The 58375-nt window shown below is 32.3% G+C and overlaps 4 protein-coding genes, 2 long non-coding RNA genes and 4 pseudogenes across 6 annotated transcripts; all 10 read right to left on the bottom strand.

Annotated features, from left to right (window-relative positions):
• Window positions 1-6950: 6950 nt before the first annotated feature.
• Window positions 6951-7625, bottom strand: LOC147789589 (exopolygalacturonase pseudogene; annotated as a pseudogene).
• A 7841-nt stretch (window positions 7626-15466) lies between these two features.
• On the bottom strand, window positions 15467-17103 carry LOC111810493 (exopolygalacturonase-like). The gene is made up of 4 exons (XM_087117353.1): window positions 16928-17103; window positions 16543-16842; window positions 15949-16467; window positions 15467-15858 (listed from the first exon to the last, which is right to left on the bottom strand). The coding sequence occupies exons 1-4, from the start codon at window positions 17060-17062 to the stop codon at window positions 15628-15630; spliced, it is 1185 nt and encodes a 394-aa protein (XP_086973479.1). The 5' UTR covers window positions 17063-17103; the 3' UTR covers window positions 15467-15627.
• Window positions 17104-22952: 5849 nt separating this feature from the next.
• Window positions 22953-23627, bottom strand: LOC147789588 (exopolygalacturonase pseudogene; annotated as a pseudogene).
• A 5543-nt stretch (window positions 23628-29170) lies between these two features.
• Window positions 29171-30395, bottom strand: LOC147789587 (exopolygalacturonase-like). Its single transcript, XM_087117321.1, has 3 exons — window positions 30240-30395; window positions 29647-30165; window positions 29171-29556 (listed from the first exon to the last, which is right to left on the bottom strand). The coding sequence occupies exons 1-3, from the start codon at window positions 30393-30395 to the stop codon at window positions 29326-29328; spliced, it is 906 nt and encodes a 301-aa protein (XP_086973447.1). The 3' UTR covers window positions 29171-29325.
• A 56-nt stretch (window positions 30396-30451) lies between these two features.
• On the bottom strand, window positions 30452-30816 carry LOC147789586 (uncharacterized). Its single transcript, XR_015411659.1, has 2 exons — window positions 30625-30816; window positions 30452-30539 (listed from the first exon to the last, which is right to left on the bottom strand). It is a non-coding gene; the product is annotated as an uncharacterized LOC147789586 (long non-coding RNA).
• Window positions 30817-37626: 6810 nt separating this feature from the next.
• On the bottom strand, window positions 37627-39016 carry LOC111810492 (exopolygalacturonase pseudogene; annotated as a pseudogene).
• Window positions 39017-40132: 1116 nt separating this feature from the next.
• LOC147789585 (exopolygalacturonase-like) lies at window positions 40133-41335 on the bottom strand. Its single transcript, XM_087117320.1, has 3 exons — window positions 41180-41335; window positions 40587-41105; window positions 40133-40493 (listed from the first exon to the last, which is right to left on the bottom strand). The coding sequence occupies exons 1-3, from the start codon at window positions 41333-41335 to the stop codon at window positions 40263-40265; spliced, it is 906 nt and encodes a 301-aa protein (XP_086973446.1). The 3' UTR covers window positions 40133-40262.
• Window positions 41336-41391: 56 nt separating this feature from the next.
• On the bottom strand, window positions 41392-41737 carry LOC147789584 (uncharacterized). The gene is made up of 2 exons (XR_015411662.1): window positions 41565-41737; window positions 41392-41479 (listed from the first exon to the last, which is right to left on the bottom strand). It is a non-coding gene; the product is annotated as an uncharacterized LOC147789584 (long non-coding RNA).
• Window positions 41738-48598: 6861 nt separating this feature from the next.
• On the bottom strand, window positions 48599-49988 carry LOC111810494 (exopolygalacturonase pseudogene; annotated as a pseudogene).
• Window positions 49989-51104: 1116 nt separating this feature from the next.
• Window positions 51105-52699, bottom strand: LOC147789583 (exopolygalacturonase-like). The gene is made up of 4 exons (XM_087117367.1): window positions 52537-52699; window positions 52152-52451; window positions 51559-52077; window positions 51105-51465 (listed from the first exon to the last, which is right to left on the bottom strand). Exons 1-4 carry the CDS (start codon window positions 52669-52671, stop codon window positions 51235-51237), a joined length of 1185 nt encoding a protein of 394 aa, XP_086973493.1. The 5' UTR covers window positions 52672-52699; the 3' UTR covers window positions 51105-51234.
• Between the last annotated feature and the right edge of the window lie 5676 nt (window positions 52700-58375).

Genomic DNA, 58375 nt, shown 5'->3' with positions numbered 1-58375 from the left:
TAGGTTTCATATTGTTTTCGTTTATTATAGATGAGGAATTTAATTATATTTCAATTCACATTTATATTTTAAATTATTATGGTTTAGGGTTTAGGTTTTTAGATTCAATTGTGGTAAGATTTAATAAAATTTCTTAGTCTCGTACTAAAAAATTATATTTCTTAACTTGTTAAACGTGAATTTAATTTAAAAATCTTGGAGAGGGAAATGAGTGTGAGCGAGAATGCGCGAAAGGGTGTGGATTGTGAGATCCCACATGTGTTGAAATGACAGCTAGCGAGGATGTTGGGCCCCAAAGGGGATAGATTGTGAGATCCCTCCTCCGTTGAAATGAGTGCTAGCGAGGATGTTGGGCCCCGAAGGGGGTGAATTGTGAGATCCCACGTCAGTTGAAATGAGTGCTAGCGAGGATGTTGGGGCCTGGATGGGGTGGATTGTGAGATCTCACATCGGTTGAAAGGAGTGCTAGCGAGGATGTTGGGGCCCGGAGGGGGTGGATTGTGAGATCCAACATCGGTGATGTTGGGCCCCGATGAGGGTGAATTGTGAGATCCCACATCGATTGGAACGAGTGTCAACGAGGACACTGGGACTCAAAGGGAGTGGACGCTAGGCCCCAAAGGGGGTGGATTTCTAGATGAGTCGTTGCACTAACTTAAATATTTTTTAAATAATATATTATATATATATAAATAAAGAGTCTTATTAAACCATTGACCAATGAATTTTTCATAAATTCCAACCAGCAGACCGTACACATTATAAAAGCTTGAAATTCAAATTTTATTTTATTTTGTTCTCAACCAATATTTAAATTACTTATTTTTCTTATCTGATTAATTGTCTAATAAAAAATGAAAACTTGGGCCTTAAGAGGTACTCTAAAGCCGCCAATATAAGTAACGGGTCAAGGTCGGACTTACATAAATTTATAACCCTAAGTATTAATCCCATTTTTCAAACATCCACTTATTCCATTGTTCATTTGACTCAATAATCTAACCTATTCAGACTGTTCAATTCAAATTAAGATTAGATTAATTTTTTTCAATTTAGATCGGGTTCAGTTTATGAGTTGACATTTTTCTAGTCGAGTCATCCAGACGAACTCGTAGAATTACAACCCAACTCAACTTTACCGTAATGTTTAATCTATATATACTCTACATCTACCAGTAAAGTTTAAATTAAAGAAATTAATTAGATTAATCTAACCCACTTAACTTTGCCCTCGTTTGATAACACTCCCATTTAAAATTTATGATATATGTTAAAGATATTTAGTAATAAATTATAGTTTACCATATATACAATATATAGATATTTCTCTTCTTATATATACTTTATTATAAGGTAAATATATAGATATTTCTCTTCTTACTCAAGTATCTTTTCATTTATTGTTATTTCTGTTTATTACTCTTTTCATATCTTGGTAGATTAAGCAAACATTATTAGTATAACATATAGTTTATTGTTTAGTTTTATAAATGCTTCATTCATATTTAATTTAATGTAATTAACATTCCAAATTACTCAATGCATAAACCAAAATTTATTGTGTCATGTCTCCTATTAACTCACCTAAACTCAATTAGGTTCATTAACCACTTCCGTAAAAATTACTATTCTTTTTTAATTTTATCCTATCATCCTTCATGTTTTTGTTTTTTGATATAATTACAAGAATACTCGTAAATTTCGTCTTTACTATACAATATTACTCTTTTGACCTCTCATATTATCCACTATGTGCAATAGTCCAAATCCATCGCTCACAGATATTGTATTCTCTAGAATTCCCGTTAAAGTTTTTAAAATGCGTCTACAAGGAAGAGGTTTTCACACCCTTTATAAAGAATGCTTCGTTCCCCTCTCTAACCCATTCGAGGCCCAGCATCCTTGCTAGCACACCACTCGGTGTCTGGCTCTGAAACCATTTGTAACAGCCCCGAACTAGGAGAGCTTGTCCTCTTTAAACTTTTCATTTCGAGGTTACCCTCAAGGTTTTTAAAACGCATTTACTAGAGAGATGTTTCCACACTCTTTATAAAGAATGTTTCGTTCCCCACTCTAACCGATGTTAGATCTCACGATGCATATTATATTAATAACTAAAATCTTATAAAACTCATATATTAAACATTCACAAGTCACAAGCATCACTGATATCAGTTACAAATATCAAATATTCTTCATTTTCATAATAATCTTAAAAATCGAGTAGATTATAGTTGAGTTGTAATTCTATTTTTTGGCTTGTCGAGCATAGTCTTCCCTACTCAACGACTAGGAAACTTGCCTCTAATATTTCATATAATCAATGGGTTAAACGTATAAAATATATGTTATCAATTAATAAAAAATGCTATTCCTGTCCATTTTCTTCCGTCTTTATTCTTTTATTGCCTCTTTTTGTTTGGTCATTCAAAGTGAGATAGTAGCATTGTTTTAATATCAAAACGTGAAAAGATTGAAGAGAACGAGAATAGAATACTACTTGTGGATTCAACACAATTATTATTTAGATTATATACCATCAAAATTGTAATGGTTACTCATTCATTTTTAACTTATGACATTGGTTTCTTTCCAATTATAAGAATATTTGTCCACCAAGTTTAAATCTCACATGATTTGACTTGTTGGCAGGGTTAGAATAATTGTTGCACAATTACTGTCCTACTACTGTAGGAGTGTGATCGACATTTGAGTCATGATCTAACTTTAATTGCATTACTTTATATTCTAATCCAAATAAACACCTTCAAAGTTACAATTTAGATCCAATCATTTAAATAAGAAGTGTTAGCACAAATGTTTGTAGAATTTTTTTACAGTGGGGTTTAAGTTGTATGCCACTTCATTTATAAATAAAATAAACGAACTAACTTATTTATCTTAGAAATTGATGGTAAAATAAATGTCATGACAAATTCTATTTTTTTTTTTTTTTTTTTTTTTTGGTAACATCGAGTAGTATGTAAAAAGAAACTATATAATTAAATTTCTTCCTCAAATGGTCATCTTCTTGGAGGATTGCTTCTAATTAGAATTTTACATTTGAACATTAAGATCAATGTAACGACTCGAAAGTTTCTACTTAATTTAAGGTCGCTACAGTATACGTACCATAAACATTGAACGCGGAAGACTTCATTTAAATTTCATAAAACATAACTTTTATTTTAAAACACAGTCATGGACTTACGTGTTTTGAAAACATCTTTTAAACGACACAACAAAAGACTAAATAAAATGAACGAGAGTTTAAGTTAAAAACATCATATTCTAGACTAAGTCTAAGAAAATAAATACCACTATCCTATGCATGTGCTATGGTCTCGAGTTGCGATGCCGTCGTCAGCCGTACAGGAATGTCTTGCCTTAACCTGAAAAATGTAGTAGCACATGGCTTGAGTATTCAAAGAAACACTCATTAAATGACTACACTGTTGGGGTTAAATGCAACAATCACATGCAATGAGATGATAGGATCTATCTTTCATTCCGTTTTCCCTACGGTGCTGTCCTAACGGGTAATTTTGGACGTATACCATATACTCTACACACAGTCCATACGTGCGAGTATGGGCTCACCAGCTAGTTTGCACGCCACTGGGCCACTTTCCTTATCCGGTGGGCATACTCTGGGAGCCCCTTAGGCCGGACACCCGCTAGAACTAGTAACCGTCACGGCAGCATTATGCAAAGCATTACGATCGCTATCCTGCCATTGGATGTACGCGTCCGTACCCTCGTGATGGGATAGGGGTATCCCCCCAAATGCATGAGCACACATAATGCATGAGGTCCCAAAACTTTTCCATTTTCATTATCCTTTAATACAACCCCGCTAGCATTATGTATATATCATATCAATTTTCATATCCTTTCAGATATCGTTCATTATTCATATCATATCGTTTCTCATTCTTCAGTTCTGAAATCATCTCAAATCATACATAATTCTAACGGGGTTATATTTCATGCCATTTATCGTGACTTCATGTCATTCATATCATGTTGTATACACACAATTTAAGAGACCTAACATAACGTTCTATGCTTTTAACATAACATTTCATCATATACACATCATACCATGACATATTGCATCACAATGTATCATATCATAAACAAGTCATAACGCAAACACTTCGTAGTCCTATCGTTCTCTAACTTATCATAGCCTTAACGTTCTTATACCTATCACAGACATATCACTACGTGAACGTACCTTAGTCATACAATCACAAGAACGTATCCTAACGTTATCGTTCTATCAATCCTAACGTTATCGTTCTATCAATCTATCACAAACCTATCCCTTTCTACCCGTAACCTAACCACATTCTTCCGTCAATCTCTCTTATCCATATCTCTCCGGTATGTAACCTAACCTTAACGTTTCATGAACGTATTTTACTCCTCTCGTTACATTTTGTTTTGTGCACCCTTCTCGTATCCTATCTCAAACATGTCCTTGAACACATCGTACCGTAATTATTATCATATAATTCACATATTATAACATATACATAACATATAAGAAGCATATCGATCCACAAACAATTCACACATATCAATATATATATGACACGTGCAGAACCACGGGGCACGTGTCAACATCAAATATAACCATGCCGATAGTAAGGCCACTTACCTAGCTAGCTTAAGTCGTTGTCACGAATATATCTTTAATGAAATTTCGATTCCGTCCTTTGAAATCCGAGTCAACCTATGTGAGCACATGACATCAGTTTCAAGTTTGAAATCTACAAAATTATTTATCTAATTTACATTGGTCCATTGTTAAAAGTCTTGAAATGTTATATATCTATAATTATATTTTTATTAAAAAAATCTTATTTTTCATGGTTACTGTTGTATAAAGAAGTAGATACAACTATTTCAAGTTATTCTCGGCTTTACTACTCTCTATATTTACCCTATGTATTTACCTTTCTCTATATATTTAGTTTGTGGTTTTTAATTCCTTAATCTTCTTTTTTTATTTGCTGCATTTTAATTTTGTTCTCATGTATTTCAAAATCTTGTTTTTTTTATCCGCTGCCTTTTAATTCTGTTCTCATGTATTCCAAATTTATCTCTGTTTCCAAATTTTTCCTTACCTAAGTGTTTCCTATTCACAAATTTTGTTGGCCATTCTATTTTTAATCTATTCATTTGGCTACTAATATAAATTTAATCTAATATTACTAATCTGACCTGATTTACTAGAATTAGTATAAACGATTGACATTTAGTTTCTAACTCAAGGCTAAACATTTGTAATAATTCAATCGAGATCTAACAATTGGCTGTGATTTCTAAAAAAAAATAGGATAAAAGAAAATTAAGATTTAATATATACCTTAGATCAGATCTATCTTCAAATCTAATAATTGAACGAAGGTCTAACTATAATTGGCTGTGATTTCTAAAAAAAGTAGGATAAAAGAAAATGAAGATTTAATATATACCTTATTAATTAGATTTATCTTCATTGACAATTATTTTTCTTATTGTTCAGATCTATCTTAACCTAAATTGTAAATCTGACAATCAGTTTTCTTATTGATAAGATCTATCTTCACGTAAATCTGACAATTATTGTTCTTTCGTAAATCTGACAATTATTGTTCTTCCGTTTCTTTTTTGTTGTAGTAACTATTACTTTCGGGTTGAGGAGAGATAATTGTGGGAAGGGATTGAGCAATATAATAGAGAAGTAAAAATTGTAAATATCGGTATTGTACTTCAAGTAGGCGACAACATTGCTCGTATTTACGGTCTTGATGAAGTAATGGCAGGTGAATTAGTCGAATTTGAAGAGGGTACTATAGGCATAGCTCTAAATTTAGAATCAAATAATGTTGGTGTTGTATTAATGAGTGATGGTTTGCTGATACAAGAGGGAAGTTCTGTAAAAGCAACGGAAGAGAAGTGGGAGAAAGGTTGTTTTTTTGTTTATTTATTTATTTATTTATTTATTATTATTTTAACCATTTTTTTATAATTATTTTTATTTTTTTATTTAATTATTTATTATTTTATTTTATTTTTTTGGGCTATTACAATAAAATTGGATATTCTAATATGAACTAAGACATTAATTAAAGAGTGGATGATAATTTGGAGCTTTTATATTTCATTAATGTATTAATCAGGGTCATAAAACATGAAAGTTATAACTCTTTGAATGACTCATCAAATAACCAACAAAATAATTCCTCCATTTTCTCATTGGATGTAAAGTAAAAACGAATTCCATTGTAGAGCCGTATATACTGCACAAAAGATGGTTGTTAAAGCCATCTTCTTTATTCTCTTTGACTCATCGTGATCAATCGAGATAGAGATTTTGAGGTTTCATATATGTCATGAAAGGTGATTTTCATTTTGAGGTTCCACATACATCATACTTGAAGTTAATTTACAAACATGATCGATCTAATTTCTAAAGTGATTCAAATCTCAAAGAAATCTCAAACAAATGTTGATACTCGTTCAACAAGGTGATCTAAATCTTATTTTATTTTTTTCATTCAGAGGAGGAACTTTATAAAGATCGTATTGATTCAAGCACGAATAAATTATTGATTCAAGCACAGGTAAATTAAACGGTATTCCCATAGCAATTGGGATTATGGATTTTAAGTTTATGGAGGGTAGTATGAGATCTGTAGTAGGCAGAAAATCACCCATTTGATCTCGTATGCTATAAATCCAATTGTAAGTGATCTCAATATGGGCTAACTCAACTACTTCACATGAAAAATCAACACAAAACCAAAACCTTATTCCTCTTCATTTATAAATACAACAAAGGAGAACCCTTTGTTCACTCCAAATTTATTCTCTAGGATGTAAAAGAAAACTGCATAATTAAATCTCTTCCTCAAACGATCATCTTTTGTAGAAATAGCTTACGCTCACGAAGAATGCTAAGGACAAATAATAGGGTTTTGTATCCCAGTAACAACCGGTTTCACATTCGAACATTCAGATACAACTGGCCCTTCACGTCTAGTGTAAGTGATATCAATGTTAGATAACTCCACACCTTCACATAGATAATTAGCACTACACAAAAGCTTGACAGCAACTACATTGCCCGCACTACCTCTGATATTCTTGAAACTCACCTTACTTATCTTGATTTTTGATGGAATCTGAAAACATGAAATAAACACCGTTTAATGAAAATGTTTCTAATTAAAATAAAACAAAGAAAATAAAAGATTTCGTAATTCGAGTACCTTCTTGTTACATTTGTTGTATGGACAGTATTCATGATCCAAAATAATTGGATTTTGGACGTTAACCAAAATTATATCTTCATAATGCATATTAGTAACCGTTCCAGTAGCAGGAGAAGTCGGCCCTGTTTTGATTCTTAGGCCATTTGTTGTACCAATTAATGTATAATTTTTGACATAAAGCCCGGCAACGGGTTCTTCAACAAGATATCTTCCCAGACTTCCTACACTTATGTGATGTCCAGGTCCACACGTCACGTTCGTAACTGTTACCTCTCTGCTTCCATCTCCGAGTGAGATACAATCATCACCAGTATCAATAACTGAATTGATGATATTAACTCCAACACAACGACCCATGTGAATTCCATCACTATTAATACTAGTTCCCGGTGCAGTTATAGTCACACGGTTGAAAGTAAGGTTCTTACAACCTAGGATATTGACATGAAAATTCTTACTATCTTTTGACGTTATGTCACTCACAATTGAATCTTTTACAAAGATGAACTTCAAACAACAAAAACGATCATGCATAAGTATAAACTATAAACTATAAATTAAAACTTGTAAATTGTTAATTTAAGCGTTGGAATTCTTGCACAATTAGGATTTTTATGACAATCGTTACTTTCCCAAGCTTTTTGTCCTTGTCCATCAAAAACTCCGCCACCTGACCTGTTAATCAAATTTTGTCGACATATTTGAATTCAATCCAACCATCAGCTGTTATATCTACGGGGCGCCATTATTGTTCCTTGCATGACAATATCAATTGGACTCTTGCATGGGCCAAACAATGTGATTACACGTAAAGTGTAAGTCTGTTTTGGAATAATTAATTTACTTTGTATCAGTGAAGCACAAGCGTCCTTCCATGCATTTGCTAGAATCTGTTTAAAATCTCGAACATAATATTAGCGTTTTCTCATCTAAAAATTGATATATTTGATATTAGTTTTTACTTGAGTTATATCAGCATTAAACGTGGCACCGTACATTGTCACGTCAAACACCCCGTCACTTGATTGAACTTTTCCTATAGAAACGATAGAGTCATCCACTTCATGTTCATACCCATCTGCTTGTTCTTCAACTTTCTAGTTTTTTTTTTTTTTTAATTAAAAGATTGTTTGCGTGAAATGCTTGATCTTCTTGCTCCACTTATACTTGACCAATTTTGCTGTTCTTTCTCCATAAATTTTTCCATAAATTTCTCTCTTCTGTGAAAGGGTTTTTCTGGGAAATTTGTTAATGGTTTAAATAATTATAATGTGGTTTATGGTTCATTAAGTCAAGATTTGTTCTCGGTGTTGAAGCACTATCATTCATTAAATCGAGATTTGTTCTTCAAAAGAGTATCACTAAAACTTTCATAAAAACATCTTTTTGGTTGTTGTCTCTCAACATCTTTTTGGTTGTTGTCTCTTACTATATTGAGTAGAGATTGTACTGAGACTAAAATAAAAACGAAAAAAAACCTGGGGTCATATGTAGAAGACCTTATAATCCAAACCCGTACTAGAGAACTGTGTTGGAGGCTTTTGGGTGAAAAAACTAAGTCTATTTTTTGATGGTTTTATGAGGAATGTTTAGATTTGATTAAATTGGTCTATATGTTGAGTAGAAATAAACTTGGAAATGGTTACGCTCTCGAGCCAGATTTAGGTCATTTTCTAAAAGGGTACCACTAATAGTACAAAATGTGGATTTTATGCAGCGCTTTTGTTATTTTCTTTACTTTTACCATTTGATTGGTTGATCATGGTTAAGAGACGCTCGATATTACTTTATTCAATCATTTTTCTAGGGTTGTGATTTGTCTTCCTTTATCAAAGTTATAGATGTTGTAGGTACCTATAGTTTATCTTTTAAACTATTATTGTTTAGGGTTTAGGTTTTTGTATTTGATTGCGTTAAGATTTAATAAAATCTCTCAACCTCGTACTAAAAATTATTCAATGAGACTGCCACAATGGGAACGTTTCTTAATTTGTTAAACGTGAATTTAAAAATCTATGTATACAGTTTAATAACACTTCTGAGATCCCACATCGATTAGAGAGGCGAATGAGTGCCATCGAGGACGCTGCGCCCCAAAGAGAGGTGAATTGTGAGATCCCACATCGATTGAAACGAGTGCCAGTGAGGACGCTGGGCCCAAATGGAGGACGGAGATTTAGGCTAGGTTAATTTTAATAAATGTCTACATAAAAAGATTTTTTTTTTTTTTTTTTTTTTTTTTTTTTTTTTTTGGGAATTAAAGTTCAATTATAGATTACTTATTATCATATGAAAGATTATTGAAGTTGATATTGTTATTTTCATTTATTATTGCACATTGACTTTTCCTTAGATATAATGTTTTAATACACCTACTTATATTTTTGTTACCAATGTCTTTGTCACCATATTATATTTGGAAAATGAAAAAAAAAAAAAACTAAATACCAAAATAGTTAATCTATTAAATATTTACATTTAAAGAAATTCAAATGCAATATAAAAAAAAAATTAAATAAATTAAGAGTGTATATGAGTTGGAAAAATCTTCTCGACCAACCAATCTTGATATGGTGACTCGAGCAACTTGAATAGAATTCATAGTCCAACCCAACCCTTAATATCCTAAATAAAATAAATAAGTTATAATGCATCATTAATGACGGTTACAAACGTTAGTATTCTTAATCTTTTTAAAAGTAGAGTAGATTAAATTGTAACTCTATTTTCAAGTTGGTCGGACTAGTCAGATTGACCCACCAAAAAAATATCAACCTGCAAATCGAATCAATTCTGTTTTTTGTTTTAAATTTTTTTAAATAACTAAAAAAACGCAATCCAACTTTGATGATTTGAATTAAGTAGTCAAAATTGTCAAAAATATAGAAATATTTGCACCGACTATAAATCATTGACCAATGAATTTTTCATAAATACCAACAAGCCGGTACATATTATAAAAGTTTGAAATTTAAATTTTATTTTATTTTGTTTTATCAACTAATATTTAAATTACTTATTTTTCTTATCCGATTAATTGTCTAATTAAAAATATCCTTCAAAAAAAAATTTTGGGCCTTAACAGATACTCTAAAGCCGCCAATATAAGTAACGACTTTAAGACTATGGGTCAAGGTCCGACTTACATAAATTTATAACCCCAAGTATTAATCCCATTTTTCAAACATCCATTTATTCGGTTGTTTATTTGACCTAATAATCTAACCTATTTAGACTGTTTAATTCAAATTAAGATTGGATTAATTTTTTTCGATTTACACCGGATTCAGTTTACGAATTGACATTTTTCTGGTCGAGTCAACTAGACCAACTCGTAGAATTACAATTTAATTCAACCTTACCGTACTTTTAAAAAGATATTTAACATTTTTAACCAATGTTAATGATGCATTGACTTGTAAAGTTAGATATTTAAATATAAAATGTACTGTGGATAAATATAATTCTTTTAATAATTAAAAAAAATTCAACAGCTCAAAGCAACCCAACTTTGGGTTGTAAATTTTATTGGGATTGCTCAGATACCAATCCAACAAATTCAAATTTTCACATTGTTACAAAAGATTTTTTCAACCGAACCTAACTCAACTCAACCCAAATTGTTACATCTACCAGTCAAATTTAAATTAAAGAAATTAATTAGATTAATCTAATCCACTTAACTGCGCCCTCATTTGATAACACTCCCATTTAAAATTTATGATATAACATACCGTTTATTGTTTAGTTTTATAAATGCTTCATATTTAATTTAATGTAATTAACATTCCTACTTACACGTCCATTTTATGTGTCATGTCTCCTAATAACTTACCTAATTAACCACTTCCTTAAAAATTACTATTCTTTCTTTATTTTATCCTATTATCCTTCATCTTTTCGTTTTTTAATATTATTACAAGAATACCCGTAAATTTCGTTTTTACTATACAATATTACTCTTTTGACCTCTCATATCATCCACTATGTGCAATAGTCTAAATCCATGCTAACATAGATATTGTCTTCTCTGGAATTCCCGTCAAAGTTTTTAAAATGCGTCTGCAAGGTAGAGGTTTTCACACCTTTTATAAAGAATGCTTTGTTTCCCTCTCTACCCCATTCATTCGGGGCCCAGCATCCTTGCTAGCACACCGCTCGGTGTCTGGCTCTGAAACCATTTGTAACAACCCCAAACTAGTAGATATTGTCATCTTTAAACTTTTCCTTTCGAGGTTACCCTCAAGGTTTTTAAAACACATTTGCTAGAGAGATGTTTCCACACTCTTTATAAAGAATGTTTCGCTCTAACCGATGTGAGATCTCAGGATGCATATTATATTAATAACTAACATCTTATAAAACTCAAATATCGAACCTTCACAAGTCAAAAACATGCTTGAGATAGTAGCATTTTCTTTTGAGATTCTTTATTCTTTTATTGCCTCGTTTTGTGTGGTCATTCAAAGTGAGATAGTAGCATTGTTTTAATATCAAAACCATTGAAAAGATTGAGAAGGGTATTCTTGGCTTCAACCATAATTGTAATAGCCCAAAAATAAATAAAGAAATAAACAAGTAAAAATAATTAAAAAAAAAATAGTTAAAATAATAAAATAATAAATAAATAAATAAAAATTAAAAGAAGAAAAACATTTGGTAACCATCCCTCCTCCTCCCTTCAATCTCTCACCACTCCTTCCCTAAAAATAAATCTGGCAACAAATGACGAATCTCTTTTCTGTAAAAACAATGCAGATTTACGCAGAATTCTTCCTTCCTACAAAAACAAATAGAAAAAGAAAACAAAAGGTTTAAGCAGACTAGCTACGCCGGAGGAGATATGTCATTTGAAGAGGTCAGTATATTAAATCTTCCTTTTATTTTATTAAATAATATTAATTTGGTTACAATTATTTAGTTTTATATTAGAGATTAAATGAAAAGAATTCTATATGAGTTTAGGAAATCAAAACCAATTATATTTTAGATCTACTTTGTTGCAATGATTTAGATCTACTGAATTGTTGCAATGATTTAGGTTGTACTTTTATATGAATTATAGGAAAAGAATATAAGGAAATAAGAAAAAAAATGAGATAGAGATAAAAATACAGAACACTGTTAACTGAAAAGAAAAATAATAACAAAAATAAAAATGGAAGATTTGGAAGTAAGAATAGATTAACGAAATTGAATAATACCTTCCTAAAAATAATTACAGAAGAAGAGGAAAGATTGAGGAAAGATTTGTTGAACAGGATTTAACAGTAAAACATGAAATATCAGAGTGCAGTGAGCTCCTTTAAATTTTGTCTAATTGGAAATATCAGAATTTTACTATGGCCAATCTAAATTAGAGAAATAATTTTATAGAGTTCAAACTTGAAACTGATGTCATGAACTCATATAGGTTGACTCAGATTTCAAAGGACGGAATCGAACTTTCATTAAAGATATATTTGTGACAACGACTTAAGCTAGCCAGGTAAGTGACCTTACTATCGGCATGGTTATATTTGATGTTGACACGTGCCATGTGGTTCTGTACGTGTCATATATATTGATATGTGTGAATTGTCTGTGGATCGATATGCTTCCTATATGTTATGTTATGTTATGTTATAATATGTGGTTTGTATGATAATAATTATGGTACGATGTGCTCAAGGATATGTTTAAGATAGGGTACGAAAAGGATGCACAAAACGAAATGTAACGATAAGAGAGATTGATGAAAGAATACGGTTAGGTTATGGGTAGAAAGGGATAGGTTTGTGATAGATTGATAGAACGATAGCGTTAGGGTACGTTCTTGTGACGATATGACTAAGGTACGTCACGTAATGATATGTCCGTGATAGGTATAAGAACGTTAAGGCTATGGTAAGTTAGAGAACGATATGACTATGAAGTGTTTACGTTATGACTTGGTTATGATATGATACATTGTATGCTAGATTATTGTGCTTAAGTACGAAATCATGTGAACGTGAATGTATGTTATTTATGTTGCTTAGTTGATGTGATATGAATGCATGTGACGATGTGTGACCCTTGTACGATTATGGCTTGTTGTATGAGTATTGGAATGTAACTGAATGAATTGAATGACATGAAATACGGTAAATTGCATGATACATAACCCCGCTAGGAATATGTATGATATGTAACAGAATGAGAATGAGAATGACATGTAAGCATGAAAACGTGACACGGGTTATGTTCATTAAATGATGACTGTAGGACTAGTGGGACCTCATGCATATTGTGTGATCATGCATTTGGGGGGATACCCCTATCCCATCACGAGGGTACGGACGCGTACATCCAAATGGTAGGACATCGATCGTTATGCCCTGCATAGCGCTGCCGTGACGGTTTTAGTTTTAACGGGTCCCGGTAGGCCCCCAGAGCATGCCCACCGGCTAGGGACAGTGGCCCAGCGGTGTGCGAACTAGCTGGTGAGCTCATACTCGCACGTATGGGCTGCGTGTAGAGTATATGGTACACGTCCACGATTACCTATTAGGATTACACCGTAGGGAAAAAGAAACGAAACGAAACGAAACGAAATGAAACGAAACGAAAGATAGGTCCCATCATTTTATTGCATGTGATTGTTGCATTTAACCCCAATAGTGGGGTCACGTACTGAGTATTTCTTTAAATACTCAGGCCATGTGCTACTACATTTTTCAGGTTAAGGCAAGGCATTCCTGTACGGCTGACGACGGCATCGCAACTCGAGATCATGGCACATGCATAGGATAGTGGTATTCATTTTCTTAGACTTAGGATAGAATAGGATGTTTTAAACTTAAACGCTTATTTATTTTATTTCGAGTTTTTTGTTGTGTATTTTAAAGATATTTTCGAAACACGTAAGTCCTGGCTGTGTTTTTAAGTTAAAGGTTGTGTTTTATGGAATTTAAATGAAGTCTTCCGCATTCAATGTTTATGGTATGTATACAGTAGCGACCTTAAATTAAGTAGAAAATTTTGGGTCGTTACATAATTATTATTTGAATTATATGCCATATGTCATCAAAGTTGCAATTCTTCCTTATTCATTTTTAGCTCCTAACATTGACTTCTTTCCAATTATAAGAACAGTTTTCTAAAACGTGGCTGGAGCTCAAGCATACATTTGTCCACGAAGTTTGAATCTCACATGATTGACTTGTTTGCGAGGTTAGAATAATTGTTGCACAATTGCTGTCTTACTACGGCAAGAGTGTGGTCCCGACATTGCGGTCATAAAATTGGTCATAAAATACAAAAGTTACAACGAGTCTCATAGATCCTCCATTTTCTGTTCATTCGATGGAAGGTAAAAACGAATTCCATTGTGGAGTCTGCACAAAAGATGGTTGTTAATCCTATCTTTTTTTATTCTAATTTCATTTGCTTGAAGGCTTACCATGAGTATTTCATAATTCTTTATTTTTTTTTTAAAAAAAAAACAAATTCTTTTTTTTTTTCAAAAAAAAAAAAAAAAACAAAAGTATTTTTACTTCTCTTTTAGTCCCAAACTTTTAGTCTTTCATTGTCCCAAACAAACGAATAGTTTCATTTTTATAATTTTCTAATTGTTACAAACTTTTAGAAGTTGAATTAATCAAATTCAATTTTTCTCTTTTAGGATTCGTTTATGTCATGAAAGGTGATTTCTTTCTTCTAACTAAAAGCTAAGTTAATTTACAAACATGATCGATCTTACTTCTAAATTGGTTCAAATCTCAAACAATTTTATTTTTTTTCATTCCACTTTGAGCCTAAGCTCTCATGGTTTTGCTTTGAGCTTACCCAAAAGGCTTCATACCAATAGAGTCGAGCCTCGACTAAGGGGAGGCGTACTTTGTTTGAGGGGAGGTGTTGGATGAAAGTGTCCCACATTGGTTTTGTTGGACATTCGAGGATTCACACGACTAAGTTTAGGAAAAATATAAATTCTCATGATTTGTATCCAAAAATAAGTTCGAAATTGAATTTAATTGGATCAATACTTCTTTGGATAAGGGAGATTGAAGCAAAACAAAGCACGGGTAAATTAAAAGGTATTCCCATAGCAATTGGGATTATGGATTTTAAGTATGCAGAGTTGTATGGGTCTATAGTAGGCAAGAAAATCACCCGTTTGATCTCGTATGCTACAAATCCAATTGTAAGTGATCTCAATATCAAATAACTCAACATGAAAAATCAACACAAAATCAAAACTTTATTCCTCTTCATTTATAAATACAAAAAAGGAGAACCCTTTGTTCACTCCAAATTTATTCTCTAGAACGTAAAAGAAAACTACATAATTAAATATCTTCCTCAAACGATCATCTTTTGTAGAAATAGCTTACGCTCACGAAGGACAAATAAGAGGTTTTTGTATCCCAGTAACAACCGGTTTCACATTCGAACATTCAGATACAACTGGACCGTCACGTCCAGTATAAGTGATATCAATGTCAGATAACTGCACATCTTCACATGGATAAGCAGCACTACACAAAAGCTTCACAGCAACTGCAGTACCAGAACTACCTCTAATATTCTTGAAACTCACCTTACTTATCTTGATTTTCGACGGAATCTGAAAAAACATCAAATAAACACAATTTTAATGAAATTATTTCTAATTAAAATAAAATAAAGAAAATAAAAGATTTCGTAATTCCAGTACCTTCCTGTTACATTTGTTGTATGGACAGTATTCTTGATCCACAATAATTGGATTTTGGACGTCAACCAAAGTTATATCTTCATAGTGCATATCAGTAACCGATCCAGTAGCAGGAGAAGCTGGCCATGTTTTGATCCTTAGGCCATTTGTTGTACCAATTAATTTACAATTTTTGACATAAAGCCCAGCAACCGGTTCTTCAACAAGATATTGTCCTAGACTTCCTACGCTTATGCCGTGTCCAGGTCCACACGTCACGTTCGTAACTGTTACCTGTCTGCTTCCATCTCCGAGTGAGATACAATCATCACCAGTACCAATAACTGAATTGATGATATTAACTTCATCACAACGACCCATGTGAATTCCATCACTATTAATACTATTCCCCGGTGCATTTATAGTCACGTGGTCGAAAGTAAGATTCTTACAACCTAGGATATTGACATGAAAATTCTTGCTGTCTTTTGACGTTATGTCCCTCACAATTGAATCTTTTACAAAGCTGAACTTCAAACTCTGTAAAAAAAACGATCATGCATGAGTATAAACAATAAATTAAAATTTGCAAATGGTTAATTTAAGTGTATTTACCATTGGAATTCTTGCACACTTGGGGTTTTTATGGCAATCGTTACTTGCCCAAGCTTTTTGTCCTTGTCCATCAAAAACTCCGCCACCTGTTAATGAAATTTTGTCGACATATCTGAACTGAATCCAACCATCACCTGTTATATCTACGGGTGCCATTATTGTTCCTTGCACGACAATATCAATTGGACTCTTGCAAGGACCAAGCATTGTGATTACACCTAACGTGTAAGTCTCTTTTGGAATAATTAATTTACTTTGAATCGGTGAAGCACAAGCGTCCTTCCATGCCTTTTCTAGAATCTGTTAAAAAATCACGAACATAATTAGAAAAGATTTATCATCGTAAAAATATCTAAACATCGATATATTTGATATTAGTTTTTACCTGAGTTATATCAGCATTAGGCTTAGCACCGTATGTTGTTACGTCAAAAACTCCATCACTTGATTGAGCTGTTCTTATAGAAACGTATAATAGTAACACGAACGATAGAGTTATCGACTTCATGTTCATACCCATCTTCTTGTTCTTCGTTTTTCTAGTTTTGTTTTTTTTGTTTTTTGTTTTTTTTTTTCTCTTGTTTTTGGAAATTGTTTGTGTGAAATGCTTGAATGTTCCCTTTAGCATTTGAAGTATTTATATGAAAAGAAGAGAACTTTGCTATTATTAGCTTTCTTCTTTCTCCACTTATACTTAACTAATTGTGCTATTCTTTCGTATGATTAAGCATTTACCTCACTAAATTTTATTCCATAAATTTCTCTCTATTTTGAAAAATTGTTAGGTTTCATATTGTTTTGGTTTATTATAGATGAGGAATTTAATTATATTTCAATTCACATTTATATTTTAAATTATTATGGTTTAGGGTTTAGGTTTTTAGATTCAATTGTGGTAAGATTTAATAAAATTTCTTAGTCTCGTACTAAAAAATTATATTTCTTAACTTGTTAAACGTGAATTTAATTTAAAAATCTTGGAGAGGGAAATGAGTGTGAGCGAGAATGCGCGAAAGGGTGTGGATTGTGAGATCCCACATGTGTTGAAATGACAGCTAGCGAGGATGTTGGGCCCCAAAGGGGATAGATTGTGAGATCCCTCCTCCGTTGAAATGAGTGCTAGCGAGGATGTTGGGCCCCGAAGGGGGTGAATTGTGAGATCCCACGTCAGTTGAAATGAGTGCTAGCGAGGATGTTGGGGCCTGGATGGGGTGGATTGTGAGATCTCACATCGGTTGAAAGGAGTGCTAGCGAGGATGTTGGGGCCCGGAGGGGGTGGATTGTGAGATCCAACATCGGTGATGTTGGGCCCCGATGAGGGTGAATTGTGAGATCCCACATCGATTGGAACGAGTGTCAACGAGGACACTGGGACTCAAAGGGAGTGGACGCTAGGCCCCAAAGGGGGTGGATTTCTAGATGAGTCGTTGCACTAACTTAAATATTTTTTAAATAATATATTATATATATATAAATAAAGAGTCTTATTAAACCATTGACCAATGAATTTTTCATAAATTCCAACCAGCAGACCGTACACATTATAAAAGCTTGAAATTCAAATTTTATTTTATTTTGTTCTCAACCAATATTTAAATTACTTATTTTTCTTATCTGATTAATTGTCTAATAAAAAATGAAAACTTGGGCCTTAAGAGGTACTCTAAAGCCGCCAATATAAGTAACGGGTCAAGGTCGGACTTACATAAATTTATAACCCTAAGTATTAATCCCATTTTTCAAACATCCACTTATTCCATTGTTCATTTGACTCAATAATCTAACCTATTCAGACTGTTCAATTCAAATTAAGATTAGATTAATTTTTTTCAATTTAGATCGGGTTCAGTTTATGAGTTGACATTTTTCTAGTCGAGTCATCCAGACGAACTCGTAGAATTACAACCCAACTCAACTTTACCGTAATGTTTAATCTATATATACTCTACATCTACCAGTAAAGTTTAAATTAAAGAAATTAATTAGATTAATCTAACCCACTTAACTTTGCCCTCGTTTGATAACACTCCCATTTAAAATTTATGATATATGTTAAAGATATTTAGTAATAAATTATAGTTTACCATATATACAATATATAGATATTTCTCTTCTTATATATACTTTATTATAAGGTAAATATATAGATATTTCTCTTCTTACTCAAGTATCTTTTCATTTATTGTTATTTCTGTTTATTACTCTTTTCATATCTTGGTAGATTAAGCAAACATTATTAGTATAACATATAGTTTATTGTTTAGTTTTATAAATGCTTCATTCATATTTAATTTAATGTAATTAACATTCCAAATTACTCAATGCATAAACCAAAATTTATTGTGTCATGTCTCCTATTAACTCACCTAAACTCAATTAGATTCATTAACCACTTCCGTAAAAATTACTATTCTTTTTTAATTTTATCCTATCATCCTTCATGTTTTTGTTTTTTGATATAATTACAAGAATACTCGTAAATTTCGTCTTTACTATACAATATTACTCTTTTGACCTCTCATATTATCCACTATGTGCAATAGTCCAAATCCATCGCTCACAGATATTGTATTCTCTAGAATTCCCGTTAAAGTTTTTAAAATGCGTCTACAAGGAAGAGGTTTTCACACCCTTTATAAAGAATGCTTCGTTCCCCTCTCTAACCCATTCGAGGCCCAGCATCCTTGCTAGCACACCACTCGGTGTCTGGCTCTGAAACCATTTGTAACAGCCCCGAACTAGGAGAGCTTGTCCTCTTTAAACTTTTCATTTCGAGGTTACCCTCAAGGTTTTTAAAACGCATTTACTAGAGAGATGTTTCCACACTCTTTATAAAGAATGTTTCGTTCCCCACTCTAACCGATGTTAGATCTCACGATGCATATTATATTAATAACTAAAATCTTATAAAACTCATATATTAAACATTCACAAGTCACAAGCATCACTGATATCAGTTACAAATATCAAATATTCTTCATTTTCATAATAATCTTAAAAATCGAGTAGATTATAGTTGAGTTGTAATTCTATTTTTTGGCTTGTCGAGCATAGGCTCACCAGCTAGTTTGCACGCCACTGGGCCACTTTCCTTATCCGGTGGGCATACTCTGGGAGCCCCTTAGGCCGGACACCCGCTAGAACTAGTAACCGTCATGGCAGCATTATGCAAAGCATTACGATCGCTATCCTGCCATTGGATGTACGCGTCCGTACCCTCGTGATGGGATAGGGGTATCCCCCCAAATGCATGAGCACACATAATGCATGAGGTCCCAAAACTTTTCCATTTTCATTATCCTTTAATACAACCCCGCTAGCATTATGTATATATCATATCAATTTTCATATCCTTTCAGATATCGTTCATTATTCATATCATATCGTTTCTCATTCTTCAGTTCTGAAATCATCTCAAATCATACATAATTCTAACGGGGTTATATTTCATGCCATTTATCGTGACTTCATGTCATTCATATCATGTTGTATACACACAATTTAAGAGACCTAACATAACGTTCTATGCTTTTAACATAACATTTCATCATATACACATCATACCATGACATATTGCATCACAATGTATCATATCATAAACAAGTCATAACGCAAACACTTCGTAGTCCTATCGTTCTCTAACTTATCATAGCCTTAACGTTCTTATACCTATCACAGACATATCACTACGTGAACGTACCTTAGTCATACAATCACAAGAACGTATCCTAACGTTATCGTTCTATCAATCCTAACGTTATCGTTCTATCAATCTATCACAAACCTATCCCTTTCTACCCGTAACCTAACCACATTCTTCCGTCAATCTCTCTTATCCATATCTCTCCGGTATGTAACCTAACCTTAACGTTTCATGAACGTATTTTACTCCTCTCGTTACATTTTGTTTTGTGCACCCTTCTCGTATCCTATCTCAAACATGTCCTTGAACACATCGTACCGTAATTATTATCATATAATTCACATATTATAACATATACATAACATATAAGAAGCATATCGATCCACAAACAATTCACACATATCAATATATATATGACACGTGCAGAACCACGGGGCACGTGTCAACATCAAATATAACCATGCCGATAGTAAGGCCACTTACCTAGCTAGCTTAAGTCGTTGTCACGAATATATCTTTAATGAAATTTCGATTCCGTCCTTTGAAATCCGAGTCAACCTATGTGAGCACATGACATCAGTTTCAAGTTTGAAATCTACAAAATTATTTATCTAATTTACATTGGTCCATTGTTAAAAGTCTTGAAATGTTATATATCTATAATTATATTTTTATTAAAAAAATCTTATTTTTCATGGTTACTGTTGTATAAAGAAGTAGATACAACTATTTCAAGTTATTCTCGGCTTTACTACTCTCTATATTTACCCTATGTATTTACCTTTCTCTATATATTTAGTTTGTGGTTTTTAATTCCTTAATCTTCTTTTTTTATTTGCTGCATTTTAATTTTGTTCTCATGTATTTCAAAATCTTGTTTTTTTTATCCGCTGCCTTTTAATTCTGTTCTCATGTATTCCAAATTTATCTCTGTTTCCAAATTTTTCCTTACCTAAGTGTTTCCTATTCACAAATTTTGTTGGCCATTCTATTTTTAATCTATTCATTTGGCTACTAATATAAATTTAATCTAATATTACTAATCTGACCTGATTTACTAGAATTAGTATAAACGATTGACATTTAGTTTCTAACTCAAGGCTAAACATTTGTAATAATTCAATCGAGATCTAACAATTGGCTGTGATTTCTAAAAAAAAATAGGATAAAAGAAAATTAAGATTTAATATATACCTTAGATCAGATCTATCTTCAAATCTAATAATTGAACGAAGGTCTAACTATAATTGGCTGTGATTTCTAAAAAAAGTAGGATAAAAGAAAATGAAGATTTAATATATACCTTATTAATTAGATTTATCTTCATTGACAATTATTTTTCTTATTGTTCAGATCTATCTTAACCTAAATTGTAAATCTGACAATCAGTTTTCTTATTGATAAGATCTATCTTCACGTAAATCTGACAATTATTGTTCTTTCGTAAATCTGACAATTATTGTTCTTCCGTTTCTTTTTTGTTGTAGTAACTATTACTTTCGGGTTGAGGAGAGATAATTGTGGGAAGGGATTGAGCAATATAATAGAGAAGTAAAAATTGTAAATATCGGTATTGTACTTCAAGTAGGCGACAACATTGCTCGTATTTACGGTCTTGATGAAGTAATGGCAGGTGAATTAGTCGAATTTGAAGAGGGTACTATAGGCATAGCTCTAAATTTAGAATCAAATAATGTTGGTGTTGTATTAATGAGTGATGGTTTGCTGATACAAGAGGGAAGTTCTGTAAAAGCAACGGAAGAGAAGTGGGAGAAAGGTTGTTTTTTTGTTTATTTATTTATTTATTTATTTATTATTATTTTAACCATTTTTTTATAATTATTTTTATTTTTTTATTTAATTATTTATTATTTTATTTTATTTTTTTGGGCTATTACAATAAAATTGGATATTCTAATATGAACTAAGACATTAATTAAAGAGTGGATGATAATTTGGAGCTTTTATATTTCATTAATGTATTAATCAGGGTCATAAAACATGAAAGTTATAACTCTTTGAATGACTCATCAAATAACCAACAAAATAATTCCTCCATTTTCTCATTGGATGTAAAGTAAAAACGAATTCCATTGTAGAGCCGTATATACTGCACAAAAGATGGTTGTTAAAGCCATCTTCTTTATTCTCTTTGACTCATCGTGATCAATCGAGATAGAGATTTTGAGGTTTCATATATGTCATGAAAGGTGATTTTCATTTTGAGGTTCCACATACATCATACTTGAAGTTAATTTACAAACATGATCGATCTAATTTCTAAAGTGATTCAAATCTCAAAGAAATCTCAAACAAATGTTGATACTCGTTCAACAAGGTGATCTAAATCTTATTTTATTTTTTTCATTCAGAGGAGGAACTTTATAAAGATCGTATTGATTCAAGCACGAATAAATTATTGATTCAAGCACAGGTAAATTAAACGGTATTCCCATAGCAATTGGGATTATGGATTTTAAGTTTATGGAGGGTAGTATGAGATCTGTAGTAGGCAGAAAATCACCCATTTGATCTCGTATGCTATAAATCCAATTGTAAGTGATCTCAATATGGGCTAACTCAACTACTTCACATGAAAAATCAACACAAAACCAAAACCTTATTCCTCTTCATTTATAAATACAACAAAGGAGAACCCTTTGTTCACTCCAAATTTATTCTCTAGGATGTAAAAGAAAACTGCATAATTAAATCTCTTCCTCAAACGATCATCTTTTGTAGAAATAGCTTACGCTCACGAAGAATGCTAAGGACAAATAATAGGGTTTTGTATCCCAGTAACAACCGGTTTCACATTCGAACATTCAGATACAACTGGCCCTTCACGTCTAGTGTAAGTGATATCAATGTTAGATAACTCCACACCTTCACATAGATAATTAGCACTACACAAAAGCTTGACAGCAACTACATTGCCCGCACTACCTCTGATATTCTTGAAACTCACCTTACTTATCTTGATTTTTGATGGAATCTGAAAACATGAAATAAACACCGTTTAATGAAAATGTTTCTAATTAAAATAAAACAAAGAAAATAAAAGATTTCGTAATTCGAGTACCTTCTTGTTACATTTGTTGTATGGACAGTATTCATGATCCAAAATAATTGGATTTTGGACGTTAACCAAAATTATATCTTCATAATGCATATTAGTAACCGTTCCAGTAGCAGGAGAAGTCGGCCCTGTTTTGATTCTTAGGCCATTTGTTGTACCAATTAATGTATAATTTTTGACATAAAGCCCGGCAACGGGTTCTTCAACAAGATATCTTCCCAGACTTCCTACACTTATGTGATGTCCAGGTCCACACGTCACGTTCGTAACTGTTACCTCTCTGCTTCCATCTCCGAGTGAGATACAATCATCACCAGTATCAATAACTGAATTGATGATATTAACTCCAACACAACGACCCATGTGAATTCCATCACTATTAATACTAGTTCCCGGTGCAGTTATAGTCACACGGTTGAAAGTAAGGTTCTTACAACCTAGGATATTGACATGAAAATTCTTACTATCTTTTGACGTTATGTCACTCACAATTGAATCTTTTACAAAGATGAACTTCAAACAACAAAAACGATCATGCATAAGTATAAACTATAAACTATAAATTAAAACTTGTAAATTGTTAATTTAAGCGTTGGAATTCTTGCACAATTAGGATTTTTATGACAATCGTTACTTTCCCAAGCTTTTTGTCCTTGTCCATCAAAAACTCCGCCACCTGACCTGTTAATCAAATTTTGTCGACATATTTGAATTCAATCCAACCATCAGCTGTTATATCTACGGGGCGCCATTATTGTTCCTTGCATGACAATATCAATTGGACTCTTGCATGGGCCAAACAATGTGATTACACGTAAAGTGTAAGTCTGTTTTGGAATAATTAATTTACTTTGTATCAGTGAAGCACAAGCGTCCTTCCATGCATTTGCTAGAATCTGTTTAAAATCTCGAACATAATATTAGCGTTTTCTCATCTAAAAATTGATATATTTGATATTAGTTTTTACTTGAGTTATATCAGCATTAAACGTGGCACCGTACATTGTCACGTCAAACACCCCGTCACTTGATTGAACTTTTCCTATAGAAACGATAGAGTCATCCACTTCATGTTCATACCCATCTGCTTGTTCTTCAACTTTCTAGTTTTTTTTTTTTTTTAATTAAAAGATTGTTTGCGTGAAATGCTTGATCTTCTTGCTCCACTTATACTTGACCAATTTTGCTGTTCTTTCTCCATAAATTTTTCCATAAATTTCTCTCTTCTGTGAAAGGGTTTTTCTGGGAAATTTGTTAATGGTTTAAATAATTATAATGTGGTTTATGGTTCATTAAGTCAAGATTTGTTCTCGGTGTTGAAGCACTATCATTCATTAAATCGAGATTTGTTCTTCAAAAGAGTATCACTAAAACTTTCATAAAAACATCTTTTTGGTTGTTGTCTCTCAACATCTTTTTGGTTGTTGTCTCTTACTATATTGAGTAGAGATTGTACTGAGACTAAAATAAAAACGAAAAAAAACCTGGGGTCATATGTAGAAGACCTTATAATCCAAACCCGTACTAGAGAACTGTGTTGGAGGCTTTTGGGTGAAAAAACTAAGTCTATTTTTTGATGGTTTTATGAGGAATGTTTAGATTTGATTAAATTGGTCTATATGTTGAGTAGAAATAAACTTGGAAATGGTTACGCTCTCGAGCCAGATTTAGGTCATTTTCTAAAAGGGTACCACTAATAGTACAAAATGTGGATTTTATGCAGCGCTTTTGTTATTTTCTTTACTTTTACCATTTGATTGGTTGATCATGGTTAAGAGACGCTCGATATTACTTTATTCAATCATTTTTCTAGGGTTGTGATTTGTCTTCCTTTATCAAAGTTATAGATGTTGTAGGTACCTATAGTTTATCTTTTAAACTATTATTGTTTAGGGTTTAGGTTTTTGTATTTGATTGCGTTAAGATTTAATAAAATCTCTCAACCTCGTACTAAAAATTATTCAATGAGACTGCCACAATGGGAACGTTTCTTAATTTGTTAAACGTGAATTTAAAAATCTATGTATACAGTTTAATAACACTTCTGAGATCCCACATCGATTAGAGAGGCGAATGAGTGCCATCGAGGACGCTGCGCCCCAAAGAGAGGTGAATTGTGAGATCCCACATCGATTGAAACGAGTGCCAGTGAGGACGCTGGGCCCAAATGGAGGACGGAGATTTAGGCTAGGTTAATTTTAATAAATGTCTACATAAAAAGATTTTTTTTTTTTTTTTTTTTTTTTTTTTTTTTTTTTGGGAATTAAAGTTCAATTATAGATTACTTATTATCATATGAAAGATTATTGAAGTTGATATTGTTATTTTCATTTATTATTGCACATTGACTTTTCCTTAGATATAATGTTTTAATACACCTACTTATATTTTTGTTACCAATGTCTTTGTCACCATATTATATTTGGAAAATGAAAAAAAAAAAAAACTAAATACCAAAATAGTTAATCTATTAAATATTTACATTTAAAGAAATTCAAATGCAATATAAAAAAAAAATTAAATAAATTAAGAGTGTATATGAGTTGGAAAAATCTTCTCGACCAACCAATCTTGATATGGTGACTCGAGCAACTTGAATAGAATTCATAGTCCAACCCAACCCTTAATATCCTAAATAAAATAAATAAGTTATAATGCATCATTAATGACGGTTACAAACGTTAGTATTCTTAATCTTTTTAAAAGTAGAGTAGATTAAATTGTAACTCTATTTTCAAGTTGGTCGGACTAGTCAGATTGACCCACCAAAAAAATATCAACCTGCAAATCGAATCAATTCTGTTTTTTGTTTTAAATTTTTTTAAATAACTAAAAAAACGCAATCCAACTTTGATGATTTGAATTAAGTAGTCAAAATTGTCAAAAATATAGAAATATTTGCACCGACTATAAATCATTGACCAATGAATTTTTCATAAATACCAACAAGCCGGTACATATTATAAAAGTTTGAAATTTAAATTTTATTTTATTTTGTTTTATCAACTAATATTTAAATTACTTATTTTTCTTATCCGATTAATTGTCTAATTAAAAATATCCTTCAAAAAAAAATTTTGGGCCTTAACAGATACTCTAAAGCCGCCAATATAAGTAACGACTTTAAGACTATGGGTCAAGGTCCGACTTACATAAATTTATAACCCCAAGTATTAATCCCATTTTTCAAACATCCATTTATTCGGTTGTTTATTTGACCTAATAATCTAACCTATTTAGACTGTTTAATTCAAATTAAGATTGGATTAATTTTTTTCGATTTACACCGGATTCAGTTTACGAATTGACATTTTTCTGGTCGAGTCAACTAGACCAACTCGTAGAATTACAATTTAATTCAACCTTACCGTACTTTTAAAAAGATATTTAACATTTTTAACCAATGTTAATGATGCATTGACTTGTAAAGTTAGATATTTAAATATAAAATGTACTGTGGATAAATATAATTCTTTTAATAATTAAAAAAAATTCAACAGCTCAAAGCAACCCAACTTTGGGTTGTAAATTTTATTGGGATTGCTCAGATACCAATCCAACAAATTCAAATTTTCACATTGTTACAAAAGATTTTTTCAACCGAACCTAACTCAACTCAACCCAAATTGTTACATCTACCAGTCAAATTTAAATTAAAGAAATTAATTAGATTAATCTAATCCACTTAACTGCGCCCTCATTTGATAACACTCCCATTTAAAATTTATGATATAACATACCGTTTATTGTTTAGTTTTATAAATGCTTCATATTTAATTTAATGTAATTAACATTCCTACTTACACGTCCATTTTATGTGTCATGTCTCCTAATAACTTACCTAATTAACCACTTCCTTAAAAATTACTATTCTTTCTTTATTTTATCCTATTATCCTTCATCTTTTCGTTTTTTAATATTATTACAAGAATACCCGTAAATTTCGTTTTTACTATACAATATTACTCTTTTGACCTCTCATATCATCCACTATGTGCAATAGTCTAAATCCATGCTAACATAGATATTGTCTTCTCTGGAATTCCCGTCAAAGTTTTTAAAATGCGTCTGCAAGGTAGAGGTTTTCACACCTTTTATAAAGAATGCTTTGTTTCCCTCTCTACCCCATTCATTCGGGGCCCAGCATCCTTGCTAGCACACCGCTCGGTGTCTGGCTCTGAAACCATTTGTAACAACCCCAAACTAGTAGATATTGTCATCTTTAAACTTTTCCTTTCGAGGTTACCCTCAAGGTTTTTAAAACACATTTGCTAGAGAGATGTTTCCACACTCTTTATAAAGAATGTTTCGCTCTAACCGATGTGAGATCTCAGGATGCATATTATATTAATAACTAAAATCTTATAAAACTCAAATATCGAACCTTCACAAGTCAAAAACATGCTTGAGATAGTAGCATTTTCTTTTGAGATTCTTTATTCTTTTATTGCCTCGTTTTGTTTGGTCATTCAAAGTGAGATAGTAGCATTGTTTTAATATCAAAACCATTGAAAAGATTGAGAAGGGTATTCTTGGCTTCAACCATAATTATTATTTGAATTATATGCCATATGTCATCAAAGTTGCGATTCTTCCTTATTCATTTTTAGCTCCTAACATTGACTTCTTTCCAATTATAAGAACAGTTTTCTCAAACGTGGCTGGAGCTCAAGCATACATTTGTCCACGAAGTTTGAATCTCACATGATTGACTTGTTTGCGAGGTTAGAATAATTGTTGCACAATTGCTGTCTTACTACGGCAAGAGTGCGGTCCCGACATTGCGGTCATAAAATTGGTCATAAAATACAAAAGTTACAACGAGTCTCATAGATCCTCCATTTTCTGTTCATTCGATGGAAGGTAAAAACGAATTCCATTGTGGAGTCGTATGTACTGCACAAAAGATGGTTGTTAATCCTATCTTTTTTTATTCTATTTGACTCATCAAGTAACGGTATTTACAATTTTTACTTCTCTATTATATTGCACGGATAATATTACTAATTTCATTTGCTTGAAGGCTTACCATGAGTATTTCATAATTCTTTATTTTTTTAAAAAAAAAAACAAATTCTTTTTTTTTTTCAAAAAAAAAAAACAAAAGTATTTTTACTTCTCTTTTAGTCCCAAACTTTTAGCCTTCCATTGTCCCAAACAAACAAATAGTTTCATTTTTATAATTTTCTAATTGTTACAAACTTTTAGAAGTTGAATTAATCAAATTCAATTTTTCTCTTTGAGGATTCGTTTATGTCCTTTCTTTTAACCAAAAGCTAAGTTAATTTACAAACATGATCGATCTTACTTCTAAATTGGTTCAAATCTCCAACAATTTTATTTTTTTTCATTCCACTTTGAGCCTAAGCTCTCATGGTTTTGCTTTGAGCTTACCCAAAAGGCCTCATACCAATAGAGTCGAGCCTCGATTAAGGGGAGGCGTACTTTGTTTGAGGGGAGGTGTTGGATGAAAGTGTCCCACATTGGTTTTGTTCGACATTCGATGGATAAAATTGAAAAAAAATATAAAATTAAAATTGAAAGTGTTCCACATTGGTTTTGTTCGACATTCGATGGTTTTGTTCCACATTGATTTTGTTCGACATTCGAGGATTCGTACGACTAAGTTTAGGAAAAATATAAATTCTCATGATTTGTATCCAAAAATAAGTTCGAAATTGAAAAAATTGAATCACGAAATTACGAAACATAATTTTATTTAATTGGATCAATATTCTTTGGATAAGGGAGATTGAAGCAAAACAAAGCACGGGTAAATTAAAAGGTATTCCCATAGCAATTGGGATTATGGATTTTAATAGTAGGCAAGAAAATCGCCCGTTTGATCTCGTATGCTACAAATCCAATTGTAAGTGATCTCAATATCAAATAACTCAACATGAAAATTCAACACAAAATCAAAACTTTATTCCTCTTCATTTATAAATACAAAAAAGGAGAACCCTTTGTTCACTCCAAATTTATTCTCTAGAACGTAAAAGAAAACTACATAATTAAATCTCTTCCTCAAACGATCATCTTTTGTAGAAATAGCTTACGCTCACGAAGGACAAATAAGAGGTTTTTGTATCCCAGTAACAACCGGTTTCACATTCGAACATTCAGATACAACTGGACCGTCACGTCCAGTATAAGTGATATCAATGTCAGATAACTGCACATCTTCACATGGATAAGCAGCACTACACAAAAGCTTCACAGCAACTGCAGTACCAGAACTACCTCTAATATTCTTGAAACTCACCTTACTTATCTTGATTTTCGACGGAATCTGAAAAAACATCAAATAAACACAATTTTAATGAAATTATTTCTAATTAAAATAAAATAAAGAAAATAAAAGATTTCGTAATTCCAGTACCTTCCTGTTACATTTGTTGTATGGACAGTATTCTTGATCCACAATAATTGGATTTTGGACGTCAACCAAAGTTATATCTTCATAGTGCATATCAGTAACCGATCCAGTAGCAGGAGAAGCCGGCCATGTTTTGATCCTTAAACCATTTGTTGTACCAATTAATTTACAATTTTTGACATAAAGCCCAGCAACTGGTTCTTCAACAAGATATTGTCCTAGACTTCCTACGCTTATGCCGTGTCCAGGTCCACACGTCACGTTCGTAACTGTTACCTGTCTGCTTCCATCTCCGAGTGAGATACAATCATCACCAGTACCAATAACTGAATTGATGATATTAACTTCATCACAACGACCCATGTGAATTCCATCACTATTAATACTATTCCCCGGTGCATTTATAGTCACGTGGTCGAAAGTAAGATTCTTACAACCTAGGATATTGACATGAAAATTCTTGCTGTCTTTTGACGTTATGTCCCTCACAATTGAATCTTTTACAAAGCTAAACTTCAAACTCTGTAAAAAAACAATCATGCATGAGTATAAACAATAAATTAAAATTTTCAAATGGTTAATTTAAGTGTATTTACCATTGGAATTCTTGCACACTTGGGGTTTTTATGGCAATCGTTACTTGCCCAAGCTTTTTGTCCTTGTCCATCAAAAACTCCGCCACCTGTTAATGAAATTTTGTCGACATATCTGAACTGAATCCAACCATCACCTGTTATATCTACGGGTGCCATTATTGTTCCTTGCACGACAATATCAATTGGACTCTTGCAAGGACCAAGCATTGTGATTACACCTAACGTGTAAGTCTCTTTTGGAATAATTAATTTACTTTGAATCGGTGAAGCACAAGCGTCCTTCCATGCCTTTTCTAGAATCTGTTAAAAAATCACGAACATAATTAGAAAAGATTTATCATCGTAAAAATATCTAAACATTGATATATTTGATATTAGTGTTTACCTGAGTTATATCAGCATTAGGCTTAGCACCGTATGTTGTTACGTCAAAAACTCCATCACTTGATTGAACTGTTCCTATAGAAACGTATAATAATAACACGAACGATATAGTTATCGACTTCATGTTCATACCCATCTTCTTGTTCTTCGTTTTTCTAGTTTTGTTTTTTGTTTTTTTTTTGTTTTTTTTTTCTCTTGTTTTTGGAGATTGTTTGTGTGAAATGCTTGAATGTTCCCTTTAGCATTTGAAGTATTTATATGAAAAGGAGAGAACTTTGCTATTATTAGCTTTCTTCTTTCTCCACTTATACTTAACTAATTGTGCTATTCTTTCGTATGATTAAGCATTTACCTCACTAAATTCTATTCCATAAATTTCTCTCTATTTTGAAAAATTGTTAGGTTTCATATGAGGAATTTAATTATATTTCAATTCACATTTATATTTTAAATTATTATGGTTTAGGGTTTAGGTTTTTGGTTTAAATTGTGGTAAGATTTAATAAAATTTCTCAATCTCGTACTAAAAAATTATATTTCTTAACTTGTTAAACGTGAATTTAATTTAAAAATCTTGGAGAGGGAAATGAGTTTTAGCGAGGATGTTGGGCCCCAAAGGGGATAGATTGTGAGATCCATCCTCCGTTGAAATGAGTGCTAGCGAGGATGTTGGGGCCCGAAGGGGGTGAATTGTGAGATCCCACATCGATTGGAACGAGTGTCAACGAGGACATTGGGACTCAAAGGGGGGTGGATTTCTAGATGAGTCGTTGCACTAACTTAAATATTTTTTAAATAATATATTTTATATATATATATAAAGAGTCTTATTAAACCATTGACCAATGAATTTTTCATAAATTCCAAGACGGTACACATTATAAAAGCTTGAAATTCAAATTTTATTTTATTTTGTTCTCAACCAATATTTAAATTACTTATTTTTCTTATTTGATTAATTGTCTAATAAAAAATGAAAACTTGGGCCTTAAGAGGTACTCTAAGGCCGCCAATATAAGTAATGGGTCAAGGTCGGACTTACATAAATTTATAACTCTAAGTATTAATCCCATTTTTCAAACATCCACTTATTTAGTTGTTCATTTGACTCAATAATCTAACCTATTCAGACTGTTCAATTCAAATTAAGATTAGATTAATTTTTTTCAATTTAGATCGGGTTCAGTTTATGAGTTAACATTTTTCTTGTCGAGTCATCCAGACGAACTCGTAGAATTACAACCCAACTCAACTTTACCGTAATGTTTAATCTATGTATACTCTACATCTACCAGTAAAGATTAAATTAAAGAAATTAATTAGATTAATCTAACCCACTTAACTTCGCCCTCATTTGATAACACTCTCATTTAAAATTTATGATATATGTTAAGGATATTTAGTAATAAATTATAGTTTACCATATATACTTTATTATAAGGTAAATATATAGATATTTCTCTTCTTACCGAAGTATCTTTCCATTTATTGTTATTTCTGTTTATTACTCTTTTCATATCTTGGTAGATTAAGCAAACATTCTTAGTATAACATATAGTGTATTGTTTAGTTTTATAAATGCTTCATTCATAACATAAACCAAATTTTATTGTGTCAGGTCTCCTATTAACTCACCTAAATTCAATTAGGTTCATTAACCACTTCCGTAAAAATTACTATTCTTTTTTAATTTTATCCTATCATCCTTCATGTTTTTGTTTTTTGATATAATTACAAGAATACCCGTAAATTTCGTCTTTACTATACAATATTACTCTTTTGACCTCTCATATTATCCACTATGTGCAATAGTCCAAATCCATCGCTCACAGATATTGTCTTCTCTTGAATTCCCGTTAAAGTTTTTAAAATGCATCTACAAGGAAGAGGTTTTCACACCCTTTATAAAGAATGCTTCGTTCCCCTCTCTAACCCATTCGAGGCCCAGCATCCTTGCTAGCACACCACTCGGTGTCTGGCTCTGAAACCATTTGTAACAGCCCCGAACTAGGAGAGCTTGTCCTCTTTAAACTTTTCATTTCGAGGTTACCCTCAAGGTTTTTAAAACGCATTTACTAGAGAGATGTTTCCACACTCTTTATAAAGAATGTTTCGTTCCCCACTCTAACCGATGTTAGATCTCACGATGCATATTATATTAATAACTAAAATCTTATAAAACTCAAATATTAAACATTCACAAGTCACAAGCATCACTGATATCAGTTACAAATATCAAATATTCTTCATTTTCATAATAATCTTAAAAATCGAGTAGATTATAGTTGAGTTGTAACTCTATTTTTTTGTTTGTCGAGCATAGTCTTCCCTACTCAACGACTAGGAAACTTGCCTCTAATATTTAATATAATCAATGGGTTAAACGTATAAAATATATGTTATCAATTAATAAAAAATGCTATTCCTGTCCATTTTGTCTTTATTCTTTTATTGCCTCTTTTTGTTTGGTCATTCAAAGTGAGATAGTAGCATTGTTTTAATATCAAAACGTGAAAAGATTGAAGAGAACGAGAATAGAATACTACCTGTGGATTCAACACAATTATTATTTAGATTATATACCATCAAAATTGTAGTCGTTACTCATTCATTTTTAACTAATGACATTGGTTTCTTTCCAATTATAAGAATATTTGTCCACCAAGTTTAAATCTCACATGATTTGACTTGTTGGCAGGGTTAGAATAATTGTTGCACGATTACTGTCCTACTACTGCAGGAGTGTGATCGGCATTTGAGTCGTGATCTAACTTTAATTGCATTACTTTATATTCTAATCCAAATAAACACCTTCAAACTTACAATTGAGATCTAATCATTTAAATAAGAAGTGTTAGCACAAATGTTTGTAGAATTTTTTTACAGTGGGGTTTAAGTTGTGTGCCACTTCATTTATAAATAAAATAAAGGAACTAACTTATTTATCTTAGAAATTGATGGTAAAATAAATGTCATGACAAATTATAATTTTTTTTTTTTTTTTGGGTGACATCGAGTGGTATGTAAAAATAAACTATGTAATTAAATTTCTTCATCAAATGGTCATCTTCTTGGAGGATTGCTTCTATTTAGAGTTTCACATTTGAACATTAAGATCAATGTAACGACTCGAAATTTTCTATAAGGTCGCTACAGTATACGTACCATAAACATTGAACGCGGAAGACTTCATTTAAATTTCATAAAACATAACTTTTATGTTAAAACACAGCCATGGACTTACGTGTTTTGAAAACATCTTTTAAACGACACAACAAAAGACTAAATAAAATGAATGAGAGTTTAAGTTAAAAACATCCTATTCTAGCTAAGTCTAAGAAAATAAATACCACTATCCTATGCATGTGCCATGGTCTCGAGTTGCGATGTCGTCGTCAGCCGTACAGGAATGTCTTGCCTTAACCTGAAAAATGTAGTAGCACATGGCTTGAGTATTTAAAGAATGATAGGACCTATCTTTCATTCCGTTTTCCCTACGGTGCTGTCCTAACGGGTAATTTTGGACGTGTACCATATACTCTATACACAGTCCATACGTGCGAGTATGGGCTCACCAGCTAGTTTGCATGCCACTGGGCCACTTTCCTTATCTGGTGGGCATACTCTGGGAGCCCCTTAGTCCGGACACCCGCTAGAACTAGTAACTGTCACGGCAGCATTATGTAAAGCATTACGATCGCTGTCCTGCCATTGGATGTACGCGTCCGTACCCTCGTGATGGGATAGGGGTATCCCCCCAAATGCATGAGCACACATAATGCATGAGGTCCCAAAACTTTTCCATTTTCATTATCCTTTAATACAACCCCGCTAGCATTATGTATATATCATATCATTTTTCATATCGTTTCAGATATCGTTCATTATTCATATCATATCGTTTCTCATTCTTCAGTTCTGAAATCATCTCAAATCATACATAATTCTAACGGGGTTATATTTCATGCCATTTATCGTGATTTCATGTCATTCATATCATGTTGTATACACACAATTTAAGAGACCTAACATAACGTTCTATGCTTTTAACATAACATTTGATCATATACACATCATACCATGACATATTGCATCACAATGTATCATATCATAAACAAGTCATAACGCAAACACTTCGTAGTCCTATCGTTCTCTAACTTATCATAGCCTTAACGTTCTTATACCTATCACAGACATATCATTACGTGAACGTACCTTAGTCATACCATCACAAGAACGTATCCTAACGCTATCGTTCTATCAATCCTAACGTTATCGTTCAATCAATCTATCACAAACCTATCCCTTTCTACCCGTAACTTAACCGTATTCTTCCGTCAATCTCTCTTATCCATAGCACTCCGGTATGTAACCTAACCTTAACGTTTCATGAACGTATTTTACTCCTATCGTTACATTTTGTTTTGTGCACCCTTCTCGTATCCTATCTCAAACATGTCCTTGAACACATCGTACCGTAATTTATTATCATATAATTCACATATTATAACATATACATAACATATAAGAAACATATCGATCCACAGACAATTCACACATATCAATATATATATGACACGTGCAGAACTACGGGGCACGTTTCAACATCAAATATAACCATGCCGATAGTAAGGTCACTTACCTAGCTAGCTTAAGTCGTTGTCACGAATATATCTTTAATGAAAGTTCGATTCCGTCCTTTGAAATCCGAGTCAACCTATGTGAGCCCATGACATCAGTTTCAAGTTTGAAATCTACAAAATTATTTATCTAATTTACATTGGTCCATTGTTAAAAGTCTTGAAATGTTATATATCTATAATTATATTTTTATTAAAAAAAACTTATTTTTCATGGTTACTGTTGTATAAAGAAGTAGATACAACTATTTCAAGTTATTCTCGGCTTTACTACTCTCTGTATTTACCCTATGTATTTACCTTTCTCTATATATTTAGTTTGTGGTTTTTAATTCCTTAATCTTCTTTTTTTTATTTGCTGCATTTTAATTTTGTTCTCATGTATTTCAAAATCTTGTTTTTTTATCTGCTGCCTTTTAATTCTGTTCTCATGTATTCCAAATTTATCTCTGTTTCCAAATCTTTCCTTATCTAAGTGTTTCCTATTCACAAATTTTCTTGGCCATTCTATTTTTAATCTATTCATTTGGCTACTAATATAAATTTAATCTAATATTACTAATCTGACCTGATTTACTAGAATTAGTATAAATGATTGACATTTAGTTTCTAACTCAAAGCTAAACATTTGTAATAATTCAATCCAGATCTAACAATTGGCTGTGATTTCTAAAAAAAATTAGGATAAAAGAAAATCAAGATTTAATATATACCTTATTGATCAGATCTATCTTCAAATCTAATAATTCAACGAAGATCTAACTATAATTGGCTGTGATTTCTAAAAAAATAGGATAAAAGAAAATGAAGATTTAATATATACCTTATTAATCAGATTTATCTTCATTGACAATTATTTTTCTTATTGTTCAGATCTATCTTCACGTAAATTGTAAATCTGACAATTAATTTTCTTATTGATAAGATCTATCTTCACGTAAATCTGACAATTATTGTTCTTTCGTAAATCTGACAATTATTGTTCTTCCGTTTCTTTTTTGTTGTAGTAACTGTTACTTTGGGGTTGAGGAGAGATAATTGTGGGAAGGGATTGAGCAATATAATAGAGAAGTAAAAATTGTAAATACAGGTATTGTACTTCAAGTAGGCGACGACATTGCTCGTATTTATGGTCTTGATGAAGTAATGGCAGGTGAATTAGTCGAATTTGAAGAGGGTACTATAGGCATAGCTCTAAATTTAGAATCAAATAATGTTGGTGTTGTATTAATGAGTGATGGTTTGCTGATACAGGAGGGAAGTTCTGTAAAAGCAACGGGAGAGAAGTGGGAGAAAGGTTGTTTTTTTGTTTATTTATTTATTTATTATTATTATTATTTTAACAATTTTTTTTATTATTTTATTTTATTTTTTTTGGGGTATTACAATAAAATTGGATATTCTAATATGAACTAAGACATTAATTATAGAATATAAACTTTAAGAAATGTGTGGAAAAAAATTATCACACCATATTAAAGAGTGGATGATAATTTAGAGCTTTTATATTTCATTAATGTATTAATGAGGGTCATAAAATATGAAAGTTACAACTCTTTGAATGACTCATCAAATAACCAACAAAATAATTCCTCCATTTTCTCATTCGATGTAAAGTAAAAACGAATTCCATTGTAGAGCCGTATATACTGCACAAAAGATGGTTGTTAAAGCTACCTTCTTTATTCTCTTTGACTCATTGTGATCAATCGAGATAGAGATTTTGAGGTTTCATATATGTCATGAAAGGTGATTTTCATTTTGAGGTTCCACATACATCATACTTGAAAATGCAGTAAAAAGAACATCTGTGTTTTCTTTAATGCTTTCTTTAATTAAAAGCTAAGTTAATTTACAAACATGATCGATCTTATTTCTAAAGTGATTCAAATCTCAAATAAATCTCAAACAAATGTTGATACTCGTTCAACAAGGTGATCTAAATCTTATTTTATTTTTTTCATTCAGAGGAGGAACTTTATAAAGATCGTATTGATTCAAGCACGAATAAATTATTGATTCAAGCACGGGTAAATTAAACGGTATTCCCATAGCAATTGAGATTATGGATTTTAAGTTTATGGAGGGTAGTATGAGATCTGTAGTAGGCAGAAAATCACCCATTTGATCTCGTATGCTATAAATCCAATTGTAAGTGATCTCAATATCGGCTAACTCAACAACTTCACATGAAAAATCAACACAAAACCAAAACCTTATTCCTCTTCATTTATAAATACGACAAAGGAGAACCCTTTGTTCACTCCAAATTTATTCTCTAGGACGTAAAAGAAAACTGCATAATTAAATCTCTTCCTCAAACGATCATCTTTTGTAGAAATAGCTTACGCTCACGAAGAAAGCTAAGGACAAATAATAGGGTTTTGTATCCCAGTAACAACCGGTTTCACATTCGAACATTCAGATACAACTGGCCCTTCACGTCCAGTGTAAGTGATATCAATGTTAGATAACTCCACACCTTCACATAGATAATTAGCACTACACAAAAGCTTGACAGCAACTACATTGCCCGCACTACCTTTGCCCGCACTACCTCTGATATTCTTGAAACTCACCTTACTTATCTTGATTTTTGATGGAATCTGAAAACATGAAATAAACACCGTTTAATGAAAATGTTTCTAATTAAAATAAAACAAAGAAAATAAAAGATTTCGTAATTCCAGTACCTTCGTGTTACATTTGTTGTATGGACAGTATTCTTGATCCAAAATAATTGGATTTTGGACGTTAACCAAAATTATATCTTCATAATGCATATCAGTAACCGTTCCCGTAGCAGGAGAAGTCGGCCATGTTTTGATTCTTAGGCCATTTGTTGTACCAATTAATGTACAATTTTTGACATAAAGCCCGGCAACGGGTTCTTCAACAAGATATCTTCCCAGACTTCCTACACTTATGTGATGTGTCCAGGTCCACATGTCACGTTCGTAACTGTTACCTCTCTACTTCCATCTTCGAGTGAGATACAATCATTACCAGTACCAATAACTGAATTGATGATATTAACTCCAACACAACGACCCATGTGAATTCCATCACTATTAATACTAGTTCCCGGTGCAGTTATAGTCACACGGTTGAAAGTAAGGTTTTTACAACCTAGGATATTGACATGAAAATTCTTGCTATCTTTTGACGTTATGTCACTCACAATTGAATCTTTTACAAAGATGAACTTCAAACAACAAAAACGATCATGCATAAGTATAAACTATAAACTATAAATTAAAACTTGTAAATTGTTAATTGAAGCGTTGGAATTCTTGCACAATTAGGGTTTTTATGACAATCGTTACTTTCCCAAGCTTTTTGTCCTTGTCCATCAAAAACTCCGCCACCTGACCTGTTAATGAAATTTTGTCGACATATCTGAATTCAATCCAACCATCACCTGTTATATCTACGGGGCGCCATTATTGTTCCTTGCATGACAATATCAATTGGACTCTTGCATTGGCCAAACAATGTGATTACACGTGAAGTGTAAGTCTGTTTTGGAATAATTAATTTACTTTGTATCAGTGAAGCACAAGCGTCCTTCCATGCATTTGCTAGAATCTGTTTAAAATCTCGAACATAATATTAGCGTTTTCTCATCTAAAAATTGATATATTTGATATTAGTTTTTACTTGAGTTATATGAGCATTAAGCGTAGCACTTGTCACGTCAAACACTCCGTCACTTGATTGAACTTTTCCTATAGAAACGATAGAGTCATCCATTTCATGTTCATACCCATCTTCTTGTTCTTCAACTTTCTAGTTTTTTTTTTTTTTTTAATTAAAAGATTGTTTGCGTGAAATGCTTGATCTTCTTGCTCCACTTATACTTAATTAATTTCATCATGCTCCACTTATACTTGACCAATTTTGCTGTTCTTTCTCCATAAATTTCTCTCTTTTGTGAAAGGGTCTTTATGGGAAATTTGTTAATGGTTTAAATAATATTAATGTGGTTTATGGTTCATTAAGTCAAGATTTGTTCTCGGTGTTGAAGCACTATCATTCATTAAATCGAGATTTGTTCTTCAAAAGAGTATCACTAAAACTTTCATAAAAACATCTTTTTGGTTGTTGTCTCTTACTATATTGAGTAGAGATTGTACTGAGACTAAAATAAGAACGAAAAAAAACCTTGGGTCATATGTAGAAGACCAAACAGTACTAGAGAACTGTGTTGGAGGCTTTTGGGTGAAAAAACTAAGTCTATTTTTCGATGGTTTTATGAGGAATGTTTAGATTTGATTAAATTGGTCTATATGTTGAGTAGAAATACACTTGGAAATGGTTTCGCTCTCGAGCCAGATTTTGGTCATTTTCTAAAAGGGTACCACCAATAGTACAAAATGTGGATTTATGTCATGAAAGGTGATTGCTTTCTTTTAACTAAAAGCTAAGTTAATTTACAAACATGATCGATCTTACTTCTAAATTGGTTCAAATCTCAAACAATTTTATTTTTTTCATTCCAAAAGGCCTCATACCAATGGAGTCAAGCCTCGATTCAGGAGAGGCGTACTTTGTTTGAGGGGAGGTGTTGGATGAAAGTGTCCCACATTGGTTTTGTTCGACATTCGAGGATTCGCACGACTAAATGGAAAAATATAAATTCTCATGATTTGTATCCGTTCAACGAAATTACGAAACATAATTTTATTTAATTGGATCAATACTTCTTTGGATAAGGGAGATTGAAGCAAAACAAAGCACGGGTAAATTAAAAGGTATCCCCATAGCAATTGGGATTATGGATTTTAATAGTAGGCAAGAAAATCGCCCGTTTGATCTCGTATGCTACAAATCCAATTGTAAGTGATCTCAATATCAAATAACTCAACATGAAAAATCAACACAAAATCAAAACTTTATTCCTCTTCATTTATAAATACAAAAAAGGAGAACCCTTTGTTCACTCCAAATTTATTCTCTAGAACGTCAAACGATCATCTTTTGTAGAAATAGCTTACGCTCACGAAGGACAAATAAGAGGTTTTTGTATCCCAGTAACAACCGGTTTCACATTCGAACATTCAGATACAACTGGACCGTCACGTCCAGTATAAGTGATATCAATGTCAGATAACTGCACATCTTCACATGGATAAGCAGCACTACACAAAAGCTTCACAGCAACTGCAGTACCAGAACTACCTCTAATATTCTTGAAACTCACCTTACTTATCTTGATTTTTGACGGAATCTGAAAAAAAAACATCAAATAAACACAATTTTAATGAAATTATTTCTAATTAAAATAAAATAAAGAAAATAAAAGATTTCGTAATTCCAGTACCTTCCTGTTACATTTGTTGTATGGACAGTATTCTTGATCCACAATAATTGGATTTTGGACGTCAACCAAAGTTATATCTTCATAGTGCATATCAGTAACCGATCCAGTAGCAGGAGAAGCCGGCCATGTTTTGATCCTTAAACCATTTGTTGTACCAATTAATTTACAATTTTTGACATAAAGCCCAGCAACCGGTTCTTCAACAAGATATTGTCCTAGACTTCCTACGCTTATGCCGTGTCCAGGTCCACACGTCACGTTCGTAACTGTTACCTGTCTGCTTCCATCTCCGAGTGAGATACAATCATCACCAGTACCAATAACTGAATTGATGATATTAACTTCATCACAACGACCCATGTGAATTCCATCACTATTAATACTATTCCCCGGTGCATTTATAGTCACGTGGTCGAAAGTAAGATTCTTACAACCTAGGATATTGACATGAAAATTCTTGCTGTCTTTTGACGTTATGTCCCTCACAATTGAATCTTTTACAAAGCTAAACTTCAAACTCTGTAAAAAAACAATCATGCATGAGTATAAACAATAAATTAAAATTTTCAAATGGTTAATTTAAGTGTATTTACCATTGGAATTCTTGCACACTTGGGGTTTTTATGGCAATCGTTACTTGCCCAAGCTTTTTGTCCTTGTCCATCAAAAACTCCGCCACCTGTTAATGAAATTTTGTCGACATATCTGAACTGAATCCAACCATCACCTGTTATATCTACGGGTGCCATTATTGTTCCTTGCACGACAATATCAATTGGACTCTTGCAAGGACCAAGCATTGTGATTACACCTAACGTGTAAGTCTCTTTTGGAATAATTAATTTACTTTGAATCGGTGAAGCACAAGCGTCCTTCCATGCCTTTTCTAGAATCTGTTAAAAAATCACGAATATAATTAGAAAAGATTTATCATCGTAAAAATATCTAAACATTGATATATTTGATATTAGTTTTTACCTGAGTTATATCAGCATTAGGCTTAGCACCGTATGTTGTTACGTCAAAAACTCCATCACTTGATTGAACTGTTCCTATAGAAACGTATAATAATAACACAAACGATAGAGTTATCGACTTCATGTTCATACCCATCTTCTTGTTCTTCGTTTTTCTAGTTTTGTTTTTTGTTTTTTTTTTTTGTTTTTTTTTTCTCTTGTTTTTGGAGATTGTTTGTGTGAAATGCTTGAATGTTCCCTTTAGCATTTGAAGTATTTATATGAAAAGGAGAGAACTTTGCTATTATTAGCTTTCTTCTTTCTCCACTTATACTTAACTAATTGTGCTATTCTTTCCTATGATTAAGCATTTACCTCACTAAATTCTATTCCATAAATTTCTCTATTTTGAAAAATTGTTAGGTTTCATATGAGGAATTTAATTATATTTCAATTCACATTTATATTTTAAATTATTATGGTTTAGGGTTTAGGTTTTTGGTTTAAATTGTGGTAAGATTTAATAAAATTTCTCAATCTCGTACTAAAAAATTATATTTCTTAACTTGTTAAACGTGAATTTAATTTAAAAATCTTGGAGAGGGAAATGAGTTTTAGCGAGGATGTTGGGCCCCAAAGGGGATAGATTGTGAGATCCCTCCTCCGTTGAAATGAGTGCTAACGAGGATGTTGGGGCTTGAAGGGGGTGAATTGTGAGATCCCACATCGATTGGAACGAGTGTCAACGAGGACATTGGGACTCAAAGGGGGGTGGATTTCTAGATGAGTCGTTGCACTAACTTAAATATTTTTTAAATAATATATTTTATATATATATATAAAGAGTCTTATTAAACCATTGACCAATGAATTTTTCATAAATTCCAAGACGGTACACATTATAAAAGCTTGAAATTCAAATTTTATTTTATTTTGTTCTCAACCAATATTTAAATTACTTATTTTTCTTATTTGATTAATTGTCTAATAAAAAATGAAAATTTGGGCCTTAAGAGGTACTCTAAGGCCGCCAATATAAGTAATGGGTCAAGGTCGGACTTACATAAATTTATAACCCTAAGTATTAATCCCATTTTTCAAACATCCACTTATTTAGTTGTTCATTTGACTCAATAATCTAACCTATTCAGACTGTTCAATTCAAATTAAGATTAGATTAATTTTTTTCAATTTAGATCGGGTTCAGTTTATGAGTTGACATTTTTCTAGTCGAGTCATCCAGACGAACTCGTAGAATTACAACCCAACTCAACTTTACCGTAATGTTTAATCTATGTATACTCTACATCTACCAGTAAAGATTAAATTAAACTAATTAGATTAATCTAACCCACTTAACTTCGCCCTCATTTGATAACACTCTCATTTAAAATTTATGATATATGTTAAGGATATTTAGTAATAAATTATAGTTTACCATATATACTTTATTATAAGGTAAATATATAGATATTTCTCTTCTTACTCAAGTATATTTCCATTTATTGTTATTTCTGTTTATTACTCTTTTCATATCTTGGTAGATTAAGCAAACATTCTTAGTATAACATATAGTTTATTGTTTAGTTTTATAAATGCTTTATCCATATTTAATTTAATGTAATTAACATTCCAAATTACTCAATGCATAAACCAAATTTTATTGTGTCATGTCTCCTATTAACTCACCTAAACTCAATTAGGTTCATTAACCACTTCCGTAAAAATTACTATTCATTTTTAATTTTATCCTATCATCCTTCATGTTTTTGTTTTTTGATATAATTACAAGAATACCCGTAAATTTCGTCTTTACTATACAATATTACTCTTTTGACCTCTCATATTATCCACTATGTGCAATAGTCCAAATCCATCGCTCACAGATATTGTCTTCTCTGGAATTCCCGTTAAAGTTTTTAAAATGCGTCTACAAGGAAGAGGTTTTCACACCCTTTATAAAGAATGCTTCGTTCCCCTCTCTAACCAATTCGAGGCCCAGCATCCTTGCTAGCACACCACTCGGTGTCTGGCTCTGAAACCATTTGTAACAGCCCCGAACTAGGAGAGCTTGTCCTCTTTAAACTTTTCATTTCGAGGTTACCCTCAAGGTTTTTAAAACGCATTTACTAGAGAGATGTTTCCACACTCTTTATAAAGAATGTTTCGTTCCCCACTCTAACCAATGTTAGATCTCACGATGCATATTATATTAATAACTAAAATCTTATAAAACTCAAATATTAAACATTCACAAGTCACAAGCATCACTGATATCAGTTACAAATATCAAATATTCTTCATTTTCATAATAATCTTAAAAATCGAGTAGATTATAGTTGAGTTGTAACTCTATTTTTTTGTTTGTCGAGCATAGTCTTCCCTACTCAACGACTAGGAAACTTGCCTCTAATATTTAATATAATCAATGGGTTAAACGTATAAAATATATGTTATCAATTAATAAAAAATGCTATTCCTGTCCATTTTGTCTTTATTCTTTTATTGCCTCTTTTTGTTTGGTCATTCAAAGTGAGATAGTAGCATTGTTTTAATATCAAAACGTGAAAAGATTGAAGAGAACGAGAATAGAATACTACCTGTGGATTCAACACAATTATTATTTAGATTATATACCATCAAAATTGTAGTCGTTACTCATTCATTTTTAACTTATGACATTGGTTTCTTTCCAATTATAAGAATATTTGTCCACCAAGTTTAAATCTCACATGATTTGACTTGTTGGCAGGGTTAGAATAATTGTTGCACGATTACTGTCCTACTACTGCAGGAGTGTGATCGGCATTTGAGTCGTGATCTAACTTTAATTGCATTACTTTATATTCTAATCCAAATAAACACCTTCAAACTTACAATTGAGATCCAATCATTTAAATAAGAAGTGTTAGCACAAATGTTTGTAGAATTTTTTTACAGTGGGGTTTAAGTTGTGTGCCACTTCATTTATAAATAAAATAAAGGAACTAACTTATTTATCTTAGAAATTGATGGTAAAATAAATGTCATGACAAATTATAATTTTTTTTTTTTTTTGGGTGACATCGAGTGGTATGTAAAAATAAACTATGTAATTAAATTTCTTCATCAAATGGTCATCTTCTTGGAGGATTGCTTCTATTTAGAGTTTCACATTTGAACATTAAGATCAATGTAACGACTCGAAATTTTCTATAAGGTCGCTACAGTATACGTACCATAAACATTGAACGCGGAAGACTTCATTTAAATTTCATAAAACATAACTTTTATGTTAAAACACAGCCATGGACTTACGTGTTTTGAAAACATCTTTTAAATGACACAACAAAAGACTAAATAAAATGAATGAGAGTTTAAGTTAAAAACATCCTATTCTAGCTAAGTCTAAGAAAATAAATACCACTATCCTATGCATGTGCCATGGTCTCGAGTTGCGATGTCGTCGTCAGCCGTACAGGAATGTCTTGCCTTAACCTGAAAAATGTAGTAGCACATGGCTTGAGTATTTAAAGAATGATAGGACCTATCTTTCATTCCGTTTTCCCTACGGTGCTGTCCTAACGGGTAATTTTGGACGTGTACCATATACTCTATACACAGTCCATACGTGCGAGTATGGGCTCACCAGCTAGTTTGCATGCCACTGGGCCACTTTCCTTATCTGGTGGGCATACTCTGGGAGCCCCTTAGTCCGGACACCCGCTAGAACTAGTAACTGTCACGGCAGCATTATGTAAAGCATTACGATCGCTGTCCTGCCATTGGATGTACGCGTCCGTACCCTCGTGATGGGATAGGGGTATCCCCCCAAATGCATGAGCACACATAATGCATGAGGTCCCAAAACTTTTCCATTTTCATTATCCTTTAATACAACCCCGCTAGCATTATGTATATATCATATCATTTTTCATATCGTTTCAGATATCGTTCATTATTCATATCATATCGTTTCTCATTCTTCAGTTCTGAAATCATCTCAAATCATACATAATTCTAACGGGGTTATATTTCATGCCATTTATCGTGATTTCATGTCATTCATATCATGTTGTATACACACAATTTAAGAGACCTAACATAACGTTCTATGCTTTTAACATAACATTTGATCATATACACATCATACCATGACATATTGCATCACAATGTATCATATCATAAACAAGTCATAACGCAAACACTTCGTAGTCCTATCGTTCTCTAACTTATCATAGCCTTAACGTTCTTATACCTATCACAGACATATCATTACGTGAACGTACCTTAGTCATACCATCACAAGAACGTATCCTAACGCTATCGTTCTATCAATCCTAACGTTATCGTTCAATCAATCTATCACAAACCTATCCCTTTCTACCCGTAACTTAACCGTATTCTTCCGTCAATCTCTCTTATCCATAGCACTCCGGTATGTAACCTAACCTTAACGTTTCATGAACGTATTTTACTCCTATCGTTACATTTTGTTTTGTGCACCCTTCTCGTATCCTATCTCAAACATGTCCTTGAACACATCGTACCGTAATTTATTATCATATAATTCACATATTATAACATATACATAACATATAAGAAACATATCGATCCACAGACAATTCACACATATCAATATATATATGACACGTGCAGAACTACGGGGCACGTTTCAACATCAAATATAACCATGCCGATAGTAAGGTCACTTACCTAGCTAGCTTAAGTCGTTGTCACGAATATATCTTTAATGAAAGTTCGATTCCGTCCTTTGAAATCCGAGTCAACCTATGTGAGCCCATGACATCAGTTTCAAGTTTGAAATCTACAAAATTATTTATCTAATTTACATTGGTCCATTGTTAAAAGTCTTGAAATGTTATATATCTATAATTATATTTTTATTAAAAAAAACTTATTTTTCATGGTTACTGTTGTATAAAGAAGTAGATACAACTATTTCAAGTTATTCTCGGCTTTACTACTCTCTGTATTTACCCTATGTATTTACCTTTCTCTATATATTTAGTTTGTGGTTTTTAATTCCTTAATCTTCTTTTTTTTATTTGCTGCATTTTAATTTTGTTCTCATGTATTTCAAAATCTTGTTTTTTTATCTGCTGCCTTTTAATTCTGTTCTCATGTATTCCAAATTTATCTCTGTTTCCAAATCTTTCCTTATCTAAGTGTTTCCTATTCACAAATTTTCTTGGCCATTCTATTTTTAATCTATTCATTTGGCTACTAATATAAATTTAATCTAATATTACTAATCTGACCTGATTTACTAGAATTAGTATAAATGATTGACATTTAGTTTCTAACTCAAAGCTAAACATTTGTAATAATTCAATCCAGATCTAACAATTGGCTGTGATTTCTAAAAAACATTAGGATAAAAGAAAATCAAGATTTAATATATACCTTATTGATCAGATCTATCTTCAAATCTAATAATTCAACGAAGATCTAACTATAATTGGCTGTGATTTCTAAAAAAATAGGATAAAAGAAAATGAAGATTTAATATATACCTTATTAATCAGATTTATCTTCATTGACAATTATTTTTCTTATTGTTCAGATCTATCTTCACGTAAATTGTAAATCTGACAATTAATTTTCTTATTGATAAGATCTATCTTCACGTAAATCTGACAATTATTGTTCTTTCGTAAATCTGACAATTATTGTTCTTCCGTTTCTTTTTTGTTGTAGTAACTGTTACTTTGGGGTTGAGGAGAGATAATTGTGGGAAGGGATTGAGCAATATAATAGAGAAGTAAAAATTGTAAATACAGGTATTGTACTTCAAGTAGGCGACGACATTGCTCGTATTTATGGTCTTGATGAAGTAATGGCAGGTGAATTAGTCGAATTTGAAGAGGGTACTATAGGCATAGCTCTAAATTTAGAATCAAATAATGTTGGTGTTGTATTAATGAGTGATGGTTTGCTGATACAGGAGGGAAGTTCTGTAAAAGCAACGGGAGAGAAGTGGGAGAAAGGTTGTTTTTTTGTTTATTTATTTATTTATTATTATTATTATTTTAACAATTTTTTTTATTATTTTATTTTATTTTTTTTGGGGTATTACAATAAAATTGGATATTCTAATATGAACTAAGACATTAATTATAGAATATAAACTTTAAGAAATGTGTGGAAAAAAATTATCACACCATATTAAAGAGTGGATGATAATTTAGAGCTTTTATATTTCATTAATGTATTAATGAGGGTCATAAAATATGAAAGTTACAACTCTTTGAATGACTCATCAAATAACCAACAAAATAATTCCTCCATTTTCTCATTCGATGTAAAGTAAAAACGAATTCCATTGTAGAGCCGTATATACTGCACAAAAGATGGTTGTTAAAGCTACCTTCTTTATTCTCTTTGACTCATTGTGATCAATCGAGATAGAGATTTTGAGGTTTCATATATGTCATGAAAGGTGATTTTCATTTTGAGGTTCCACATACATCATACTTGAAAATGCAGTAAAAAGAACATCTGTGTTTTCTTTAATGCTTTCTTTAATTAAAAGCTAAGTTAATTTACAAACATGATCGATCTTATTTCTAAAGTGATTCAAATCTCAAATAAATCTCAAACAAATGTTGATACTCGTTCAACAAGGTGATCTAAATCTTATTTTATTTTTTTCATTCAGAGGAGGAACTTTATAAAGATCGTATTGATTCAAGCACGAATAAATTATTGATTCAAGCACGGGTAAATTAAACGGTATTCCCATAGCAATTGAGATTATGGATTTTAAGTTTATGGAGGGTAGTATGAGATCTGTAGTAGGCAGAAAATCACCCATTTGATCTCGTATGCTATAAATCCAATTGTAAGTGATCTCAATATCGGCTAACTCAACAACTTCACATGAAAAATCAACACAAAACCAAAACCTTATTCCTCTTCATTTATAAATACGACAAAGGAGAACCCTTTGTTCACTCCAAATTTATTCTCTAGGACGTAAAAGAAAACTGCATAATTAAATCTCTTCCTCAAACGATCATCTTTTGTAGAAATAGCTTACGCTCACGAAGAAAGCTAAGGACAAATAATAGGGTTTTGTATCCCAGTAACAACCGGTTTCACATTCGAACATTCAGATACAACTGGCCCTTCACGTCCAGTGTAAGTGATATCAATGTTAGATAACTCCACACCTTCACATAGATAATTAGCACTACACAAAAGCTTGACAGCAACTACATTGCCCGCACTACCTTTGCCCGCACTACCTCTGATATTCTTGAAACTCACCTTACTTATCTTGATTTTTGATGGAATCTGAAAACATGAAATAAACACCGTTTAATGAAAATGTTTCTAATTAAAATAAAACAAAGAAAATAAAAGATTTCGTAATTCCAGTACCTTCGTGTTACATTTGTTGTATGGACAGTATTCTTGATCCAAAATAATTGGATTTTGGACGTTAACCAAAATTATATCTTCATAATGCATATCAGTAACCGTTCCCGTAGCAGGAGAAGTCGGCCATGTTTTGATTCTTAGGCCATTTGTTGTACCAATTAATGTACAATTTTTGACATAAAGCCCGGCAACGGGTTCTTCAACAAGATATCTTCCCAGACTTCCTACACTTATGTGATGTGTCCAGGTCCACATGTCACGTTCGTAACTGTTACCTCTCTACTTCCATCTTCGAGTGAGATACAATCATTACCAGTACCAATAACTGAATTGATGATATTAACTCCAACACAACGACCCATGTGAATTCCATCACTATTAATACTAGTTCCCGGTGCAGTTATAGTCACACGGTTGAAAGTAAGGTTTTTACAACCTAGGATATTGACATGAAAATTCTTGCTATCTTTTGACGTTATGTCACTCACAATTGAATCTTTTACAAAGATGAACTTCAAACAACAAAAACGATCATGCATAAGTATAAACTATAAACTATAAATTAAAACTTGTAAATTGTTAATTGAAGCGTTGGAATTCTTGCACAATTAGGGTTTTTATGACAATCGTTACTTTCCCAAGCTTTTTGTCCTTGTCCATCAAAAACTCCGCCACCTGACCTGTTAATGAAATTTTGTCGACATATCTGAATTCAATCCAACCATCACCTGTTATATCTACGGGGCGCCATTATTGTTCCTTGCATGACAATATCAATTGGACTCTTGCATTGGCCAAACAATGTGATTACACGTGAAGTGTAAGTCTGTTTTGGAATAATTAATTTACTTTGTATCAGTGAAGCACAAGCGTCCTTCCATGCATTTGCTAGAATCTGTTTAAAATCTCGAACATAATATTAGCGTTTTCTCATCTAAAAATTGATATATTTGATATTAGTTTTTACTTGAGTTATATGAGCATTAAGCGTAGCACTTGTCACGTCAAACACTCCGTCACTTGATTGAACTTTTCCTATAGAAACGATAGAGTCATCCATTTCATGTTCATACCCATCTTCTTGTTCTTCAACTTTCTAGTTTTTTTTTTTTTTTTAATTAAAAGATTGTTTGCGTGAAATGCTTGATCTTCTTGCTCCACTTATACTTAATTAATTTCATCATGCTCCACTTATACTTGACCAATTTTGCTGTTCTTTCTCCATAAATTTCTCTCTTTTGTGAAAGGGTCTTTATGGGAAATTTGTTAATGGTTTAAATAATATTAATGTGGTTTATGGTTCATTAAGTCAAGATTTGTTCTCGGTGTTGAAGCACTATCATTCATTAAATCGAGATTTGTTCTTCAAAAGAGTATCACTAAAACTTTCATAAAAACATCTTTTTGGTTGTTGTCTCTTACTATATTGAGTAGAGATTGTACTGAGACTAAAATAAGAACGAAAAAAAACCTTGGGTCATATGTAGAAGACCAAACAGTACTAGAGAACTGTGTTGGAGGCTTTTGGGTGAAAAAACTAAGTCTATTTTTCGATGGTTTTATGAGGAATGTTTAGATTTGATTAAATTGGTCTATATGTTGAGTAGAAATACACTTGGAAATGGTTTCGCTCTCGAGCCAGATTTTGGTCATTTTCTAAAAGGGTACCACCAATAGTACAAAATGTGGATTTATGTCATGAAAGGTGATTGCTTTCTTTTAACTAAAAGCTAAGTTAATTTACAAACATGATCGATCTTACTTCTAAATTGGTTCAAATCTCAAACAATTTTATTTTTTTCATTCCAAAAGGCCTCATACCAATGGAGTCAAGCCTCGATTCAGGAGAGGCGTACTTTGTTTGAGGGGAGGTGTTGGATGAAAGTGTCCCACATTGGTTTTGTTCGACATTCGAGGATTCGCACGACTAAATGGAAAAATATAAATTCTCATGATTTGTATCCGTTCAACGAAATTACGAAACATAATTTTATTTAATTGGATCAATACTTCTTTGGATAAGGGAGATTGAAGCAAAACAAAGCACGGGTAAATTAAAAGGTATCCCCATAGCAATTGGGATTATGGATTTTAATAGTAGGCAAGAAAATCGCCCGTTTGATCTCGTATGCTACAAATCCAATTGTAAGTGATCTCAATATCAAATAACTCAACATGAAAAATCAACACAAAATCAAAACTTTATTCCTCTTCATTTATAAATACAAAAAAGGAGAACCCTTTGTTCACTCCAAATTTATTCTCTAGAACGTCAAACGATCATCTTTTGTAGAAATAGCTTACGCTCACGAAGGACAAATAAGAGGTTTTTGTATCCCAGTAACAACCGGTTTCACATTCGAACATTCAGATACAACTGGACCGTCACGTCCAGTATAAGTGATATCAATGTCAGATAACTGCACATCTTCACATGGATAAGCAGCACTACACAAAAGCTTCACAGCAACTGCAGTACCAGAACTACCTCTAATATTCTTGAAACTCACCTTACTTATCTTGATTTTTGACGGAATCTGAAAAAAAAACATCAAATAAACACAATTTTAATGAAATTATTTCTAATTAAAATAAAATAAAGAAAATAAAAGATTTCGTAATTCCAGTACCTTCCTGTTACATTTGTTGTATGGACAGTATTCTTGATCCACAATAATTGGATTTTGGACGTCAACCAAAGTTATATCTTCATAGTGCATATCAGTAACCGATCCAGTAGCAGGAGAAGCCGGCCATGTTTTGATCCTTAAACCATTTGTTGTACCAATTAATTTACAATTTTTGACATAAAGCCCAGCAACCGGTTCTTCAACAAGATATTGTCCTAGACTTCCTACGCTTATGCCGTGTCCAGGTCCACACGTCACGTTCGTAACTGTTACCTGTCTGCTTCCATCTCCGAGTGAGATACAATCATCACCAGTACCAATAACTGAATTGATGATATTAACTTCATCACAACGACCCATGTGAATTCCATCACTATTAATACTATTCCCCGGTGCATTTATAGTCACGTGGTCGAAAGTAAGATTCTTACAACCTAGGATATTGACATGAAAATTCTTGCTGTCTTTTGACGTTATGTCCCTCACAATTGAATCTTTTACAAAGCTAAACTTCAAACTCTGTAAAAAAACAATCATGCATGAGTATAAACAATAAATTAAAATTTTCAAATGGTTAATTTAAGTGTATTTACCATTGGAATTCTTGCACACTTGGGGTTTTTATGGCAATCGTTACTTGCCCAAGCTTTTTGTCCTTGTCCATCAAAAACTCCGCCACCTGTTAATGAAATTTTGTCGACATATCTGAACTGAATCCAACCATCACCTGTTATATCTACGGGTGCCATTATTGTTCCTTGCACGACAATATCAATTGGACTCTTGCAAGGACCAAGCATTGTGATTACACCTAACGTGTAAGTCTCTTTTGGAATAATTAATTTACTTTGAATCGGTGAAGCACAAGCGTCCTTCCATGCCTTTTCTAGAATCTGTTAAAAAATCACGAACATAATTAGAAAAGATTTATCATCGTAAAAATATCTAAACATCGATATATTTGATATTAGTTTTTACCTGAGTTATATCAGCATTAGGCTTAGCACCATATGTTGTTACGTCAAAAACTCCATCACTTGATTGAGCTGTTCTTATAGAAACGTATAATAGTAACACGAACGATAGAGTTATCGACTTCATGTTCATACCCATCTTCTTGTTCTTCGTTTTTCTAGTTTTGTTTTTTTGTTTTTTTTTTTGTTTTTTTTTTCTCTTGTTTTTGGAGATTGTTTGTGTGAAATGCTTGAATGTTCCCTTTAGCATTTGAAGTATTTATATGAAAAGGAGAGAACTTTGCTATTATTAGCTTTCTTCTTTCTCCACTTATACTTAACTAATTGTGCTATTCTTTCGTATGATTAAGCATTTACCTCACTAAATTCTATTCCATAAATTTCTCTCTATTTTGAAAAATTGTTAGGTTTCATATGAGGAATTTAATTATATTTCAATTCACATTTATATTTTAAATTATTATGGTTTAGGGTTTAGGTTTTTGGTTTAAATTGTGGTAAGATTTAATAAAATTTCTCAATCTCGTACTAAAAAATTATATTTCTTAACTTGTTAAACGTGAATTTAATTTAAAAATCTTGGAGAGGGAAATGAGTTTTAGCGAGGATGTTGGGCCCCAAAGGGGATAGATTGTGAGATCCATCCTCCGTTGAAATGAGTGCTAGCGAGGATGTTGGGGCCCGAAGGGGGTGAATTGTGAGATCCCACATCGATTGGAACGAGTGTCAACGAGGACATTGGGACTCAAAGGGAGTGGACACTAGGCCCCAAAGGGGGTGGATTTCTAGATGAGTCTGACACGAGGACATTGGGACTCAAAGGGAGTGGACACTAGGCCCCAAAGGGGGTGGATTTCTAGATGAGTCGTTGCACTAACTTAAATATTTTTTAAATAATATATTTTATATATATATATAAGCAATGAATTTTTCATAAATTCCAACCAGCAGACCGTACACATTATAAAAGCTTGAAATTCAAATTTTATTTTATTTTGTTCTCAACCAATATTTAAATTACTTATTTTTCTTATTTGATTAATTGTCTAATAAAAAATGAAAACTTGGGCCTTAAGAGGTACTCTAAGGCCGCAAATATAAGTAATGGGTCAAGGTCGGACTTACATAAATTTATAACCCTAAGTATTAATCCCATTTTTCAAACATCCACTTATTTAGTTGTTCATTTGACTCAATAATCTAACCTATTCAGACTGTTCAATTCAAATTAAGATTAGATTAATTTTTTTCAATTTAGATCGGGTTCAGTTTATGAGTTGACATTTTTCTAGTCGAGTCATCCAGACGAACTCGTAGAATTACAACCCAACTCAACTTTACCGTAATGTTTAATCTATGTATACTCTACATCTACCAGTAAAGATTAAATTAAACTAATTAGATTAATCTAACCCACTTAACTTCGCCCTCATTTGATAACACTCTCATTTAAAATTTATGATATATGTTAAGGATATTTAGTAATAAATTATAGTTTACCATATATACTTTATTATAAGGTAAATATATAGATATTTCTCTTCTTACTCAAGTATATTTCCATTTATTGTTATTTCTGTTTATTACTCTTTTCATATCTTGGTAGATTAAGCAAACATTCTTAGTATAACATATAGTTTATTGTTTAGTTTTATAAATGCTTTATCCATATTTAATTTAATGTAATTAACATTCCAAATTACTCAATGCATAAACCAAATTTTATTGTGTCATGTCTCCTATTAACTCACCTAAACTCAATTAGGTTCATTAACCACTTCCGTAAAAATTACTATTCATTTTTAATTTTATCCTATCATCCTTCATGTTTTTGTTTTTTGATATAATTACAAGAATACCCGTAAATTTCGTCTTTATTATACAATATTACTCTTTTGACCTCTCATATTATCCACTATGTGCAATAGTCCAAATCCATCGCTCACAGATATTGTCTTCTCTGGAATTCCCGTTAAAGTTTTTAAAATGCGTCTACAAGGAAGAGGTTTTCACACCCTTTATAAAGAATGCTTCGTTCCCCTCTCTAACCAATTCGAGGCCCAGCATCCTTGCTAGCACACCACTCGGTTTCTGGCTCTGAAACCATTTGTAACAGCCCCGAACTAGGAGAGCTTGTCCTCTTTAAACTTTTCATTTCGAGGTTACCCTCAAGGTTTTTAAAACGCATTTACTAGAGAGATGTTTCCACACTCTTTATAAAGAATGTTTCGTTCCCCACTCTAACCGATGTTAGATCTCACGATGCATATTATATTAATAACTAAAATCTTATAAAACTCAAATATTAAACATTCACAAGTCACAAGCATCACTGATATCAGTTACAAATATCAAATATTCTTCATTTTCATAATAATCTTAAAAATCGAGTAGATTATAGTTGAGTTGTAACTCTATTTCTTGGTTTGTCGAGCATAGTCTTCCCTACTCAACGACTAGGAAACTTGCCTCTAATATTTAATATAATTAATGGGTTAAACGTATAAAATATATGTTATCAATTAATAAAAAATGCTATTCCTGTCCATTTTCTTCCGTCTTTATTCTTTTATTGCCTCTTTTTGTTTGGTCATTCAAAGTGAGATAGTAGCATTGTTTTAATATCAAACGTGAAAAGATTGAAGAGAACGAGAATAGAATACTACCTGTGGATTCAACACAATTATTATTTAGATTATATACCATCAAAGTTGTAATCGTTACTCATTCATTTTTAACTTATGACATTGGTTTCTTTCCAATTATAAGAATATTTGTCCACCAAGTTTAAATCTCACATGATTTGACTTGTTGGCAGGGTTAGAATAATTGTTGCACAATTACTGTCCTTGTCCTACTACTGCAGGAGTGTGATCGACATTTGAGTCGTGATCTAACTTTAATTGCATTACTTTATATTCTAATCCAAATAAACACCTTCAAAGTTACAATTGAGATCCAATCATTTAAATAAGAAGTGTTAGCACAAATGTTTGTAGAATTTTTTTACAGTGGGGTTTAAGTTGTATGCCACTTCATTTATAAATAAATAAAGGAACTAACTTATTTATCTTAGAAATTGATGGTAAAATAAATGTCATGACAAATTATAATTTTTTCTTTTTTTTTTTTTTTGGTAACATCTAGTAGTATGTAAAAAGAAACTATATAATTAAATTTCTTCATCAAATGGTCATCTTCTTGGAGGATTGCTTCTAATTAGAATTTCACATTTGAACATTAAGATCAATGTAACGACTCGAAATTTTCTACTTAATTTAAAGTCGCTACAGTATACGTACCATAAACATTGAACGCGGAAGACTTCATTTAAATTTCATGAAACATAACTTTTATTTTAAAACACAGCCATGGACTTACGTTTTTTGAAAACATCTTTTAAACGACACAACAAAAGACTAAATAAAATGAATCAGAGTTTAAGTTAAAATCATCCTATTCTAGCCTAAGTCTAAGAAAATAAATACCACTATCCTATGCATGTGCCATGGGCTCGAGTTGCGATGTCGTCGTCAGACGTGCAGGAATGTCTTGCCTTAACCTGAAAAATTTAGTAGCACATGGCTTGAGTATTTAAAGAAACACTCATTAAGTGACTCCACTGTTGGGGTTAAATGCAACAATCACATGCAATGAGATGATAGGACCTATCTTTCATTCCGTTTTCCCTACGGTGCTGTCCTAACGGGTAATTCTGGACGTGTACCATATACTCTACACACAGTCCATACGTGCGAGTATGGGCTCATCAGCTAGTTTGCACACCACTGGGCCACTTTCTTTATCCGGTGGGCATACTCTGGGAGCCCCTTAGGCCGGACACCCGCTAGAACTAGTAACCGTCACGGCAGCATTATGTAAAGCATTACGATCGCTGTCCTGCCATTGGATTTACGCGTCCGTACCCTCGTGATGGGATAGGGGTGTAACGACCCTAAATTTCCACATACTCAAAGTTGCTACTAACGTCTCATGCTCATCTATAATGCGGAAATATAACTCTTACATGAACATAATTGATAACGTAAACTTCAAAAAACGTTTAAAACAACTTGTTCTCTGGAAAACACAGCCATGGTCTTACGTGTTTAAATATGAAATACTGAAATTTAGAGAAAACAAAAACAAATACAAAATAATTTAAAACAATGAAATGCAAAACAACCTATTCTAACTTAAGATTATAAATTTAAATATGAGTCTACCCTATGCACGTGCCACAGTCTCTGCTCGCGATGCCGCCGTCCTCCGTACAAGTGCGCCTTGCCTTTACCTGAAAAATGATGTGGCACACGGCCTGAGTATTTCGAAGAATACTCAGTAAGTGGCCCCACTATAGGGGGCCATGCAAATGCAAACACATGCAATCATGATTTAGGGACCTATCTCTAATCATCTTAGGGGTGGCCTCCAGTCTCGGACAAATTGGATGTGTAGTACTTCCCTACACACGACTCACACGTGCGAGTGTGAATCCCAAGGGCGCTCGCACACCCCCTGGACCCTCTGGTCAAGCTAATCTGTAGCGACGTCCGGAGGTCAGCGGAACCCCATAGTGTCATGCACCTCATGAACACCCTCATCTGTGTGCTTTCGCACCTGTGCGCATACGCGCTCATCATACAGTGCGCGTCCGCACTCATCATCTCTAGGGGAAGTAGCCCTATGCTTATGAACATTCAATATGCATGAGGTCCCTCTAAATCCATCATAATGTCTCTTCTGACACAACCCACTAGTCTCATCTCTTTGTTACTCTAGGTAACACATACTCGTGGATATTTATATTAATATCATCTTCACGCTCTTAGGGTTGTGTCCTATGTCGATCTAACGACATGATGCAATATGGCACTCATCATTATATAGCATGCTCAATATGGAAAACATCATCATATTAAGGTAAACGTCACGCAATCATCATACTCATCATATTGCCACAAAGTGCATCAAACATATCAAGTACGACATTCATCAAAATATATATACTGAGTACATCATCAGGTATCATAACCCACACATCATCATAACTCATACATCATCATAACTCATACATCATCATAACTCATATACCGCATCGTATGACATAGTTCATACAACATCGTAACTCATACAATTTTTAGCCTATCCTATAGTAAGACTACTTACCTGATTAGCTTAGACTGGTATCACCAATTTATCAAGTTCGAATTTGTTCTTTGTATCCAAGCCAACCTATATGAACCATGACATCAATTTCAATTCTCTAAATTTTACAATGGTCCAGGGGTTAAACTCCATGTGAGCATTAGAGACTTTATGAGTATTGAATATATATATATACATATCTCGTTATCCTTTTTTTACTCTATGTATTTACTTTGTAAAATTGTTTCTCTTCACCAAATCTTCCATTTTCCTCCTCTACCGTCTCTCTCTTTTCTTTTATGTATTTAATTAGTTAAATATATATAATTTCCTTTACCTCTTTCTTTTCTTTTCTTCTTTTCTATACTTAATTAAATATATATATATATATATATATATTTCTTTACCTCCTCTCTCTGTCTAATTCTTTTCAAACCTCTCTCGATTTAATTATTTTCCAAACCTCTTGTTTAATTATTTTATTCTCTGTTTAATTCTTTTCTTCCCTATTTAATTCTAACAGTTTAGTAAATGAAGGGGGAAATCTAATTCTAAATAATTGTACGAAGATTTATGATCTCATTCAAAAGATCTGACAAGATTTCTAACTGCTAATTAAAATCTAAATAATTGCAACATATTAATATCCTTCCATACCAGAAAAGGAAAAGGTAGATCTCACTACTAACCTTTTA

The sequence above is a fragment of the Cucurbita pepo genome, chromosome 14 (genome assembly GCF_057944985.1).
Source record: "Cucurbita pepo subsp. pepo isolate OVF chromosome 14, ASM5794498v1, whole genome shotgun sequence".
Taxonomy (NCBI): Eukaryota; Viridiplantae; Streptophyta; class Magnoliopsida; order Cucurbitales; family Cucurbitaceae; genus Cucurbita; species Cucurbita pepo.
Note: the sequence above shows the minus strand (reverse complement) of the source record. Positions and strands in the feature narration are given on the sequence as shown.

Coding starts and splice junctions, on each gene's coding strand:
- LOC147789587 (XM_087117321.1), bottom strand. CDS start 30,395: ATGGCACCCGTAGATATAACAGGTGATGGTTGGATTCAGTTCAGATAT. Junction 30,166..30,239: donor AGTGTGCAAGAATTCCAATG/GTAAATACACTT, acceptor GTTTTTTTACAG/AGTTTGAAGTTTAGCTTTGT. Junction 29,557..29,646: donor ACAACAAATGTAACAGGAAG/GTACTGGAATTA, acceptor ATGTTTTTTCAG/ATTCCGTCGAAAATCAAGAT.
- LOC147789585 (XM_087117320.1), bottom strand. CDS start 41,335: ATGGCACCCGTAGATATAACAGGTGATGGTTGGATTCAGTTCAGATAT. Junction 41,106..41,179: donor AGTGTGCAAGAATTCCAATG/GTAAATACACTT, acceptor GTTTTTTTACAG/AGTTTGAAGTTTAGCTTTGT. Junction 40,494..40,586: donor ACAACAAATGTAACAGGAAG/GTACTGGAATTA, acceptor TTTTTTTTTCAG/ATTCCGTCAAAAATCAAGAT.
- LOC147789583 (XM_087117367.1), bottom strand. CDS start 52,671: ATGGGTATGAACATGAAGTCGATAACTCTATCGTTCGTGTTACTATTA. Junction 52,452..52,536: donor CTAATGCTGATATAACTCAG/GTAAAAACTAAT, acceptor ATTTTTTAACAG/ATTCTAGAAAAGGCATGGAA. Junction 51,466..51,558: donor ACAACAAATGTAACAGGAAG/GTACTGGAATTA, acceptor TTTTTTTTTCAG/ATTCCGTCAAAAATCAAGAT.
- LOC111810493 (XM_087117353.1), bottom strand. CDS start 17,062: ATGGGTATGAACATGAAGTCGATAACTCTATCGTTCGTGTTACTATTA. Junction 16,843..16,927: donor CTAATGCTGATATAACTCAG/GTAAAAACTAAT, acceptor ATTTTTTAACAG/ATTCTAGAAAAGGCATGGAA. Junction 15,859..15,948: donor ACAACAAATGTAACAGGAAG/GTACTGGAATTA, acceptor ATGTTTTTTCAG/ATTCCGTCGAAAATCAAGAT.